Source organism: Perognathus longimembris, chromosome 2, assembly GCF_023159225.1.
Source record: "Perognathus longimembris pacificus isolate PPM17 chromosome 2, ASM2315922v1, whole genome shotgun sequence".
Taxonomy (NCBI): Eukaryota; Metazoa; Chordata; class Mammalia; order Rodentia; family Heteromyidae; genus Perognathus; species Perognathus longimembris.
In genome coordinates this window covers 75,498,713-75,559,660 of record NC_063162.1, presented here as the reverse complement: position 1 = coordinate 75,559,660, position 60,948 = coordinate 75,498,713, and the positions used below count along the sequence as shown (strand labels likewise).

The 60,948-nt window shown below is 51.7% G+C and overlaps 2 protein-coding genes across 2 annotated transcripts; both read left to right on the top strand.

Annotated features, from left to right (window-relative positions):
- The first annotated feature begins 1,905 nt into the window (after window positions 1-1,905).
- Aqp1 (aquaporin 1 (Colton blood group)) lies at window positions 1,906-12,662 on the top strand. Its single transcript, XM_048339524.1, has 4 exons — window positions 1,906-2,475; window positions 9,743-9,907; window positions 10,144-10,224; window positions 10,931-12,662. Exons 1-4 carry the CDS (start codon window positions 2,092-2,094, stop codon window positions 11,108-11,110), a joined length of 810 nt encoding a protein of 269 aa, XP_048195481.1. The 5' UTR covers window positions 1,906-2,091; the 3' UTR covers window positions 11,111-12,662.
- Window positions 12,663-28,980: 16,318 nt separating this feature from the next.
- On the top strand, window positions 28,981-41,800 carry Ghrhr (growth hormone releasing hormone receptor). The gene is made up of 13 exons (XM_048337797.1): window positions 28,981-29,037; window positions 32,396-32,498; window positions 32,631-32,738; window positions 33,301-33,398; window positions 34,554-34,651; window positions 36,197-36,332; window positions 37,764-37,917; window positions 38,183-38,243; window positions 38,702-38,771; window positions 39,282-39,373; window positions 39,914-40,043; window positions 40,834-40,875; window positions 41,675-41,800. The coding sequence occupies exons 1-13, from the start codon at window positions 28,981-28,983 to the stop codon at window positions 41,798-41,800; spliced, it is 1,275 nt and encodes a 424-aa protein (XP_048193754.1).
- The last annotated feature ends 19,148 nt before the right edge of the window (window positions 41,801-60,948 follow it).

Genomic DNA, 60,948 nt, shown 5'->3' with positions numbered 1-60,948 from the left:
CCCCTGGAAATGACCAGAGAGCGTCCCTTGGGGTTCCATTGTCAGCAGGGTCCAGGTCTAGGACCAAGGGGCACGGAATGAAGAGCCAGGGCTGGCCAGAGTGGAGGACGAGGCCTGGGGGCCAGCCTCTCAGAAGGTTATTTCCAGCTGCCCAGGGTATCTTAGTAGATGGCCCTGCATCTTCTGGCCGGCCTTGGTCTGACATGCTGCCCTGAGGCCTCTTCTTCTGGGCCTTCCTGGCACTCAGATGTGCCCAGTGAGCTCCGTTGCCAGCCAGCCACTTACCAGCCAGCCAGTTACTAGCTAGCCACCATGTGCACATCATGTTGGTCCCCAGCTGCTCATCCGAGTGTCAGGGACAGCAGCTGGGCAGGAGGTAGCCAATGATGGCCATGGTCATTCTCTGAAGGAGACCCTGAACAGGCACCTAATATATGTTCATTCTGCCCCACCTCTGAAAACACAGATCTCATACCTCACTGGGCTTCAGTTTCCTTTTAATAATGGGTGGATCCAACACCTTTGATAAAGAATGTAGTGGGAAGGAGTAGAGGGGCTTCAGTGGTCCTGGGTCCCTCTTGATGGGTGGAGGGACCCCCTCCCCCTGCCTCAGCCCACCTTTCAGCACACTCATGCACAGCTGACAAGTGGGCTGTGCCCAGAGCTCCTAAAATCCAGACTTGCTCTGTCAGTTGGCTGCCACTGGGCCTCAGGGCTGGGGAATCCAGGATGGACTGAGGAGGTCTGAGGCACACTGCTGGTTCCCCAACCCACTTTTTTGGTCCAGTATTAGACTTGAACTCAGGGTCTTGCTTGGAATTTTGTGCTCAAGGCCGGTGTGCTTCCACTTGTACCACACCTCCAGTTTTGTTTGTTTTATTGTGTTGGCTAATTGGAGATAAAGAGTCTTGTGGACATTTCTGCTCAGGATGGCTTAAAACTGAGATCCTCAAGCCTCCTGAGTAGGTAGGATTACAGAGGTGAGCCATCCGAGTTTGGATCTGACCCCTTCTTACTTTTTTTCTCCCTTCTTCTTTCTAGTGTGTCCCCTCTCCTTCTATTCTATGGTCTGTCAGAGCCTGGCCTGGCTTCCTGTCTCAAGGAGTCTCTCCTTTCCCTTAATTCTAGTCTTGCTCAGTTTCTATTCTAGCTCCCTTATCTTCATCCTGTCTTTGTCTCCTGTCCTCTCAGCCTGTGCCTCCCCCTCTCCCTTTCTCTCCTCTCTTTTCTCTATCTCCTCACTGCCTGGAAACTCATTTGCCTTGAGGGGGAAATCCAAAACCATCCCCATCTCCTTTGGCCTGCCCTCAGGTCACTGGTTTGAATTGTTCCCAAGACTGAAAGTTCCCAGAGTGAGGGCTCCCCATAACATAGCTTGCCTTGCTCAGGCCTGCCCTAATCACTGCATGTGGGGGTAGACAACCCATTTGCATGTCTTGATGGCCCTGTGGTCCCAATAACTGAGGCTTGGTTGGTGGGGAGGGTCCTAAAGTGACAAGCAGCTGTGGACCATGCATGCAGAGGCTCAGGCTGCTGTCTGCATCCCCAGAATTGCTCACAGAGGTTAATATGCTGCTCCAGGGTGGGCTGGAGATTCCAGGCAGGCAGATTGTGGTGCCTGATTCCAGGGAGGGCAACGTCCACCCAGAGTCCAGCCCGCCCGCCCCGCCCCCTTTGCAGCCCGCTCTGCTCACTGGCACCCGGAGCCAGCACACTGGGCTGGGACACCTGGATTTCTCTACCCCCCCTGAGTGGGGCCAGCTTGGAGGAATTTCCCAAAGCCTATTAGAGCAACGCTGCCTGTTGCCTGCCTCTGTGAGCTGGGCAGGGCTGAGGGCTGAGGGCGGAGAGAGGGAGGGAGGGGGAGAAGAGGAAGGAAAAAAGTTGGCAGCCACAGTAGAGCAGTGTCTGCATCCATCCAGAGGAGGCTCGTGCCGTGCGGGGCGGGCCAGGAGCAAGGAGAGGCCTTCCTCTCTTTGTGCTCCCCCCACCCCCCCAGCCCTATAAATAGGCCCAGCCCAGGCTGTGGTTCAGCCTTGAAGGGAGTTGAGCACCAAGCAGCAAGCAATCTCCACCAGAGCCCCTGCCAGCATGGCCAGTGAGTTCAAGAAGAAGATCTTCTGGAGGGCCGTGGTGGCCGAGTTCCTGGCTATGACCCTCTTCGTCTTCATCAGCATCGGTTCTGCCCTGGGCTTCAATTACCCGCTTGGTGGGAACCAGACAGCAGTCCAGGACAATGTGAAGGTGTCACTGGCCTTTGGGCTGAGCATTGCCACGCTGGCCCAGAGTGTGGGTCACATCAGTGGCGCCCACCTCAACCCAGCAGTCACCCTGGGGCTGCTGCTCAGCTGTCAGATCAGCATCCTGCGGGCCGTCATGTACATCGTAGCCCAGTGCGTGGGGGCCATTGTCGCCACTGCCATCCTCTCAGGCATCACCTCTTCCCTGCCCACGAACTCACTCGGCCGCAATGATGTGAGTAGTGCCCCAGGTTTGGGGGTATTCTAGAATGCAGATGGGAGGGCCCTGGCACATTCTCTACCCACGTGCAGATGGGACACTGAGGAATGGGAGGATGAGGGGGTATACAAGGGGGTCCTGTAGATAGTCGGGGACACCAAAGAATGGGAGAACAATGGGATGTGGGATGGGGTCCTGCAGAGAGTCAGGGACACTAAGGAATGGGAGGATGGGGGGTGCAGGAAGGGGTCCTGTAGAGAGTTGGGGCTGGAACTCAGTTTTGCTGAATCCACAGCCCGTTTTCTGTGAGGGACTGTGGGAATGGAAGAACCAGAAAACAATGCTTCTGCCATTATCTCCCACAGCAGCTCCCCACTCCTCACTGGAGTTTCTTAGTCCTGTGCTGTCCTGAGGTGGGCACAGCCCCTCCTGAGCCCTGCTGCCTGCTATTGCCAGCCATGCCACCCCAAGTACCCAGGACTTCGGCCAGTGCTGCAAGAGCCTTAGCAGGACTCCCTACAGGGGGCTGTCAGGGCCCCAGTACAACTCCCAAAGCCACACAGAGAATCAGGGAGAGTCCTTCCTTCCTCCTCTGCCCCTGGGCATCAGACAGACATATGGCAATAATGGGCAATATGGGGCTATTGATGACAGCAGAGGTAGAAAAGGGTGGGTCCTCAGGATCCTGGGCATGGAGGGGTGTGGCCTGAGTGTTTGTGTATGTGGAGGTGAAGGTGTGCACGTGTTTGCTGGCACAGGTACCCTGGGCTTGTGGGAAATGTATAGTGTTTGTGCTGTGCAGCTGGGGCGAGTGTGTAGCCTCCTGTGTCCACTGCTTGGGCTTAAATGACACACACAGAGATGTTGGTGACAATCAGCTGCTGGAAGTGATCACCCTGCCCTGTTTAACATAGCTCAATGGCTGTTGGTGGTGGCCACACAGGCATTCCAGCACGGACCAGGCTTTCCAGCTCCCCAGCCAAGTGTACTGAGTCTAAGGTGGGCTAGTCTGGCATGAGGGGCTGAGTGAGGTTTTGGAAGGTGTCTTAGAGGCAAGCAAGGTGGGGGTGTTCTTACTGCAGCTGGAGAGGAGGGACTAGAGGTAGAACATGAGATCGGCCAGGCTTGGGCAAGGCATGAGGGTGTGGGGACAGTGAGGGAGCTGGCTAGGGCTCCTTGAGGACTGCACTGGGTGATTAGTCCTCTCGTTTTCAAAGTTCATGTTCTGGAGAAGGCCACCAGGAAGGCAAGGTGAAAGTCTGGTGTGGGGGCAGAGGCAGATGAGCACTTCTGGGTCACTGTGACTCCTTTCAAGCCCGTCCCTAATCTGCTGCTGCTGACCAAGATTGAAGATTAGCTCTGTGTCTGGAGTTTAGACTTTAGCCAGGAAGACGTGGCCATGACAAGTGTAGGGAACAGAGCTGGGACGGCTGTGTTTCCTGGATGCAGTCTTGTCAGTGGGAGCAGAGCGAGGTGGCCTAAGGCAGCTGGGGGGGGGGGGTAAAATGAGGCCAGGCTCACCCTCAGGGAGCCAGGTACAGGCCAGGCTTGAATATCGGCTGGCAAAGGCTTTGCTGTTTCTAGTGTGGCCATTGGCAGTGAAGGCAGAAGGCTTCTTGAGTGCCAGCTGGGTCTGGCCACACCCTGCTCTAGCTCATATCCCCTCTTCAGCTGCCATTTTTCAGAGTCACCCCCACTGTCTAGGCTGGAGCAGAGTACAGATGGAGGAGAGAGAGGGGCAGTCCAGAGTGGAGCAGTGTTGGGCTGAGAGGCAGGTGCCTGGGTTCAGATCCCACTGCTGCTAACTGGTTGAGCTTCCTTGCTGAAGAGCTCGAGGTGCAAGAGGGGACCTGGGCCCAGTGATGTCTCTGTTGCACCAAGCTGCCCGCTCTAGTTGTTGGCTCACGCTTATCACCCGTGCCAGGAGGGCTTGGCTAGGAGGGGCCCACAGAACAGTGCCAAGTAGGAGAGGATGAGACCTCGTGGTGGGGGCTCGGCACTGACCCATAGCACTGATGTCTAGGATTCCTGAGAACAAGTCTGGACTCCCTTTGATGCTGGTGCTGGGGTGGAAGAAGCAGGGGACATGCTCTTTCCTCCTGTTCCTCTGCTCCCTGCTCCACCCTGACCAAAACCTGGGTGGGGCAAATTGTTGGCATGGAGATTTCTAAAGAAAAGAGGGAAAAAGTGGCAGGAAGTGGTTGGGGTGAGTCAGGGGGTGTCCCCCGGGGACATGATGGGGACAACTTTCTCCTGACTGAGTCAGGGCTCAGGGTATGCCCTGGAGAGACCGCAGCACATAGGGGCCAGGCGGAGTCTAAGTGATGGACTCTCATCTTGACCAGACAAAGGCGCTGAGGCTGGGGTGAGGCCCCTGGCCTGTCTCTACCTAGGCTCAGTGGCTACCCCTTAGGTGACTGACTCCACTTCCTGCCCAGGCTAAGATGGCCCTAGAATCCATCTGGGAAGGGGACAGATGGGGGAGGGCTGGCTCTGGGAGGTGGAGGATGCCAGGGCCTTGGAGTTGGCATTTTCTGGCTAATGTCTTTCTTCTCCTCTCTGATTGGCCTCCTGTGGACATGGCTGGGCTATTGGGTGCTGAGTGCAGGCTGTGATGGACAGGGCTGGACAGCTGGGCTCTCTGCCCCAGGAAGCTCACAAACATGGGGCTAGATAAGCCCCATGCACAGCTGCCTGAGATATGAGGCAGGAGGCAGGTGTGATAATGAGGTGTCAGACAGGCCTGGGGACTTTTGAACTGGAAGGGTGGAAGGCCAGGACAGCTTTAGGGAGGAAGTGTCATGTGACCAAAATGTGGAGACCCCCCCATTCCCCCAGAGAGAGGAGGGGAGAAAACATGTACAAGCTCAGATAGAGGGGCTGGCACTGAAGCCTGGGGGTCAGTAGTGTGGCCAGAGTGGGCTCTGAAAGAGTGCTCAGGGTTTGGCCAGGTCTGACTGATCTGGGGTACAGTGTCCAGAGCTTGTGAGCTTAGCCTTCTGGAAGCTTTGGTAGAGGGCAGCCTTCTTTGGGGTCCTCTTCATCCTGCTGATTCAGGGCCTAAGTACTTGGAGAGCATTCCTGCTTACTGCTGACCATGGCCCTAAATACTCCTGCTTTCCATTTCCTGAGCTTCAGTTTCCCAGCCAAGAAGTGCAAGGCCCTGGGGCTACCCATTCCTCCAGCACTGAGGCTCCTGCCCCTGCTCCAGGGCTTAGGGTAGGCTGGGGAAAGGGAGGTCAGAATTGGCCAGCCCAGCCTGACTTGACCGGAGGCGGGGGAAGGGGGGGGCTGGAGGCTGGGTGACAATAGTGGAGACATGTAATTATTGTTTCCAGCCAGAGCCTAGGGATGGGGAAGGCATGAAGAGGAGGAGCTCCGTGGTGACTTCCCTCACCATGGAAAATTCTCCCACAAGCCCTTGAGCAGCCTGCTTGGCATTGCCCACCACAGCCTGCTGCTGGCCACAGCCTGCTATCTCCCCTCCTCCCCACCAGCCTGCTATAGCTCAGCCTGCTGTCCCCCAGGCCAACTATCTCCCTAGCCTGCTGTCCTCCCCCAGCCTGCTACAGCCCAGCCTGCTGTCCCCCCCTTAATTGTTTTTGCCTCTTCAGTGAGCACACACACACACACACACACACACACACACACACACGGCACACAGCACATTCTCAAGACCCTCTGCCTGTCACATGGTGCACAGCACATTCTCAAGACCCTCCGGCCTGTGCTTGGGCCCTGGGCTCCAGGAGGATGAGGGTCCTCGGTGGAACCTCTTCCTCTCCCTGCCTAAGTAAGGGAAAGGAGTTAGGAAGAAAGATGCCATTGTTTTGTGTAGTTCTTGATGGGATGATGAGAGGACTTCTGGGAGCATATAAATGGCCTCTCCCCACCGCCCTCCCCCCTCCAGCCAGTGGTGGCACCTGTGTGGGTGTGACACACTCAATGCGATTCAGATCCACAGACACAGCAGTCCACACAGCACAGCACTGGGACCACCTCCTGCCCCTCCCCCCCCCCCCCCCCAGTGTCCCAGGAGATAGTCAATTCAGCCATGTTCCCAGATACTTGACTGGCACCTGACTGGGCTCTCTGAATGTCCTTCATGGGCTTAAAAAGTAGGTACACTGTAATTTGGAGGCACAGTGCTTCCCCTATTTTTCTTAAACCAAACTTGTTAATTTCAGGGTTTAATTCTTCTCTTTTGGTGCTGTTGGCTTTTTTTTTTTAAATCGAGTCGAGAGGAAAGGTTAAGAATTTTTACTCTGGAAGTGGGCTGACATGGTTATCCTTGTAATTCTGTTTTACATTATGAATTTTAGGTTAGAGTGCTTAGTGCTTACAGGTTGAGGATTTTTCTAATTCTTTAATAGATTTTCTTTTACTTAATTGTTCTATAATAAACCTCTTAAAGTCTAACTAAAAAGAGAGAGAGCCACCCCTGAACACGTGATCACCATGGATACAGGAGACACTGGTCTACAAAGCCATGGGTGCTTGGCTGATACAGGGTGCCCAGGCCATGTTGAGAGCCCTGGGCCCCGGAAGCAACCCTGTTGGCCTGGCTGTGGGTGTCAGAACCAGTTCAGATTTCATGGCATGGAACAGCCTTGTCCTGGAACTGTGACATGCCTGCAGTCACAGAAACACCTGCCAGCTCCCCAGTCCAAGCTGAGAACAGCTAGGTTTCTTATTGGCCATATTGGCCAGGAGTGGATAGCGTTGGCCTGGAGCATGTGGTGTTGCTTTGGGACAACAATCCTAACTGTGCTTCCTTCTCCCTGGGCCCCTCCTCTGCTGGCCTCCTACTGTACCTCTGTGGACCAAAGGCAAGTGTTTCACCTTTCTAGCTAGGAAGCAAATACAAGGGTGATGTGTCCTAAGAACTTCTGTGGGGCCAGGCTGCCTTGAGAGAGGGTAAAAGTTCTAGAAAATTAGCATTTGCTACCACTCTGTACTACAGAAAGCTTTGGGAAGGAGCTGGGGTTATGCTCAGGCCAGAGGCTGCCCAGAGCAGTGGTCAGTGAAGGGCTAGATCTGAACAAGGTGAGCAGTGAGCTTACCTGGTCTGGGGACAGGCAGAGAGTTTGCGGCTTGTGTGTGCTTTAGAAGAATCCTGTGGGCTCTTCTGTTGCTTACACTTACATTTGATTGGTAATTATTTTCACCCTGATCAGTGAAACTTAGGACCTGGGATAAACAAGTCTATGTGGGAATGTGCAAACAATTTTTTCACCCAACAAATGACCACACCTGGGATTGGCTCTATTAAAGCACTGTTTTAGATTTCATGGGCTGCCCACAGCCACTGAAGGCTTGATGTTTTACTCGCTCTTTTTTGGGCATTCACTTTCAGCAGGCCTTTAACTTCCTCTTACAGTTCTTAATTGTCAAGTTTTCAGGCTAAAAGTAACATAGATTCCAGGAAGAAAGGTAGTCTGGGAAGGTGGAAGAGGCATCAGAGCAGAGAAGTATGTAGTCTATGGCTCCTGGCTGTCAGCAAGGAGCACCTTTTGGGGGCCCCAGGTCATAGGGGACTCTAAGCTCCTTCCACTGGGCTTGGAACTGTGAAAAGTGGAGCCTTGGGGAGGGACTGGGACTGAGATATAGTTACAAAGCTGAGGAGGATATGAGCTGGCCCTGGTTGCATCTGGGAGGTGTGTGTGTGTGTGTGTGTGTGTGTGTGTGTGTGTGTGTGTGTGTAGAGCCAGTGTCCATTAATCGGTGAGGAAGGCCTGGCTTCAGGATTCCTGCCAGCTAGCAATTAGGCCAAGCCTAGAGAGCAGAGGATTGCTCCACAGAGGCCCCCTGACCCTCAGACTGAGTGGACAGCTGGTGTAGCCATCATAGCTTCCCTCCTACCTGCTGCGCCAGCTCCTGGCCTCTGCCAGCAGTGCAGCTGCACTAACTCCCTTCTCCACTCTTTTGAGCCCTTGGCCTGCCTGTCCCCAAATCCAACAGAGGCAACAGAACAGAATAAAATCTGTGGCCATCACCCCACTCTCTAAATGTCCATCATGGCTCCACAGCCTTTGAACCTCTAAGCAGCTCTAGAGAAAACATCAGACCCACTTTGAAGGTAGAGAAACTGAGACCCAGAGAGGAACACATCCAAAGTACCTACAAGTAGAAGAGTCAGGATTTGCACACAGGGCTTCTTCCTCCACTACTCAACCTTGGGGTGGAAAGAAGACTGGGCCTTGCCCAGGGGGCAGGGTTAGCCAGAGGGGAGGCAGCTCTGGGGTCGCCAAGAAAGGGCCTGAGCTGGGTTGCAGGGCTGGAGAGGGGATGTGAGTCACTCCCTGAAAAGCAGGACAAAGGCGGGAAGAGGGGAAGAGGATTGTTCTCTTGAGGTGCGGGGCAGGGGTAGGAAAACTGTGGGGGAGCAGAGGATTGCCCCCTACCCAGAAATGTTCAAAAGAGACTTCCAATATCTTCAGAATGGATCCTGAAGGTAGGGTTTGAGATCCAGTCTCTCTGCCTAGGAGAGGGCTGATGTGGTCCAGCTTCTCTAAGGGGTGCACCTGGTCCAGGCCCCCCACAGGGCAGAGCAGAACAGAGTGCAGGACCCTCTGGGGAGGGGTCTTCCTGGGGTGGCTGCAGGGGGAGGGCGTGACATCCTCCTGGCAGCTCCCATTCCCTTCTTTTTCCATGAGTCATGTTTCTAAAAGTGGCCCAACAGTGGTGGCCACCAGACTGCAGAAGGGGGCCCATGTGGCTGAAGGAGAGGGCAGGGCCTGCAGGGAGAAAGAAGGAATAGGGAGGACAGGGCCGGAGAAAATGGGAGTGAGACACCGGACCAAAGAGAGAGAAGACGGAGGGAGAAATGGAGGGCAGGGACAGGAGAGAGCACAATGGATTAGCCTACAACTGAGAGGCCTCCCTTTTGTCTAGCACGGGAGATTCCATTGCAACAGGGCATGGGTGGAACAAAGCAATGTACCCAGCTGGCTTGCTTCTCCTCTCCCATGAAAGACCACCCTGCAGACACAGGGCTTACCTTTACCTTCAGCCTTGGGCACCCAGGCCTCTGAAGTGGAGGCCCCACTTCTGGACCAGGTGAAGCAGCATGGAGGCAGGTACTGGAGGTAGAGAGAAAGTATCACTGGCAGGTGTAAGAGGGAGCACAGCTTGGTTGGCACCACCCAGGGTGTGGATCTGGCCAACCCTCTAGGCTCAGTGATGGACTGTGAGGGCAAGTGTATGACCTTGGTGCCTGGGGGTCTTGAGACCTAGCTATGATCAATCCTGCCAAAGGCCTTATCCTCCCCTTTGCTTGCAGCTGGCTTCCGGGGTGAACTCAGGTCAAGGCCTGGGCATCGAGATCATCGGCACCCTGCAGCTGGTGCTCTGCGTGCTGGCCACCACGGACCGCAGGCGCCGTGACCTTGGGGGCTCAGCTCCCCTGGCCATCGGTTTCTCCGTGGCCCTGGGACACCTGCTGGCGGTGAGTGGAGCCTTCCTAGGTGGGGTAGTGGGGAGGACATGGTGGGGGTGGGCTGGCAGGGAGGCCCTGGGCTAGGGAGGAGGTGACAGCTCTGAGGGCCAGGAGGGAGACAGAGTGCTCTCTGGGTCTCCTCCCTCTCCTTCTGGGAATGGTGGACCCATTCTTACTCCAATTCCCTGTTCCCTCCAATTCTCTGTTGCCACTTTCTCTTCCCCTGTTCTCTTCCCACACAATAGATCGACTACACTGGCTGTGGCATCAACCCTGCCCGATCCTTTGGCTCTGCAGTGCTCACCCACAACTTCAACAACCACTGGGTAAGACCATAGTGCCCATGGAGGTGGGTAGGGCTTGGCAGCACATGGAAAGTGTCATCACCATCACAGAGCCTCTGGAAGACACTGTGGGCATAGGAAAGTGGAAACTGAGGCCTGAGGTGACAGTGTGCAGTGTGAATAGATTTAGGTCCAGCCTCTGCCCTTGCAGCTCAGACCTGCTGACCCCACCCTGCTGCCTGGCCCCAAAGTCATCCTTCCTCTCTGGTGGACAGCATGGTTCAAATCCTAGCTCTGTCACCTTCTGATTCAATGACACTGAGCAGGCTCCTTGGTGCCTCAGTTTCCCTGAATGGGAAGTAGGCCTAAGGTAGGTCCCCTTGAGAGTGGCTGGGAAGGGAAAGGACTCTCAGTCCATAAGTAGAGCTCAGTGCAGAGACAGAGCCCCATGGGTTTCATATCTAATGATTGTTGGCAAGTGTGCTCCAGGCCAATTAAACCATACCCAGGGCCCTGGGAAAGCCAGGGCAGGGAGTGCCACCCCCCCCCGTCCCCGCCCAGTAAGGTCAATGACAGCTCACATGGTCAGGAGATGCTGGGGGTGCACAGGAATTAGGAAGGGTTTAGCCTTTTCTGCCTCTGTCCTAGGCTCAGGTGAGGGGAACAGTCCAGGGTAGCAACTGAGGGGCTCCCAGGAGGGTTTCCCAGGGTAGAAAGGTGCACTCAAGGCACACCACCTCTCTTCTAGATTTTCTGGGTGGGGCCATTCATTGGCAGTGCCCTGGCGGTGCTGATCTACGACTTCATCCTGGCTCCGCGCAGCAGCGACCTCACTGACCGCATGAAGGTGTGGACCAGCGGCCAAGTGGAAGAATATGACCTCGATGCCGATGACATCAACTCCCGGGTGGAGATGAAGCCCAAATAGAGTGTGGCCTGGCATCTGGGAGGGCAGGATGGGCAGAGGGGGGAGGGGGGCTGGAATCATATTATAGACACTGACAAGTGGGCTGATGTCACCCCCAGAGAGCTGTCAGACCTGTGTGGTCCAGGTCCAACCTCATTGGGGGCAGTTCTGTCTCTTTCTTCCTTTCTTTCTCTCTCCTGGTCTCAGAGCTTCAGCAACTCGCTCCCTTGGCCACATGGAAAAGGTGGAAGGGAAGGACCACTGTTGGTTGTCCTCTCAGACTGTGATGGGCAGAGTACCACAAAGCCCAGCTCATCCCAACATTGCTCACCAGCTTGCCTGCCACAGGTGCCTAGGGTGCTGCCATTATTGTTCATGCCTTTGGCCACACCCCCTTCTCCTAATAGACCCTGACCCATCCCTCCAAAAGGGTGCTTTGAGCAGGGGAGGGGTCCTAGGAGGCAAGAAAAACAAGGGGAAAAGCAAGTTGCAGGTGAGCTTTGCTTTTTCAGTGTGGCTTCCATCTCCTGCTTGGACTTGGTGCATGACCTTGTAACTGTCCCCAGCTCAGGATGTCAGAGATACCATCTGAAAAGTGGCATGGGAGGGGAGAGTTATGTGGAATCCTGTAGGTATATAAACATCACAGTTTTAGAGGGTGGCATCCAGACCAGCACAGCTTCATTCATTTCCCAAGTACAGAGATGGGTCCACCCATCTGTGTGCCCACCTGCATGTGGGCCGAGCTTCCAAGCACAGAGGTGGTCCAGGTTAATGGGTGCCATTCCCATGGCGGGCTTCACAGCAGGATAGACATCCATGTCACAGGGATAGAACCAGACTCTAATTGGTCAGTTTTTCCATCTATCATGGCATGGCCTTGCTTGTTATTCAGCTCTCTACTTCCTCTTGCCAGTGTGGATCAGGATGCCAGTGTGTGGTATGTGTTTGTTAAAGAACAGTTTCAGTTACCTGAGGCCCAAGCATGAGGACAGAAGGTTCTAGATGTGTAGCAGATGCCCTCTATGGGAGTTGGGGTGTCTGAGCAGGGAGAAGCAGTTCTGGCCCCTTGATGAGTTCTTGGTTGGAGGCCTTGGGGTAGTCATGTGACCTGCATAGGCTCCCCATTAACCTGTAGGAGATACATGATCCTTGACCTGATGATGTAGCTCTTGCTGCATTCAAGGGTAGTTCAGAGTACAGAGTTCACTTGGGTACTGCCATCTCCTGCTGGGTTCCTAGGTCCTTGCAGCTCCACTGCTGTGCCCTCCCCTCCCCCCCCCCATGCCAGCACAAATGAGACACAGTTACACAGGCCTGAAGAACAGCAGGGTGGCCAGGGTGCTTAGGTTGTCCCTAGCACATCATATCTGCACACTATCCTCCATTCTCTAGCAGGACCTGCAAACCCTTTAACAGATAGGGAAATACAGTTCCAGTCCCACAGCTAGGCAACAATCTGGCCATCCTAACAACCATAGCCATGTTTAACCACTCCCTGGTCTACAAGGCAGATGGCTTCTCATTCCTAGGTTTGCAGTTTCTGTCTGGGAGATGGCCAGGGCAAGGGGGCAAGGGGGCAAGGGGGCAAGTGGTCAAGGGGTCAAGGGGCTGTGTTGGGGGTGGGGAGGGCAGAACCACTCTTGCCTGGTCTGGCATCTTGGCCCCTGCATCTGTCCACTCTGTGCATATGTTTCTTTGGAATTGGAATTTCATCACATGTTAAGAAAATAAAGAAAAATGACTTGTTGGGTCCTTCTGGCCTCTTGTAGTGTTTCTTCTGTAGACACACACATTCCTGGTCTGTGAGGAGATGGGTCCCACTTCCAGGGTTCCACTCTGGGGTCACAGCCTGTCCTCTGACCCCAGGACCCTGGCCTGAGGAGAGGGGCACAGCTATACAGCAGGACCTCTTGCAGGGGGAGGCACAGGGTGGATGTGGAGGCCATGTGGGGGACAGAGCTTTTGGGCAACTTATGGAGTTGTGTGAACCACATCAGATGCTGGAGAACACTGAATTAAAGTCAAGACAGTACTGTTAGCCTCATGTGCTGTCCTCTGAGCAGGGCTAGGATCCACTGGCCAGCCAGGTTCCCGTCTCTCTCTCTTCAGACCCTGTACCTGCGGTGGTATCTGGAGTCTACAGGACTTGGGTTTGGGGAGACAGATATGACCATTGGTGTCAAGTGAACCAGAGTAACTGGGATCACAAGATGCAGTGGCCAGAACCTGGGAGACATGTCCTCGGCCCTGGACACTGTCTCCCATGTGAGGGATGTGTTCTGAAAACTGCCTACCACCCTGGGAACTGGTATCTGGGCATGAGGTCAGGTCAGGGTCAGACTTGAGTCTGGAAGGTACTGGGGGGCCATCTGGAAATCTGCCTGGCAGACTACACGTCCACCATGGGCATGCTCTGAGCACAGAGGTGTGAAGGAAGGGCTGGTCCTGAGGGACACTCAATGTTCACCCCCAAACTGCCCCCTGAGAGATACCTGGTGTCTACCCCAAACTGCCCCTGAGTGACATCTGCTGCCCACCCCCAAACCACTCCTGAAAGATACACAACTCTGTAAATTGTGACATCTCTGCCATACTCTGTGGAGGGGTTGGCAGCTGGTGACACAAGGGGGGTGGGGTTAGGTGGGTCAGGCTCACCAGGAAGGACTGGCGAGTACTGTGAAGGAGGCTTTCTTACGGCAGGATTCATGGGATGAGTGGGAAGCTCAGCTCATGGAAGTGCCCCAAATGAAGGACTTGTAGGTATGAAGGGAGTGGGGAAGCCAGCCTAGGGGATCCTGCAAAGGCTGGCTGTGGAGGTCTGCTAACTATGCCATTGGTGAGGTATGTCTCCTGTGAGGTGTGCCACCAGCGATGTGTACTGCCTGTGATGTGTATCTCCTGTGAGGTGTACCTTCTGTGGGGTATATGTTCTATGGGGCATACCTCCTTTGAGGGGTGTCTCAAGTGAAGTGTGTTTCCTGTGAAATGTGTCTCCTGTGGGGTGTGTCTCCCAGGAAGTGCACCTCCTCTGAGGTATGTGTCCTGTGAGGTGTACCTCCTGTGATGTGTACCTCCCATGATGTGTACCTCCTGTGAGGTTTATCTCCAGAGGTATGCCTCCTGTGAAGTGTGACTTCAGTGAGATATGCCTCCTGTGAGGCATGTGTCCTGTGGGGTGTACATCCTGTGAGGTGTACCTCTGTGAGGTGTGCCTCCTCAGAGGTATGTTTCCTGTGAGGCGCACTTCCTGTGACATGTATCTCCTGTGATGTGTATCTCCTCTGGGTGTACCTGCTGTGAGGTATGCTTCCTCTGAGGCGCGTCTCTTGTGAGGTATAACTCCTGTGAGGTGTGAGGTGTTTCTCCAATGAGGTGTCCTTCCTGTGAGGGGTGCCTCTTCAGAGGTATGTTTCCTGTGAGGCGCACTTCCTGTGACATGTATCTCCTGTGATGTGTATCTCCTCTGGGGTGTACCTGCTATGAGGTTTACCTGCTGTGAGGTGTACATTCAGCAAGGTGTACCTTCTGTGAGGTATATCTTCTGTGGAGTGTGCTTCCTGTGAGGTGTGTCTCCTGGGGTGTACCTCTTGACTTCTATAGTCTAGAACAGAGATACAGCCTGAAGGACCTGGGGTTTCTAGATCAGCTACTATGTGAGTGAACCTTTCTGTGGCTCATCACACAATCTTTTTTTGAACGCATTTGAACGGCATTTGAACGGCAGACCTCATTCTTGCTAGGCAATTGGTCTACCACTTGTACCATGCACCCAATTCTTTTTGCTCTGGTTATTTTTTCAATGTCTCACTTTTTAAACAAATTTAATTAATTTATTGTCAAAGTGGTATACAGAGGGGTTACAGTTTCATGTGTAAGCCATGAGTACATTTCTTATCAAACTTGTTACCTCCTCCCTCATTTTTCTCCCACCTTCCCCGCTCCTCCCCCAGTTGTACAATTGGTTTATAATATATTGTCTTCTAAGTAACAATGTCTCGCTTTTTGCCCAAGTTGGCCTGGATTATGATCTTCCTACTTCTGTTTCCCATGTAGCTGATGCGACAGGTGTTTATCATTGTAGCCAGCTTTTTACTGGCTCAGATGGGGTCTTATGGACTTTTTAACCTGACTGGTTTCATACTATGATCCTTCTAATTTCATCCCTGTAACTGTGATTATAGATGTGAGCCACTGGCTTCATTCTCCCTAATCTTCACAGCAACTTAGGATGCCAAGGTCCCCAAAGATGAAATGATTTGTCCAAGACTGCCTGAAGATAGGTGGCAGAATTGTGATTTAAACCTACTTTGCCTGACTTCAAAGACCATGTTCTTTGTGTATGTGAGGCAGGCTTGTTTTGTGGCAGCCCTCCTTTGTGGCTAGGTCAGCCTCAAAGCCAGGCAGTGCAATACTCACAGCAACTCTGCAGTATATGAAAGAGGAGGAGGGGAGAAGAGCTGACCCAGGAGCCTCTTCCATCATTCTGGGACTGGCTGGTTGTGGCATGAGCCACAGACATGTGGCTACCACTGGGGCTGCTTCCCTGCCACAGGCCAATCTGCTTGGGTGGAAGATAGACTTGTTGGTTCACCAGGGCATACAAGAAGGGGAAGGGCAGTGCTGCATGCTGAGAAATAATGATGCTTCAAGACAGGCTCAGGCCTTTTTAGGGCTGGGCACACAGCACTACCCCAGGCCACCCAGACTCCTCCAGCCTTTGACTTTATGCTTCAGGCCTCTGTATCTCAGGGCTCCCGTGCCATACTCATGCCTCATCTGAACCAGCACTGGACAAAGGTTTGGGGGCATAGACAGGGTGGAGTATAGCTCTGGGAGTAATCTGAGCCCCAGTCTCTTTTGTTCAGCTCATTGTAATGCAGGTAGAAACTTTTCCGAAAGCATCCAGAGCTCAAACTTTATGGTCAATGTCCTGGACAGTCGGGAGACTGCCTCATGAGATGCCTGTGGTCTCCACCCTCTGACTGGGTCACTTCTTCCATTAGACTCTCCTGTGGCTGGAGCCAAGACTGCTCACAGGGATGGCTTGGCAGCTGGAAGGTGGTGACTTCTGCACTTGGTCTACAAGGAAGCAGGATGTAATTTAGCAGCCACTGAATCCTAGAATGGTTTTCTTTCCATTAAACTCATGAGAGCAAAAAGCTGTGAAGCTATAATTGCTCCACCTGTTCTGCCCCCCCTCCCACCAATTTTCTAAAATCTTTCATACAGAACAGAAGGGGCCCAGTCTTGTGGTGAACATTCCTATGAGCTTGATGCTGGGTTTCCACAAGCGTGAGGGCAATCTGACCTGGGTTCCCCATAGTTGGTAGTTTGGAATCCTGTAGGCCCCTCGTGGTCCCTCTGAAGGCTTCATTTTCTTCTCCCAGACCCAGAGAATTTCTTTTCATGGTGTCTATAGGAGAAGAACTGAACTTGGGAGCCTCCTGGATTTGCCAGCTGGTTAAACAAAGACTGGATGAAACATATCTGGGGTCTGTTACCCTCTCCCAGCCTCTGTGGACTCAGGACCTCGGTGGAAGGTGTGTGTGGCTCCGGCAGCCTCCTCTCGTGACCCCAAGACCATGGGGGCTTTAGGGATTTGGTAACTACAAGATGAGTTCTTCCTTTTTGGGGTTCCCAGCTGTCCCCCCTCCCCCCCGCCCAGCATCCTTGGAACCACAGCAGGCTGGAAAAGCACTGGAGGAACTGGTGCTGGGCCCGCCCTGGTCACGGCCAGGCCTCAGTGGCCCTTTGGGATTTTCCATGGCCCGGTACAGTAACACCTTCCCTGGTCAGAAGCTGCTCAGGAGTAGACAGTGATTAATGTTTTATGGACCAGCTGCTGGGCGGGTGCCTTGTTTTCTCTAGGCTTAAAATACAATGAAGACGATGCCTGGAATTTACTGCCAAGCAGGGGGCCAGGGTGAGGCCATTCCTGGGGGCTAAGGATTCAAAGGTGGTAGTGTTTACTGTCCTGGGTGCCCCAAAGGGTGGCCATCTTGTAGGAAGGACAGGTAGAGGCCTGGCCTCCAGGCTCATTTTCACCAGCATCCACTGGCTGTCAGTCCCCATTTGTACCTAAAGCCCACCATGCAGAGAGACCCACGCAAAAGTCACAGGCAGAGGTCATGGACAATTCCAATGAGTTCATCCTGCCCAGGTGATTCAACCTCATTCCATAAAGCCATTCTCCGCATGTAGGATCTCGCTCCGTTCTGCTCTTTTCGGCATGTTGACCTGGTCTGGGACGAGGAGACAATATTGATGGGACCTGGGAAGGGTCAGCAGGCACAGGCCAAGTCAGCCTTGGTGGTTCCTAAAATACTGAAATTCTTCTGGGTGGCAGAGAGCATTTTATTCCCACAAGAGAGCTGTCCATCCTGTCAGGGCCAGGTACAAAAAATGTGAGTGTGTGTGAATGTATGTGTGTACCACTTATACATGCACATGTGTGTGAATACTTTTATGTTTGTCACACGTGTGCATGCATGTTTGTGTGTGTGTGTGTGTGTGTGTGTGTGTGTGTGTGTGTGTGTGTGTTTGAGGGAGGTGGCAGGGCTGCCACTCATCCTGTCGCCCCTGTGTGGGTCTATCCTCTGACTGTCCTGAGAAACTTTCAAGTGATTCTCCCTCCTGGCCTCCCTAGTACAATTTTGTGAGGTGCACTGACTTGGGGCCTGGGGTCTCTGGCGGCCTTGTGCTGCATGGAGCCTGCCTCCCAGGCAGAGGGTGGAGACATGTCCTTGGCACAGTCACCTGGTCTCTAAGAGGTGTCACTGTACTGGGTTTGGCCGCCTGTGCAAAATAGCAGCTTGAGGGGCCTGGCTTGGGCTCCTTGGGGGAAGTGCCTCATTCTCATTATGCTCCAGTGTGAGAATTTGGGGGAGTGAAATCCCTGCTCTCTCCAATGTGATGTGGGAGAAGAGGAGGAAAAGACAGATGAAGACTCAGCAAATGAGTCTTTGAAAATGAAGCCTCAGATACAATAAGGTTGGAGTAAGTTCTCAAGGATTGGAGCCAACGTTCTCAAAAATCTTGAACAAATATCCCTGACACCTTATACAACCTGAGCTTTACTGTTTTGTAAACTTAATTATATTTTTCCTTTTAATTTTTTTATTATCTCTAAGCAGTTGTACAAGGGGATTTCAATTCAACATGTCAGTTTATGAGCATAATACATCTTGATCAGATACATTATGTTTATATCTATTTTAGTTTCATAAACAGATATAAATAACTTATACATTCAAAGAACTCTAGTAGAAAACCGAAACTAATTTAGACTCATGAAAGTAAGAAAATTCAGCTTCACTATTTGAGTTTAGACTCAGCGTGGGGGTGGTGGTGCCCAGGCCATATGAAATACTGGTGCACATTGAGTATCACTTTGGTGTGTTAACCCAAAGGTGTGCATCTGCGGATGTGTATATCTGTGCACACATGTGCTCATGGGTGTGAAGCATCTCTGCATGTACCTGTGCATGCATGTGTACACATGCAAGTGTGTATACAGGCGTTCACGCATATCTGTGGTAAATGTGTGCATGTCTGTGTATGTGTGGTATGTACATCTTTGTGTACGTATGTGTGCATGCCTCTGTGCACAAATACATGTGCATCTGTGTACATGTGTGTTCACGCATGTGTGCAGGAGTGCAGCTCATTATGCAGTGATCCTGAGCTAGTGTGTTGGGGCCTGTACAGAACCCAAGCTCTCCTTGGAGCCCAGGGTTGGGTGGGTTCCCCCTGCCACAGCATCTGATGCCTACCTCACACCTTTCCTGGTCATTGTTTGCATTCCAAAAGGACCTGCCTTAGCCTAGCTTGGCTTTTGAACCTTGTGAGAGGACCATACTACACCTAGTCTGCTGGGTGAAGGCAGCCAGTCTGCTGTGCCTTGTCCTGCTCCCCACCTGCCAAGTCAGGTGACAGCACCACGGGCCCCAAACATCTGTGTATGAGCACTTTGGACACTCAGCTCCCTTCCTTGGATTGATCATGCACAATGCCTCCAGCAAAAAAGGCAGATAGTGAAGTATAAAAGCATAGTGTACTGAAATAATTTTCAAGACAACACCATGGAGTCAGCCTTGTGGGGACCCATGTTGAAGAGGGCATGGCACACACAGCCTGACTCCATGACTCCATCACACCAGCGGCAGCTTAGGGGTATGGCTCCTTAATTCAAACAGGCCCCAGGCATTGCCCAGCTGCAGACTGCTCTAAAACCAGCACTCCGGGTGTGGATTTTACTTGTGGCTCATGTGTAGTTTGGGACAGAGTTGGTGACAGAAATTTCCAAGCCCCCCTTCTGCGAGCCCCTTAGCCTCCTGCCTCACTTTACCCTGTCTCTCCTGGGCCATGAGGTGAGTGACTGCTCAACTGTTCGTGAAGTTCCCGGAGTCATGGGTGCACCCAGGCTGTGACTGATGGCCTGGTGGCACCATCCATCCGAGACAAACTCCAGGAATTCCACTGTGGCCAGCAGCCTCCAGGGCTGGGAGGGGCAGCGCATCTGCCTCCAGGAATGTGGGCCAGAGACACCAGGCCAGAAGGTCTCATGGAGGGCAGTTCAACTTTCAGAAGATTCTGAAGGTTGCAGGGCCCTAGAACCTAAGTGGAAAGCCACTCTGAGCAGGGAAAACTCTAGAATTAGATTGGGAAAGGAGTTAGTGGACTTGGAGTCCCCACAGGCTCTGTCCCTGCTCCTGGATGAGGTCTGGGCAAATGCTGGGCCTCAGGGGTCCCCGGCCCTCAGAGGTATTACAGGCAAGAGCAACAGCTCCGGGAGCTGAGGTCCCTTCCCAAGGCTGTGAGGCTGGAAAGTCTTCGTCTTCCATAGGACTCCCACCTGCCAGACACGGGAAGTAGAGAGTCCTCCCCTCCCCAAGTACTCCCACCTGCCGGGCATGAGAAGTGGAGAGTCCTCCCCTCCCCAGGTACTCCCACCTGCTGGACACGGGAAGGGTAAAGGCCTCATCTTCCTTAAGCATGTGTGTGTGCATGTGCACATGAGTCCATGGATCTCTGTGAGTGCTGATGTGCATATGTACATGTGTGCATGTACATGCCTGTATGTACATGTGTGAACATGTGCATGCATGTGTGTGCTGACATCTGAGTGTGACCACTCAGATCAGAGATGAAGGTGGCAGGGATTTTAGCAAAGTCCCAAGCCTACAACACAGATTAGCAAGCTAGGCAAACTGAAGCAGAGCAATACTACTAAGTCACCTGAGGCTCAGCGGTCAAGGCAGGGCTGCTCTGTGCTTGCTCTGGCCCTAAACTCTCTCCTTTTGCCATGGATGTTTCTACCCCTGACTGGGCCATCTTGTCCCTCCGTCTTTGGCCTCTCCAGACCCCAGCACCACATCAAGCACAGTGCACTCAGGCTAGCCCGCAGCTCTCCAGCCCTGGCTCTGACTATGGCCCTCCCAACTTGCCTGCCTGTTCCTCCACCATGAGTCCCTGGGACGTGGGTGCAGGGATCTTGGGACATTCATGGAACAGGGAGGAAAGGGGATGTGTCTGTGAGCACAGCCTTGCAGATGGGTCCCTCAGACAGGCAGAGATGCAGGAAGCAAGGGCCCAAGGGGAGGCCATAGCAGAGGCCAGGCCTGCAGAGATGGAGCTCAGAGCCCAGTAGGCATGGAGCTCCTGGCAATGGTGAATTTTGGGATGGATCCCTCAGAGTGTCCATGGAGAGGCACGAGGGCCCTGTGGCCATGGACCCACCACGAGCCTGCACTGGGTAGGGACTTTATGTGCTGCTTTGCTGGACACTTGCAAATGAGCTGAGTTAGGGATTTGAGAAATACCAAGGTCCTGTCCTGTGGCATGCACTATTGTGAGTCAAGAATCCTTTGAACAAGAGAGGTTAGGAAACCAGCAAACAGCTGCATGGACAGAAAAGGCACAGCCAAGACCCCGAGCTGCACAGCTGGAAAAGGCAGAGCCAGGACAGACCCTGGCCTGCCAAGGCCAGGATGAGTGCTTTCTGTTCCTCCTGGAGAAAGGTGGTGCAGGGCAATGGAAAGGGCTTCAAGCTGTCCATCTGTGAGTCAGAGAAGCATGCTTCCCCTCTCTGGTCTACATTTCCTCAGCTGACTTTGAGGTCTCTGGCCAAGTGTCTGGGATTGTTCCTGGGGGGCAATTCCAGAGATGAAGATTCCACACTACAGCAGCACTTTCTGTGCATTAGTCAACATTCACAGGGAGATGTGGAGTTTCTGGAGCAAAGGAGGGGTACAGAGCATCTCTGAGCCCCATCCCCATCCCCAAGCCCCAGGAGCTCTGCTTCCCCCTCCCCAGAGGGGTTATTAGAGGGAGCAGACCTATGGAATGTGGATAAGGGTGGTCAGGGTGGGGGTTGAGCTGCAGCTGCAGGAGGAGGCTGGGAAGGGCTCAGGGAGCATCCAACCCCTAGTATACCCCTATCTCTCCCTGGGCAGCCCCTCCTCAGGTCAAAGCTGACAGTCAGCATCCTCTGAGTTGGGACTCAGGCCCAGAATCTCTGAAGGAGACCAGGAGCCCCTCCAGGGACCAGGCTTGCTCCTTGATGTCCTCTAGGCTGAGCATAGGCATCTGGCCACACCAGGCCATCATGATTTGCAAATGGAAGCAAGGGGCTTAGGGAAGAGAGGGCTGGGTAAGCAGGACTGCCTGAAAAAAGGCAGCCTGTGGAAGGGTGGATGGGGTTTGGTAGGAGGGGTAGGAGAGGGTCCACAGGGAGCCTGTGGTCTCCATCTTAGACTCTTTCCCTCTTGCCCAAGACTCCGTGGCCACCTCCTTTCTTCCCTCTGCCAGAGTACTTCACATTTTAATTTCATTAAAAATTAAAAGGGCTGGAGGTGTGGCTCAAGTGAGAGAGCACTTCACTTGCTTTGCAAGTACAAGACACTCAGTGCAAACCTTAGTACTGAAAAATGAATATTGCTGTGTGCAGTAGCTCAGACTTAGAACCCAGACAACTGGAACACACACACACACACACACACACACACACACACACACACACACACAGAGAGAGAGAGAGAGAGAGAGAGAGAGAGAGAGAGAGAGAGAGAGAGAGAGAGAGAGAGCTGTGGTTTGAGGTCAGCCTCAGCAGAAAGTTATTAGGAAGGACCTCATTTCAATCAACAGACAGAGCATGGCGGTAAAATTATCCAAGCTATTTGGGAGGCATAGGTAGGCTAGTGGTTAGAAGCCATAAAAATTGAGGTTATTGCTCGACGCTGGTGGCTCTCACCTGTAATTCTAGTTACTCAGAAGGCTGAGATCTGAGGATTGTGGTTCAAAGTCAGCCAGGGCAGAAAAGTCCCCATGAGACTTTTATCTCCAAGCTACTCAAAAACCAGAAGTAGTGCTGTGGCTCAAGTGGTAGAGTGCTAGCCTTGAGCACAAAGAAGCTCAAGGACAATGCCCAGGCCCTGAGTTCAAAAAACCTCAACTGACTCCCCTCTCCCACCAATTAAGACTAAAAAAGTAATGAAGGCACAAAAGGGCTGGGGGCCCTTTGGTAGCTTTCAATTAAGCAAAAGGCTCTGAGTCCAAATCCCAATACTACCAAAAGAAAAAACAAGTTAAAATACTCGATTGTCATAAATTATCCATACAGCTTGTTAGAGCATGGGCCGTGGAACGAGGCCGCCTGGCTTAAAGTCTGGCATCACACCAACAGTGTGGCCTTTAACAATCATGGTGCTTCAGGCAGTCAGAGCAGGCAGCTGGCACTACAGGCTGGGCCTAGGGCTGGGGTCATGACAGCTGAGTCTACCAAGGCACACAAAACAGACAACCTGGGGTCCCTACCATCACCTTCTGCAAAAACAGGCTGCTTCTCCATGCCTGGCCCACATGGCGAGCATCTGTGCATAACCCAGTAGTAGCCCCTCAGTCAGGCCTGCTGCAGGAAGGAGGGCAAAGTCTTTCAGAGGTTTAAAGTTTATAAAGTGACAAGTTATCCATGTACAAATCAAAGCCCTCTTCCGCTGAGGAGAACAAGGTGACACATTGTTCTCAGATCAGGGCTGCAGCCCAGTGCTTCCTTGCCTCCTCCCTCTACCTGCCTCGCCCTCTGTCCCTGCCAGGTGCTCAGTAGGGCTCTGCCTCCATGAGGAGGGAATGAGGTATCAAGGACAAACCCAACCTTGAGTTGCAGGCAGGGCAGCCCAGCCAAGAGGAGGTCCTAAATAACTCCTCTGTCTAGTGGGGACATATGGAATTCTGTCCCTCACTTCCCCCTTCTGTTTAGCAGGAACTGGGAGGTTGTCTGAAGAGTCTTATTAGTAGAGAGCAACTCAGCACCCAGGACTTAAGGGCCAAGGTTCCATGTCTAACCCGGCTCCCAGCACCCAGGGCCCAAGGATCCAAGCCTGACCTAGCACCTAGCACCCAGGGGCCAAGGTTCCAAGCCTGACTTAGGACTTAGCACCCAGGACTCAGGAATCCAAGCCTGACCCAGCAACCAGGGCCCAAGGTTCCAAGCCTGATTCTTAGATATGTCTCAGGGCCTTTGGCCTGATCCTTAGCTTGCCTGCCTTACCCCCCAACTCAGCACTGTCTTACTGTGTTAATGCTGCTGTAACAGAATATGGGAGATCTGAGAAGGGGTGATGTACTGAGAGGTTTGTTTTTTACGGTTCTGGAGGCTGGAAAGTCCAAGACTGGGGCAACTGTGTCAACCACAGCAGAGGGACCAGCATGCATCTGTGTCACTGATGGCAGAGGGACCAGGACCCCTCAGAACTCTCTTGGAACAGAGGGCGAGGGTGCAGGCAGAATTTGCCTTGTACTCCAGACCCCTCCCATAACAAACCTACTCTCAGGATAACAGTGTTGACCTGGTCCTGCGTGGCACACACAACGGCCTCCTGCAGCTCCCATCTCTCTGCAGGCCACACTGAGTGTTGAAGGCCAACACAGCAGAGCCCCAACACGATGTTTGACCTTCAACTCCAGAACCACAGTCACCCAAATGAGCCCCTGGGCAGAAATGAGATTGAGTGCAGTCGTGGAGATCTGGGGCCTTGTGCAGCAAGGTCAGGCCCAGGAGGGGCTTCTATCTGGAGGGATCCTTCTGACTCCCCCTTCCCAGGAAGGGGGGGCCTGGGTAAACAGGCCGGAAGCTGTGGCTTAGTCAGGGATTCAGGGTTCAGGGGACTTTGAGCTCTCACTGTCAAAGCCACTGCAGCAAGAAGGCCTGGGCTAAATCTCAAGAGAGCTGACTTCCAGGGCCATGCACAGCCCCTGAGCCCCCAGCCCCATCCCCTAACCCCAGCCCCCAGCAGGGACCTCAGCTCTGGCAGCCCCGTCCTCCCTACCTGCAGTTGGATGGCTGCCGTTGCCCAAGTTCACCACCAGGGGCCCTCAGAGGCCTCCCTCAATGGGCTGCACCTGTTGGTGGGCTGCGCAGACGGACAGACGGATGCCCATTTCCCACACTCACTTCTGCCACGTAGAAAACCCACATAAGTCCCGCCACAATTTAAACTGCGATATAATTGTACCATAGGACACAATGTTTTCTCAAAAACTACAAAACTGGAATTAGAGAATGCTCCATTTGGTCATTACCCACATTCCCTTTCCTCTTCTTTATTTTTGTGATTTCACCATCTGCAGACATTAAAAAAAATACCTTGGTATATACACAGTTGTTTTTTTTACAAAAGAAAATTAAACTCTCTGCACACATGCATCGGGTGACTTTTTTTTTTCTACTAAAAACCTATATATTTCTACTAAAAACCTATCAATTTGGCTTATTGACCAACGATTTATGTATGGAGAAACGGCCCACCATGAACGCAGTTTGCTGAAGTTTAAAAAATGTATGTAATTGAGTAACAGAGATTACCACCATTGTGCAGTCATTCTTTGCCTTTTAATCCATACATAATCCTCTCTGGTAGGTTCCTGGCTGCCTCTCAGCTCCTTTTTGTTGCTATTTTTAAACTCCTTCTAGTATTTCATGTGACAGAAATCACATTTATTCTGACTTCTTTCATTTAGGGGAATGCTTTGGGGCTTTCACCCCTGTGGTTCTGTGTGTGAGTGGTGTGTTCCTTTTTATTACTAAGTAACATTCCATGGTAACACAGATGCTTGGATTTGTTAAGCCATTCATCAGAGATGGGTACAGTACTCAGAATATCTTGAGGTTTAGGCTGTTATGAATAAAACTCTTAAATGCATTTGCATACAAGTCTCTGTGTGATGAGCTTTGTTTTGCTTGGAGGAAGATGACTCGTTATAGGTGTGTGTGTGTGTGTGTGTGTGTGTGTGTGTGTGTGTGTGTGTGTGTGACTTTCTTTTCAACAGTTAAACTGCTTTCTAGAGAGGTCATACTTTCCAGAGAAGTGGTGCTATTCTGCATTCCAGAATTTTGATGTTCCAAATTCTTGACAAGATTGTATCCACAGCTTTGTAATTTTAGACTTTCCTGTGTGTGCAGAGACACCTCATGGTGAAATCTATATTTCTGAAATGGCCGATGATGTTGAATAGTTTCAAATGTACTTATTTTTTGCCCACTCTTTTAAAAGCAGTTTTTTTTTTATTGTAGCACTAAGTTGTAGAAGTTCTTCAAAAGTCTAGTATGGATCCCTTATGAGATGTGGAGTTCAGAAGTATTGTCTCCCATTTAACTAAGTCTTTTCTGTTTGAACAGTCTTCAGACTTACATAACAACTGCAAAGAGAGCACACAGTGTTCCTGTAATGGTAAATCTTGCACAATCACACAAGAGGATCAGAAGCAAGAAATCAATATTAGCATGAGTCTATAAATAAACCAAGTCTTTTTTTCTGTCCAGAGGTCCATTCCCATCTCCACGCGCACCCCAGTCTGGGATAGTCTGGTGTTTTGTCCACTATCCTCCATGTGGTTTATGTGATTGTTTGGGGAAGAACAAAACACACTTTTCTCATCACTTCATCACTAGTGTGATTTCTCATTAATCACATCTTACTAAGTAACATGACATCTTACTGGTAGTGGTAACATTGAATATCTGATGCTTTCTCCACTGAAAACCCACTATTTCCCCTCTGTGTTTAAAGTATAAGGGAGATACTTAGAGACAAATAATGGGCTCTTCTTCAGCTTTGTGTTCATTGCTAGATTTGCTGGCATTAATTGTTACCATAGTGATTCTCTATGGTTCCAGTTACTTTTATTTTACCTATTCATTGGTAGCACTTTCCATATGTATATGATCTTTGGAGAGCTGTCTATGCAAGTCCTTTGTTGAATTGGGTTAGTTTTTGGTTTTGTTTGTTTTCAAGTTGCATATGTCCTTTCTTGATTGCTTAGCTGGAGCTCTACCATTAGTGCCAGTCCTATAGCCTGGATTTTTGCTAGTTATTTAGGAGATGGAGTCTCATGGACATTTTTGCTTGGGGTTGTTTCAATTGTGGTCATCTAGGTCTCAACCTAAGATTACAGGTGTGAGCCACCAGCACACATCTTTAGCATACATTATTTCTAATGTTAATGTGTTCAATCATTCATATTCCCTGTATAGTTTTCATTTTATCACATAGGAAAGTCTGCTTTATTCCGAGGCCATAAAAGGAATTGCTATTATTCTGCTGTTTTATAGGTAGGGTTTAAAACATTTTAGATTTATATTTTATAGATGTGACTGAGAGATCACATTTATTACATACAAAGAACCAGTTGTTTGGTCTTTGTTTGCTGGGAATCAACTCCTGTTTCACGATAGCATGAGGGATGGTACTCTGGGGGCCAGACCATATACAAGGTACTCCAGATGCCTTTCTGGCCTACTCATCCCATCAACTGTCTAAGGAAGTTGCTAGCATTATGATCAGGTTCCAGATATGGAAACAAACTCAGAAGGATAAAACCACCAGGCAAATGCATGACTGGTAACAGTGAGTAGAAGCTGAATTTGAGCCCTACATGTATATGGAAAGCTGGAGAAAGAAGGCCCCTGGCCCTGTGTTTCCCAAATGGAGGGACTTAGGGAGGGGCTTGGGACCACAGTGTAACTATTTCCATCAGGGCCCATCAGCCTGGATGCTATTGACCTTTTGGACAAGAGAATTCCTTGCATGTATGGCTGTGGGAGCCATCCTTGCTTTGCAGATGCCTAAGAGCAGCTAGTTGTCTTCACCTCCCCAGGCATTGTGAAATGTCTTCTGTCGGAAAAAGTGCACTCTGTTAATAACCACTCACTTAGATGATGTTCACTACCATGAACCATGAACATCAGCTCCAATGAGTGAGCACTGTCATCCTAATGATGTTGGTGATAATGATGAATGGGATGAATCACAAGGTTCTTCCTGGTGCTATTATTCCAAGGAAGCCTCAAGAAGGCTCCAGGTCCCCCTTTAACCGGTGCCCTCACAGCTTCCTGCTTGTAGCCCTCGTCCTCACCCAGCATGGAGGTGCTCTGCTTCCTGCTCAGCTCTGTGGTGTCCACACCAGGCAAGGCCATACAAGAACCTGGGGCTACCTGGGGCCTGAGTGGTACACATTTTCTTTACTAGGTACTTCTCAGTGCTTTGTTGGCAGTGTAAATCCAGGTGAAAAAAATAAAGGTCTGCTGATGTCACACATTGCCTAATGCAGATGCCATGTGGGCAGAGACACTTTAACATTCATGACCTCCACGGGCCATAAACACACCTGCTGTGCCCAGTGTGTGGCCAGAGTCCATCGGTCTCTAGAGCCCCAGAAGATGAAATCCACTTTTTTTTTTTGGCCAGTCCTGGAGCTTGGACTCAGGGCCTGAGCACTGTCCCTGGCTTCTTTTTGCTCAAGGCTAGCACTCTGCCACTTGAGCCACAGCGCCACTTCTGGCCGTTTTCTGTATACGTGGTGCTGGGGAATTGAACCCAGGGCCTCATGTATAGGAGGCAAGCACTCTTGCCACTAGGCCATATCCCCAGCCCCTGAAATCCACTTTCATACTCTAAAGTTCTGTGCAACGTCCAGGCTGGTTTAGAACACTGTCTCTAGAGATCTTGCAGTTTTAAACCGAAGACTATAACAATAATGACTAGTGTTCAAAATAATTTGAGTTTCTGAGTGAGTCCTTTAATTTCCATTTTTTTGCCAGTTCTGGGCCTCGAACTCAGTGCCTGAGCACTGTCCCTGGCTTCTTTTTGCTCAAGGCTAGCACTCTACCACTTGAGCCACAGCTCTACTTTGGCCTTTTCTGTTTATGTGGTACTGAGGAATTGAACCCAGGGCTTCATGCATGCAAGGCATTATGTTGTCCTAGTCAAAGTGGATCCCTTTGTGAGACTGCCTCCCTGCCTTGATTTCCCCTCTTGCCAAGAGGACTTTTGGAGGCTTGGACAGGCCCCACATAAAGTCAGGAGACTGACATGGGCAGCGGTCACTCACCGTGCAGGTCCTGCTCAGGTGACACACACCTGGCTTGCTTATGCCCTCCTTGAGGCCCTGCTTTTCAAAGTTCATCCCTCTGCCATAGGACTGGCTCTTTTGGGCTTCCCAAGCTCAGAGGTCACTCTCCAGCAGCAAGGGCCTCCTTGCTATTTGCTGAGTCTCTTTCCTTCTGAGGTAGGCAGGATGAGGGCCGTCCAGTGAGGACCAAGAGACGAGTGTGGCAAGGAACAGTGACGAACTGAAGTGAGTGTCCTGTGAATGAATGTAAGGACACAGAAGAGAAGGGAGGGTGGGGCTGAGCCAATCACTTCTTGACAGGACACAGAGTCCCACTCAGGGCTGGGCCTCAGGGCACAGCTGTGCCGCCATCCTGGTGAATATTCAGCGGTGTGTGGTTCTGCCTATGCAAGCAGCCACCTGGAAAGGGGAAACAACCACGGGGGAAGAAAACCAGGCAAGATTTACCTAGCTGACTGTAGGAGCCTTTGTGGAGCCCCAACATGGAGAGCTGGATGTGGGGTACCTGCATCCTCTGCTTGCTGAGACAGTTGGGAGTCGTGAGTAGCCAGCTAGACCCTCCTGCCCTTGTCACTGGGTTCCAGGTTTGGGATCCATAGGGCCCTTGGGGACTCAGCTGGAGCCCCCACTCTCCCAGCTCAGGGTCCTTTCCTCCTGTTCCTTCTCTCCTCCCCTCCCTTCCTCCCTTCTTCCCTCCCTCCCTCCCTCCCAGTCGTTCCCTCCATCCCTCCATCACCCCTCTATTCTTCCCTTTCTCTGTCATCCATCCATCCACCCATCATCACTCCCAGTCCTTCCCTCCCTCCCAGCCCCTCCCCCTCGGTCCTTCTCTCCCTCCCTCTGTCACCCATCCAGCCATTCATCCATCCACCATTCCTCCTAGTCCTTCCTTCCCTTTATCATCCTTTCCTTCCTTCCCTCTATCATCCCTACCCTCCCTCTACCAAGACTCCCTCCCTCCCTTCCTTCCTCTCCCTCTCCCTCCCTCTGTCCATCCATTCACCCACCCACACATCCCAGGTGGCTTCCTGACAGTGGCTGGGGGTAGCCTTGCTTGATCCCTGGGATACCTTCTCCTCTTCCAGCTCTGACTGCACATATATTCCTGGCCTGCTTGGGCCCCCTGGGGTGCACAGGGCCCCTGCCCAGTCTAAGACAGGCCGTGGAATTGAGGAAATGAGGTCTTCCTATTCCTTTAGGCCACCTTTCTGGAGAAGGTCTGAGCCTCCCTACCCTTAGGCTCCTCTATCCCCCCACCCCCCAGTGAGGTTGCTTCTGGAAAGAGGGTTCCAGAACTAACTGGTGAGAGGAGTTAGTGGATGCCAGCTCTCCTGCTCTGAGATTTAAGGGGTTCTTCCTCCCATGAGTCCCTGCACCTGAGAAGCTTCTGGTTACCAGTTATTGCTCCATAGCTTGAACTGCAGTGGTTCTGGCAAGGGCCACACGGCAGAAAGAGGGTCACAACATCCTGGGTTGGGAGACCCATATGCTGGCTTCTCCCCCTGTCTGTCAGGGGCTGCTCTGAGTGCTTTTATGTACCTGACCCTAGACACCAGAACTTTGGCCTTGAATCCTGGAGCCATGAAACTACCTGCTGCATTACCTAAGGAATTCCCCTCTCCCACCCTAGATTTCTGTGTGTAAAAGATAAACTCACTACTGACCAGAGCTGTATGCTTAGTGGATCTGATTGTCAAGGGCTGGCATCCAGGGGCAGTGCAGGTAACCTCCCTGCCCTCACCAGCTTGAGAGAAGGACATCCCTTCCTCGACTCTGTGTGTATCCTACAGTAAGAGCTCTGTCTTAGGAAGGGAAAATTTACAGTAGTGGGGGGTCACTGGGGTACTAGGACCAATGATTGTCTCACAGCATGGGCTCCAGCCCCATAGACCCAAGGCCTGATACAGAATCCTCACTCATCCACTATCCATCCATCATCCACCATCCTTCATTCATCCTCCTCCATCCATTAGACATCGATCCATCCTCCATCCATCATCATCCATCAATCCTCTACCCATCACTCATCCATCCTCCATCTATCCATCCATCGATCCTCCATCCATCATCTATCTTCCATCTTTCATCCATCACCCATCTATCCATCCATCACCAACCCATCATCCACCCATTCATCCTCCATCCATCATCCATTCTCTATCCCCCATCCATCCATTCTCCATCCCCAATCTATCCCTCCATCCTCCACCCACTTTCCACCTATCATCCATTCTCCATCTTCCATCTGTCCATCTATCCCTCATCCATCCTTCATCCATCACCCATCTATCCATCTATCATCCATCCATCCATCCATCCATCCATCCACATAGCCCATTCATATGCTTCCCCATGTACTGGTCCATGTGCTCATGTACTCATCCATGTACTCTTTCACTTACTAATCTACCATTTTCTTGCCTGAGAATCTCTGAAAGTAGAATTTGCTATGGTCTGTTGGGTTTTTTTTTGCCCCTCCCGGCTCGGACTCTTCCTTCTTTCTTTCCACCCTACTTTCTCGCCCTCTCCCCTAATCACCCGACCTGCAAGTAAGTTAGAGTGGAACGGCGGGGGGGGGGGGGGGGGGGGGGTCGGCTCCGACCTGACGTGCACAGGATCTGCCGCAGATATGTGATCGCCTCCTTACGCTAAAAGTCTGGCGAACATATGCAACGGGGCCGGCTTCTTAGAACGAACTGACTTTATTAAGAGAAGGACAAGGGGAGATGATTCCGAGGGAGGGGTTTGGCCAGGATGTTGATAGGCTGAAAGGTATCACCTGACCCCCAAGGGCTAACGTCACTCGTGCGCGCCCGGCTGGCTAGAAGGTTGGGGGGCTGTTTGCCCAACCGGTTCCTCTGGATTCCAATCCAGAGGGGGTAGAAGGGCCGCATTCCCCAGGGCTGGGGGAGGTGCATCAAGCCCCTTCCATCAAGGGGGAAGATGGACCCCAACAATGGTCAAAATTCCAAAATGGTTTTCATGAGACTACAGCTGAGTCACTGGCAGAGTGGTGTCCTTTCACAGACTGAAGCATACTATTCCTTGCCCTCCCCTTGGCCTGTGCGCCTCCCTCCAGCATCAAAGCCAGCAGCATAGCTTCTAGGAGCAATTTCCACCTCTCTTCCTCTCCCCTTCATCCATCACTCCATCTAATTCTCTGGGGCTGGCTTTGCTGCTGTCCTCTAAGAAGGACCTCTGTGGTGGCCCGGGACCACTCAGACAATCAAGGGCCTTGTCCCAGCACTAGGCCCTCCACTTCACCCCATCTGCAAAGTGTTTTTGCTATATAAAGTCCCATTCATGCATTTCCAGGACCAAGACACAGACCCCCTGGGTGGGCAGTTACTCTGCAGAACCACTTTCAACCACTTCCATGTCCTGAGCAGGAGAGCAGAGCAGGTGCTGCACAGGAGGAGACTGTGGCAAGGACCATTGCCACTGCTCAGGGGTCTTCAGAAGCATTTTGTATAATGTGTCTCAGAACTGACTTCCATGAGCTGGAAAGAGGGGACATCCCTCCTGTTTCTCCTACCTTGTCTCCTTCCTTCCTTTCCTCTTTCCTTCCCTCCCTCTCCTCCGTTCCTCTCTCCATCTTTTTCCCCCTCCTCCTCCCTCCCTCCTTTTTCCCTCACCTCTCCTTAACCTGCCTTCCCTCCTTCTCTCTCCTCCCTCCCCCATCCTTCTACTCCTTCCTTCCCTTTCTCCCACATTCCTTCCCTTCCCTCCATGCCCCCAGATACCCACCAAGCCCACCGGTGGATTCTGGGGCAGGGCTGTGCTCAGGGCCAGGGGCATGGGAAGGCATCTGGCTTTCTGTTTGTTCCGTCTCTTGGGCTGAGAAGCCAGAGGGCTTAGAACCCAGTTGGCTTGGCTCTTCCTGTCATTCTCCCATAGGCATGGGGCCATGGGCTCCCAGAATGTGACTTCATTGCCCAGCTGAGAGAGGATGAGCGTGCCTGTGTGCAGGAGGCAGAGGAGACACCCAACGCCTCCCTGAGTATGGAGCCAGCGGTGGGGTAGAGGGTGGGGGCTTTCCTGACTGCCCTCTCCTTCAACCTTTCCCCTTGGGGTAGGGACCAGCCACTCTCTTGGTGGGCATATTCTCCCTTCTTTCCTGTTCTCCTCTCAGTCTGCCCTAGGACATGGGATGGTCTGCTGTGCTGGCCGACAGCAATCTCTGGCGAGTGGGTGACTCTTCCCTGCCCCGATTTCTTCTCTCAGTTCAGCTCAGAGCCAGGTAAGGGGCCCTGAAGTGGAGAGGTGTCTTCATCCGGGGTGCGGGGGGGGGGGGGAGGGAGGGGAGCGTATTACTACTCTGGAGGAGAAGGGATCTGGGTTCAAATGCCAACCTACCCTCTTCAGTTGTAGCCCTGAACAAGTCAGTCAACTCTGAATCCCCTTCCTGAGTGAGAGTTCACGGGGTGAGAGGGCAAAGCCTAGGCAGGGGCAAGGCTTGCTGTGGGGAGGAGGCCTGGCTGGGAAGGCAGGGAGGCAGTGTCTGGCTGTCACTGAGTTGCCAGCTACTAGGACTAGAGTGGAGGGGGTGGAGTGGGTGGAGGGTGCCCACTGTTCTTCCTCACCTGGCCTGGGTGGCAAGTGCACAGTCCTTCCACAAGGAGAGAGTACTCTGCCCTGTCTAGTAGGAGCCTGTGGAGTTAAGAGAAGATGTTGCACCTGGTTCTGGCGGGGGCTCCCTTGCTCTACTACTCTGATGCTCATGACTGCCTGGGGCCTGGTGCTCCCCTCATACTGCTGGGGGAGAGGGCAGTCACTGCTGTGACTGTGGGCTTGCTCCCCAGGGGCAGTGAAGAGGGATTGTACGGCCCAAGGCTGGTCAGAGCCCTTCCCACCCTACCCTGTAGCCTGCCCGGTGCCCTTGGAGCTGCTGGTGGAGCAGGTAAGAAGTCCTGGGGTCTTGCAGTCAGGGTTGCTACAACAACTGAGTGATGCCCTTGTGGGCCTCACCTTTCCCATGCCTGAGACTCTAGAATTGTAGTTGCAGGAGTGTCCAGCAGGGGGCAGTGAGTGTCTGGCAAAGGTGGGTTTGGTTGATGTGCTCAAGAGAGATACATGGTCCACAGAGCTTAGAGGGAGATGAGAGGCAGAGGACAACCCTGGATGTGGGCAGACCCTGTGGTTTTGGCCCATTTTCTGTCTGGACTCCTGCACAGATAGCTCTGGGTGATTCTAGAGGACATGGTGACTGCTGTTGTGCTGGGCAAGCGACCACCTGCCTTCTCCAGTCCTTAGCCTGGAGGGACGTTCAGTATGTGTGTGTATGTGTGTGTGTGTTGTGGTGTGCATTTGTGTGCATGGTATGTGTATGTGTGCATGGTGTGTGTGGTATGTACGTGTATCCATGTGGTATGTACATCCACGTGTGCTATGTGTATGTGTGTGTGTATATGTGGTGTGTGTGTATGTGTGTGTGGTATGTGCATCTCTGTGTGTGGTATGTATATGTATGTGTGTATGTGGTATATATGTGCAAATCAAGCCCCAAAATGATCACACAGACCCACCTCACCCCAGAGGTTTGTGGAGCAGGGCCCTGTAAGGAACACCCATTTCTCTCTGTTCAGGCCTGAGTGCCGGAAGCATTGGAGAGGCCATGTTTTAGATGAAAATATGGAAAGGCACTAAGGCTCCTGAGCTGCACTGGGGAACTGGCCCTTGATGCCTCCATCTCTGGGGGTCAGGGAGGACTCTGATCCAAACACCTGGTCCCTGAGCATTTTCTCTCCCCCTATAGCTCAAAGCTGTCCCAGTCCCTTTATGTGGGGATGCTATGTCCCATGTGTGTCAGTGCAGAGGCCCCTCACTCTCCACGGATGAGAAGTTTCTGCTGTCCCTTCCCTCACACCCAGAGCTACAACAGTCAGTGTTCAGCATCTCCACCTATAAGCCCCTTCCTTCCCCTCCTCTGCAGGGCAGTGGGGGGCTCAGTGCAGTAATTGAGTGTCCTGTGGAGTGTCCAGGCTCTGGGGGTGGCTGCAAAGGCTCCCTTTCCCTGAGTGCTCATGCTTGATTCTGTCTCTGCCCGCCCTCCCAGAAGTCTTACTTCTCCACTGTGAAGGTCATCTACACTGCTGGCCACAGCATCTCCATCGTCGCCCTCTGTGTAGCCATTTCCATCCTGCTTGCTCTCAGGTTTGCCATCCTCCTCTCCTCCTTAGAAACCTTGGCTTCCCACTGCCCAAAGACCAAGACTGATTCTTTGCTAGGTTGCCGGGCTTCTCTGTACACCCCCCCCCCATCTACGTGTGTGGGGGGGTGGTCCTAGGCTTGTCTGCCTCTTTCGTGTGGGATCCATTCTCACTCTCTCACGTCCCCTGGCCAGTCGGGATTAATCGCGGAAGGGGGGTCCCAAGGCAGCCTCAGTTCACTTGTGGTTGAGAGACCCCATGCCCACCAGCCCAAGGAAAGACACTGGTGCGTGGGAGTCCTGGAGAAAGCCTCTGGGGCATTCTGCTTTATTCAAATGAGGAGCCAACAGATATACCCCCAAAGGTGGGCACAGGAGAGGGGCCACTGGTTGGCCACAAGGACTGTTCCTCAGGTAATGTCACGGGACTTCCTTTATGGGTGGAGACCCAGCCTCCCAAGGATTGGGTTTCTGGGATCCCCCACCATTGCACATGTGCTTGACCCCAGGGGCGGGAGCTGCTTTGCTTCTCTTCCGGTTGAAGCCGAAAGGTGGGAGGGACTACCTTCTGCAGCCCCAGGGCTGGGGGAAGGGCAGCGTCTCTAAGGGAGCCCTAGTTACCCTTCCCCCCTTAAGGCCAAGCTAAATCCCCAACACTAGGTAACCTAGAGGCATCCAAATCTTCACAGCATGGCCTGCTCCTCATATGCCAGAACTCATACCTAGCGTCATAGCTTCACTCACTCTGTTGGCTTAGATTGCCTCCTTTCCTTGGGATTTATATCTGCCCAAATCTGAACCCAGCTCCCTAGCCTCTGAGAGTCCTTTTGGCCTCCTGCCCAGAGCTCTTCAGGACTGGTTCTCACCCTGACCAATGTGTGTTTCAATGGGTCTTAAGACTTCCGAGTCTGAGCTCTCCACGTGGCCAGTGCTGTACTCTGCCTCCTGTAAGGGGAGGTGGGGGCGTCTCTGATATCCATCCAGGGGCCCTTCTTTTTTTTTGCCAGTCCTGGGCCTTGAACTCAGGGCCTGAGCACTGTCCCTGGCTTCTTTTTTGCTCAAGGCTAGCACTCTGCCACTTGAGCCACAGCGCCACTTCTGGCTGTTTTCTGTATATGTGGTGCTGGGGAATTGAACCCAGGGCCTCATGTATACGAGGCAAGCTCTCTTGCCACTAGGCCATATCCCCAGCCCCCAGGGGCCCTTCTGTGTCAACCTCTGCTCCCTCTGACTGAACGCAGGGCTACAGTTGCCTTGTTCCTACATGCATGCCCAGCCCAAAGCAGTGCTGGTCAGCTGACCTTTAGGGCTAAAGTTCACATGTAGCTTGATTCTGCTCAGTACCATTCACCTCCTCTCACACAATTTAGCTTGGTTTCCTCCACTTTGAGTTTATCCAACTCCCCTCAGTGCAGCCCAGCCTAGTCCAGGCCAGCTGGGCCCTGTCTTAGGCACCAGAAAGCCCTATATGGTCTCAAGTCCCCACCTGTACACCCTCATCCCCTCATCCCTGCCTCTGGTCTCAACCCATCCCCCTCCCCCTCTTTCAGGCGGCTCCACTGTCCCCGTAACTACATCCACACCCAGCTGTTTGCCACCTTCATCCTCAAGGCGTGCGCCGTGTTCCTGAAAGACGCTGCCCTCTTCGGTGACAGTGACACCTCAGACCACTGCGGCTTCTCCAATGTAAAGAGTGGGCTAAGGGGGGTGGGCATTGGAGGGCCTGTCTGCTCTGCTCCTTGGGCTGACCTCCTGCCTCAGGGGCAAGGACAGTACAGCTATGAGTTCATGTGACCACCCACTCCCCTTCTAGCTCAGCACAAGCCCTCAGCCTTCCCTGGCTGGACCTCCAAGTGAATCCAGAGATGTCCCATCTCTTCCCATTTCACATGCCACTCCATATTCCACATGTCCACCTCCCCCTTCCCCCCCACTGGTTGCGTCCTTCTAGAAGCACCCAGGGTACAGAATGCGCCCAGATTTGAAGACTGCTGGGAGAGAAAGCTGAGATCTGGGATCCAATGAAAGGGCTTTGGGGAAGAGGTGGCTCTGCTGCTGGGTTGGCCGCAGGCCTTGTGTGGGATCAGTAGAGATGGGCTCAAATGTGGGTTACAAAACCAGAGGTGGCACAGAGAGGGATGCTGTTAGGGAGCAAAGGAGCAGAAAAAGGAGGTAGGGAGCAGAGGGCGAGGCTCAGAATCATGAAGGTCCTCTCACAGTGTGCTGGAAATGAACAGATAAGTGAATGTGTGGGCCAGCAAACAGCCTGAGTTAATTAATGAAGAAATTAATAATTGAATACGCTGAGCATTTACTATGAGCCAGGCAGGGTTTGAAGTGCCTTGCAGAAATTATCTCCTGGATTTTCAAATGCCTTGAAAGCCTCATCTGTCCCATTTTGTCAGTGAGGGGCGGCTGGCCAAGTTAGCCAGCTACATGCTCACACTGTCACACTGTCTCATGGTTACATGGACACACAGCTGCATGGTGGGGCTTGTCTTACACCGGGGCATCTGGGCTTGGAGGTGGCATCACTGCTCACCCCCTGCTGGTGAGCAAGCTTAGACAGTGAATGTACTTATGGGTATGTATTCATTTTCTGATAGTGCTGGGATTTGAGCTCAAGGCCTCAGGTTTGCTTGGCTGGCTCTCTAACCTACTAGCCATACCCCAGTCCTATTTTGCTTTAGATTTTGTAGATAGGGTCTCTGTGCTTTTTGTCTGGGCTGATGTCAGACACATTCTCCTATCTAGTCCAACCACGTAGATGGTGTCCCCATCCCAGGAAGTGGCCAATTCGTGTGCAGTTTTGTTTAACACTGTGACAAGGCCACAAGATGATACAGGAGTTCCTCCTTGCACAGGTGGAAAGCTGAGGCGTGGGAAGGCTTGTGGGGCCAGCCATATACCTTTGAGCCCTGGATCCCCAGTCTGTGCCCTGATACCATATCGTGCTAGCCCATCCCCACTGGGGTCACCTACGGATTCAGTCAGTTCAGGCTTGCTGTATGGTTAGGGTGATGGTTAGGGACTTGTGGTCTAGGAGCAGTGGGGCACCATGGATGGGGGCTGCAGTGAGAGTCTTCACTCTGAAGCCCCTGGGCCCTTGGTCCCCAGGTCCTGTGTAAGGTTTCAGTGGCTGCCTCCCACTTTGCCACCATGACCAACTTCAGCTGGCTGCTGGCAGAAGCCGTCTACTTGAGCTTCCTCTTGGCCTCCACTTCTCCGGGCTCCAGGACAGCCTTCTGGTGGCTGGTCCTTGCAGGCTGGGGTGGGTACCCTGGCAGGACTCCATGGAGGAGGGGGAAAGCCTGGTGGGCCTAGATAGAGCACCTTCGCATGATTGGTGGGCATCCCAAGGGGAGGGAGGGGCAGGCCACAGTCACCTTCCCAGTGTCCCAGAGTGGATGAGGTCTTGGTCCCTGGAATCCCTGCCAGGCCTGGCCATTGCATTCTGAAGGGCTGGCAGTGGTGGTGGGCAGTGGGGCCAATCTCAAGGACGCAGCCCTAACTGGAGCCCCCTCTGCATTGTGCAGGGTTCCCCATGCTCTGCACGGGCATCTGGGTGATCTGCAAGCTGGCCTTTGAGGACGCTGCGTGAGTGTCAGTGCCTGCTGCACCCCACCAGGCCTGGAGGCTGGGGAGCGGAGCAAAGTGGAGGGCCTGGCCTCGTAGGGAGAGCGAGGCTGGAGGGGCCTGCAGACTGTGTACAGGGGGCACATAGGAGAGGGACCTGAACTGCCAGGGCTGTGGGGGCCTCTGGAGTTGGGGAGGTGTGTGTGGGGGGCAACAAGGACAGGTTTTAGGGCAGGCCATCCTTTCAGTGAGAGAAGGGGGCCAGTGTGGCTGAGACAGAGGACCAGGCTATGGGGTGTGGGGGACGTAGATGACAGAGCAGAGAAAGGCTCAGGCCTCTAGTATTGGGGGCAGAGAAGGGCCCAGGCCCCTAGTACAGAGGGAAGGCAGAGGTGCAGGTTGCCTGCGTGGTGGCTTGTGGTGGCTGTGAGGTGCCTAGGAAGGGTTCTGAGTGGCACAGCTGGGCTGTCTCTTCCCAGGTGCTGGGACTTGGACGACAGCTCCCCCTACTGGTGGATCATCAAAGGGCCCATCGTGCTCTCTGTGGGGGTTAGTATTGAGTGGTGTCCCCACTTTATTCCAGCCCTCCTGCTCCTCAAGGGGCCTCACACAGTGCAGGTCACAACTCCAGGGACCAGGAAACAGGTCCTGGCTCTGTTCTGGCTCTGCCCTGATTTTCTGTTCCCTCTCTTGGCTGTGGCTGCCCCAGTGTTTTCTTTATCCATGCCAGGCCTCCTGGCTCAGAGGTGTCAAGGCCCTGTGCTATCCGGGCACCATCTGGGTTGGGGAAAAGAAGCTTGGGAAGGCACCTAGCGGGTACCCAGCGGGCACCACTTGGGACCTAAGACAGATGGCAAGGCCATTTCTCCTGGCTCCCAGAGTTTGAGAGGAGGAGGGACCCTGAATCACTCCCTGCCCTCCTCACCTCCTCCTGGAGCCATTATCTATGCTCCTGTCTGCCACAATAACTACCTGGCATCTCAGGGATTTGGGGTCCACCCTAGGTCTCCCAGGACCTTCCCTCATCCTCCATACCACCTTTCTGTGCACCATCTCTAGGTGAACTTTGGGCTGTTTCTCAATATTATTCGCATCCTGCTGAGGAAGCTGGAGCCAGCACAGGGGACTCTCCACACCAAGTCTCAGTACTGGTACTGTGTGTATGCATGTGTGTGCGTGCATATGTGCACACGTGTGTGTATGTATGTATGTAGACGTGTGTATACATATGTGTGTGTGCTTCCATGTGGTCATCTCTTCTATGGCAGACATTCACACCCCAGCTCAACCTTCCCAGAGTGAGAATGGATCTGATCTTGCAGTAGGAGAAAGTCAGGTCTCCATACCCCCAGTTTCCCTCCTCCCTAGGCTGATGCTCAGGCAGGTTGGCCCCTTCTCTGGGGTATGGGGAAGTAGGTACTCTCCAGGGGGAAGAAGGGAGTTGGAGAAAACTTCCTGGAGGAAGTGATCTTGGAACTAGACTTTAAAAGATGCAAATACTTTGAACTTACTGGGGTAAGAGCACTGACAAGGAGCATAGCAGGATCCAGGAGGAAGCCCTGTGGGGTGTGGGGAGGATGGAGGATCTGGGGAGGCAGAGGGAGGATGAAGGATCCAGGGAGGTGGAGGGCTGTGTGAGTGGACCGGGTGTCCAAGGTATCCTCGGAGTCTAGTGTTTGTCTGCCCCATAGGAAACTCTCCAGGTCCACACTTCTCCTCATTCCACTCTTTGGGATTCACTACATCATCTTCAACTTCTTGCCTGACAGTGTTGGCCTGGGCGTCCGCCTCCCCCTGGAGCTGGGACTGGGCTCCTTCCAGGTGATCCCCCCTCCCATGCCATCCCCCACTTCCCTACTCCCAGGACTTAGACAGTTGGCTAACTTCATGATAGTGTGAGGGCAACTATAGCCCATCCATTTGTTCAACAATTCATTTACCTGTTGATCTTCCATCCATCCCTCTACCTCCCTGTTCATTCAGTTATCCACATAGTCCTTTACCCACAATCCATTCATCCAACTACCAATCTGTGTGTCCACCCATCTATCTATCTACTGATCTGTTTATTATCTATCTATCTATCTATCTATCTATCTATCTATCTATCTATCTATCTATCTACATACCCATTCACTCATCTATCTACTTGTCTATCTGTCCATCTGTTCATCCATTTATCCACTCAGCTATTTATATACCCATCTAACCACCCTGCTACCCATTCACCCATCCGCTACCCATCCACCCATCCGCTTATCTACCTACCACCCACTTACACATCCATTTATCCAGCAACAAATCCACGTACCCATCCATCCATCCATCCACCCATCCACCTATCTTACATTTTCAACTTTCACAGAGCACTGGTCACATGCTCATTACTGGAGTATGCATTATGGGGTGATCAGAGTGATGGGGACTGGCTTGCTGTGATATACAACTATATATGCCTATACATAGTAATGGATGAATGCATCTAAGTTCTTCTTTCACATCTGGCCCAGTCACAGTCTGAGATTATTGGAGAGAAGACAGTAGACAGACTAGGACATGTTGAGGCCAGGCCCAAGTGTTCTAATAGGATCCTTCCTGTATGACTTCACAGGGCTTCGTTGTTGCTGTCCTGTACTGCTTCCTCAACCAAGAGGTATGTAACCATCCTCACGGATTGTGCCTGTCTTCTCATGTCCATCCTCCCTTCCTGTGTCCATGCCCTATAGCTCCCACCCCAGGAAACCTCCTCCTTCTAGGCAATTTGTTAGATTGTGGTCAGCTTGTCTAAAACAGGCAAGACTCTCTTCTGAGCAGTAGCCTCAGGATAGGGTTGGCCTGAGACATTGTGAATTCCCCCCTTTCTCCCCTCAAGGGGATCTGTTCAGGAAGCAGTGCCAGAGAGCAGAGGGTGATATTCCCCAGAGGTGGGGAGCTCCCTGCCTCCTAATAGCACTGTCTGTTGTGGCACAGAAGTGGGAACTCTATGCTGGGCAGAAACTGCTCTCCCCTTGGCCTGTCCTTGCAGCCCAGCTCAGCTCTGTCAGGCAGGGCCAACGCCTCAGGCGGAGGGCTGAGTCCTCTCCCCTGTCATGGTCTCTCCTCAGATGTCTGGTGGCCGCACTTAAGCTCACAGCACTGAACCTTGCAGCAGGGATGGGTGGAGTCCTTCAGGAAGAGCAGAGTAGTTACTTGGCTAGAAACTCTGGAAAGTACTCACAAATGTCTACCTGGGCTCAGAAGGCTAAAAGGGTGAACAAAGAGCAAAAGGCCATGGCCAGATGTCCTCAGAGGAAAGAGGAGGCAGTCTCTTCTAAAGGTAGTGCTTGGCAGTGCTAGTGACCATCTGTGGCTTTCCTTGCCCACCCTTTCATACTTCCTCTCCTGTTCCTTCTCCTGGGGCTAAGTGGAAGGGCAAGAGGACCTTCCTAACACCCTCTCCCTTTTCCCTGGAGGTGAAGAATGAGATCTTGCGAAAATGGCATGGTCAGGACCCTGAACTTCTGCCGGCTCGGAGAACCTGTGCCAAGTGGGCGATGCCTTCTGGCTCAGGGATGAAGGTGCTGACTTCTGTGTGCTAGACTGACCCATCGTGCACCGGGACAGGCCACACTAGACCACAGGTGCTCCAATGGTTCCATGACCTTCTGGAGGATCCAGCGGACTCCAGGAGCCCTGGGGCAAAGCCCCCCACAAGCTGCTGTCCAGCACTGGGCAGGAGCAGCCCTTCCTCCCTTCTCCTACACTTGCCTCTTCTCTAGGTTCCCCTGTCTTCTCTATCTCCCCCTTACTTTCTTGGTTCTTGTTTCTATTCCCACCGGTTCTTTCATTATAGTCTGGGGCTACACCAAGGCCGGAGAGCCAATGAGCGTGCACAGGGGTGGCGTGTGCTCGAGTACAGGCTTGTGCAGAAGAATGCGTCTGCATGCTTAGCTTGGATTTACAGGAAAGAGCTGCATTTCTAGCTCTGTTCATGCCACGTGATTGTCATCTGTCTCTGCAAGGCTCCTCATGTTTTATTTATTTCAACAATGTATTCTCTTTGTCCCCATCCTTATTCCCATTGCCCTCCTCCTGCAGGCAGGAAAACCCATGTATCATTTTGGGTTTCTATGTGCCTGGAAAAACCTGCAGTGTTTTGTGTGTGTATACTCTGAATTCAGATAACCACTATCAGTCATACACCTCACTCTGACTCAGTACTGCAGTTTTAATGGATCCATCCCATTGCTGTAGAGACATCTGGGTGCTGTGTGTAGGCGCCACTCCTCCCCTCCCACCCAGAGCCCCACCACCCGCCGTCCTCTGTGGACCATGCAAAGGAATCTTTCTGTGGGACTCACACCCAAGAATAGGGTTGGGGGCCCCTTCTTCATGTGACTCAGTGGTAACAGATTGTACATCTACACTGGTAGCTCTCCAGGTTCTAGAACTCCATCCACCCCACCAACATTTGATTTTTACTCTGCTTTAATGTTTGAGAGTCAAATGAGGTAAAGGAACAGCACAGTTCGGTCACATTCGTGTTTCCTTGATGTTTAACAGGTGTAGATGTCTTTTTTCATTCTGGTTAGCCTTTTGGGTTTGTTTGGAAAATGCTGAGTTTCATTTCCTGTGCGTCTATGGGGTGGAGATTCCTCCAGTCTAGATGTTTTTCTGTATCATCCTCCTGTGCACCTTTCCAGACATAGGCAAGCAGGTCCTTCCTCTGCCACCCGTCCTGCCAGCAAGAGGCAGGAGGGGACCCGGTGCTGTCCTTAGGAACAGATTTCAGCACAAGGAACAGGTAGAAATCAAAGCTCCGCCAGTCAGGATCATGTCTACCTGCTTCATGGTCAAGGAGAAGCTAAGCTTTGCCCCCAAGTCCAGACCCCTGGTCATCCCCCATTTTCCAGCTGCCCTGAGAGTCCAGATATCCCCCTCCATCCTCTGCCCACTGGACTATTGCCTCTTGTCACCTGTCCTGTTACTGTCAACCCCTACGAGGGATGGCCTTGTCACCCTGGACCTGGCTCCATGTCTCCTGAGCATGGTAACAGGAGGAGCCATGACACTGTGGCCAGGGGGCTTTGTGAAGGGGAATTCATCCAGTGGCTCCTCCAGCCACACTGCTGCCCCCTGTGCTCTACTGCCCGGCACCTGTATGGCTAGACAAAGGTGAAGTCCAAGTGTGACCCTGTCTGAAAACCCAGCACACATTCCTGCCTTTAATCACAGATCCTAAAAGCCACCTACACTCATTGTAGGCATTCAGGCAACATAGCCTCTTATTTAAAAAAGAAAATAAAAATGACCTTCATTTTATTACCCAAAGACTTTAGCCACTGACTATTTTATGTTTCCTGGAAGTTTCTTCTCAGCATTTTTGAAATATCTTGAGATCATATTTGTGAGTTTGTATACTTAAAAATAACATGCTCAACAGCTGGCTGTTGGTAAGCACATGAAAGGATGTTGCTAGCATCAGGAAAACACAAACAGTAACCATAAGGAGAGAGAGAGGAGGGAGAGGGAGAGAGAGAGAGAGAGAGAGAGAGAGAGAGAGAGAGAGAGAGAGAGAGGGAAGGAGGGAGGGAGGGAGAGACAGAGACAGAGACACAGTGTGTGTGTGTGTGTGTGTGTGTGTGTGTGTGTGTGTGTGTGTGTGTGTGTGTGTGTGCTGGTCCTAGGGTTTGAACTCAGGGTTTAAACTGAGTCCTGTCCCTGAATTTGTGGTTTTTTCGAAAGGAAGTCAGCATGGCAAAATTTACTTCTGTAGAAAGGTGTACTGTCAGTCAAAAACCTGGCAAGCAAGCTTGTCCCTGATTGTTTTCATTCAAGGCTAGTACTCTACCACTTGAGCCACAGCTCTACTTCCAGATTTTTGGTGGTTAATTAGATGTAAGAATTTCACAGGCTTTCCTACTTAGGCTGGCTTTGAACCATGATCCTCAGACCTCAGCTTCCTGAGTAACTAGGATTACAGGAGAGAGACACTGGTGCCTAGCATGAGGAATCTTTTTAATACTTAGATAAATTCCCTTCAAGAAATGTTGGTCTCCCATATTCCTACACAAGCAGTATAAACATTATAGTTTTATTGTGTCATCATTATTGTTAAACGCATCTTTGTCTCTGAGATTTAAGTGGTGCCAGTGGTATTGTTAGAGATGTGAGCACAGTGCTAGAACTTAGATTTATTAATGCTGGTAGTTAATTAGTGATTAGTGGTTGTTATGTCAGCAGTGAGAGGTTAGTGTTAATGTTAGTGGTTAGTGGCTAGTTGTTAGCTGTCGTTAATGCTAGTTAATGGCTGGTGAGTAGTGTGTTTACTCTCAGCAGTTGGTTTATGGTGTGATCAGTGGGTAGAAACAACTTTTAAGAATTCTCTAGGGCTGGGGATATAGCCTAGTGGCAAGAGTGCCTGCCTCGGATACACGAGGCCCTAGGTTCGATTCCCCAGCACCACATATACAGAAAACGGCCAGAAGCGGCGCTGTGGCTCAAGTGGTAGAGTGCTAGCCTTGAGCGGGAAGAAGCCAGGGACAGTGCTCAGGCCCTGAGTCCAAGGCCCAGGACTGGCCAAAAAAAAAAAAAAAAAAAAAAAGAATTCTCTACCTCTCTCCATAGATTTTACTATAGCTGCAAGTCTACTTCCTGCCCTCTTCCGATTATATGTGGTGCTTAAAATTCCTGCCACTTCTCTAGTCTCTTCCATATTTGTGGACTGGAGCCACGTCCATGGACCCAGGTTCTGGAAGAAACCTTCTCTGGTAAACCTTCTCCGCTCTCTCAGGCCTCCATTATCCCACTTGGCATGAGAGTGTTAAGTCAGAAGGCCATGCTAGGGATTTTCAGAAAGGACTGTGGATGGCAGGCTGGGAGCAGGTGGGGAAGAGCAATGCTGCTATTGGCCACCAGGTGGCAGAACAGCTATGGCCAAGATCCGGGGCTGTGCTGATCTGCTCCTTAAGTGAGATAGTAAGAGATGGACAGAGTGTTAGGAGGCCTGGGTGGGTCAGTGAGCCTGTGGGCCAGGCAGAAGAAGGGATTCTTGGCTATATGGGATGGGGTGGGGGGCCCTACAGGAAGGGGAGAAACAAGCTCTGTCAGTCTTGTGGAGTAAGAAGCAGAGGGCAAGCACAGGTGAACCTGAGCAAGGGATCATGCTTCTGCACTGCCCAAGAGGCTGGCAGCCACGTCAGAGACTTGTGTTGAAATGTGATGGGCTATGAGAAGTCCACTAGTCCCTGGAGGGGAGGAGGGAAGGGACTGCCAAGGTCCTTATGGGGGCAGGAACTCAAGGCAAAGGCCAGGGCATTGGTCTACATTGCTGTCAGGCAGAGTGGAGGGCTGTCCTGCATTTTGGGGAAACTTGCTGGGCTCTGAAAAGATCGAGGTGACAAAGAATGATGGGAGAAGGGTTGGGATAGAGTGGACACCAGCGCAGGCAGAAGGGGACATGGGAAGTCCCTGAGTATGCTGCCCATGGACTGTTGGTGCACCTCTGGGATGGCCTCAAGTCTTGGGGCTGCTAGGGCCCAGGCTCTTGGAGTCACTGGGGCTGCTTCTGGGCTTACCCAGTTTTGGAACCTGACAAGAAATTGAAGATTTTTTTATTATTATTTTTTGGTCTAGAGGCTCAGCTCCTCTGTGAACCTTCTTCCTGCGGTCAGGCCCCTGGCTTGCTCCCAGGCACATTCTCTGCTTCCCCCTTCTTCCCCCTTCAGAGGCCCCTGCTCAGCTGCAAGGCGGGGGTGGTGTGTCCAGCCGCTGTCCAGTGTCTGTGATACCAAACATCTGTGATCTGAGTCTGCTGAGGAGGAGGCTAGCCTTCTGCCCCTGGCGGTGCGAATTTCCCTTCCTGACCACACTTTCTCTTCCTGTCCCCACTTCTCTAAGCTGAGCACAGTGGAGGGCTGTTTGACCTCTGGCCTGCCCCTTTGTGGACACACCCCATGTTCTCAGACCCTCCTGGGGCTCTGGCTTCCCGAAGCTGCCCCTGGGGCAGGCAGGCAGGCAGGCAGGCAGCAGACAAGTCCCCCATCAGAGGTGTTGCATAAGCTACCAGGGCCAGGAGCACACACATTCCCATGGTTACAGGAGAGGCTGGCCACAATGGCATTGCCATGGCACCCGCATGGCCTACTGTTCTGCTGGGCGTGGAGCCGGCCTGAGGCTCCAGGCTCTCCCTGAATGGGGTCCCCCTTTCAATCCAGTGGAGTCTGGTGATATGAGGAGCACTCACTTGGCCAGGGTTATTGGTGACTGAGCACCCAGTGCTACCTCCTGCGCCTCACAAAGGCCCCAACATAGTGTGACAGCCACCATGACCACGCCTCCAGACCACACCAGAGCCTGGCCTTGACCCCAGACTGAGTCCTGGTGACCCCTTGCTCACTCCAAGCTTTCCCTAGGCCCTCCCTCAGGAAGGTGGGGGCATGGCCTCTGCTCCCTTTGCCCTTCTTGTGTCCTGCTGTCTCCTAACAAGCATGCCTGGGGATGCCATGAAATGGGGACAGGAACAGCACACCTGGTTCTGCTTTGGAACACCAAAGGGGCACAGAGAACAAAGGGCAGAGAACGGCTGTCCTAGAGACTGAGACCAGGGGAGGATGGCTACCCTGGAGGCAGAGGCCAGGTCTCATGCCACTGGATGAAGCAAATCTTTCAGCACTGTTTATATATGGAGAAATGTTTCCAGATTGGTTCTTCGATGCTGGGGTGTGGGAGCCACAGCAGCACGGTGGATGACACATGGTGATAGGAAGCAAGAGGGGAGCAGAGACTGTACGAGTGACTTTGTAACAACCCAGTGACTCAGAACCACCTCACTGCAAGAGATCTGCATTAATCCCTTCTGAGGCTGGTTGTGACCCAGTTACCCACGACTCAGCTTCACCTTTGGAAGGTTCTGTCATTCTGACACTGCCAGCATGAGCCTGGTCTCCAGTGACTGACCTCTGCAGGACACAGTCAGATCATGGCAATGCCTGGCTGATTTGCCTCACACTGACATGTGCACACATTTGTACACACTTATGTATAAAGCACATGTATGCACACAGCACACATGCCAAGTACACAGTGCACACACAGGACTATGTGCATATGCTTTCACAATGCACACATAGCACAAGCACACATATTTGTATACACACGTACACTCCACAACATGTATGTGCACATACATGACATGCATGTGCATATACATTCATAGCAAATGATCCATGGTACACATGCTCACATACAGAACACATGTACACATACAAGCAGCATGTGTGAGCATAGTGCACACATGCATGTGCACACATAGAGTGCTTAGGAATTCTCAAGACACCAGGGCGGGCATTTCTTTCTCATGCCAGCCTTGAGCAGTGCAGAGGAGGGACAGTGGAAGACTCTGACAGAAGAGTGGGGGTCAGTGGGAGCCCTTGGCCTGCAGCTTTCCCCTCCCTTCCCCCTCCCTGTGTCAGACCTGTCACCTGAGCTCCTGGACGTTTCCTGTGCAACACGGAGACTGTGTGTCCTTGGCCTGGCTGAGGATTCCCAGGCCTAGGTTCTGTGTGCACACTCCCAACACACACATGGAGGTGTGTGTTCCCCCCACCCCCGCCCCGCATGTGTAGACACGTGTGAGAGCATGTGCCTGGCCCTGCAGCTTCCTGGCAGCTGGAGCACAGGGCTGTAATCATGGGAAATTACTGAGCCCAGGACTGAAATTAAGCCTGCTGCCGCCACAAGACTTGCTCACTGAGCCAAGCACCCAAAAGAGGCCTGGGGAGGAGGCTTTGCTTAGAACTGGGACCTCTGTGGAGGATGGAACAGGGACAGGGCCAAGAGGCTACAGATGGGCACACAGCCCTCTCCTCTTTGGTCAGCATATGTCATGGGCCACGCACTGTGCTGGCTCATCTACTTGGTAGACTTTGTTTACCTTTCCAGCCCTGTGAGGCAGGCATGGCCCTCTGTGCCCAGGAGAACTGGGACCGACAGATGCTGTGTAAAAGCTGGTACTGGCAGAGCTGAGGGAAGACTGGGCTGTCTGGCAGCAGGGCTGCAGGATGGAGGGGACAAGTTCTTACCCCTGGTGGCTGAGCAGGACAGCCCTACAGGAGCTCTCTCTAGTGGCCAGTATTTGGCCCACTACTCCAAGCACATTTGTTCCCTCTGTGGCCTGTCTCAGAGTCTGGAGATCTCACAGGAGCCCACATCTCTCTAGAGAGGACACAGTGCACTGACATCAAGTCTCAGGTGCTGTGCTCCCAAAGAGGGCTCCAGGGATGGCATTTGGCTGAGTTCCCAGGAGGACTTTACCTTTAGGCCCAGGATGAGGTTCTGGGGAGACCACAGAGCCCCTTTGAGGGCATTCCCATAGCCTGTGGCCCTACAAGAACCTGCCAGCCTGCCTGCAATCCTGAGAATGAATCTTCTCTTCCCAGAGCTGGTAGGGCCTGGATGAGGGCAGCAGGTGGCATTGTCTCCCTGCCCCCACCAGCACCCAGGAGAGCCTGGTTCACTGGCATGGAGGCGGAAGAGAGGGAGGCCACATATGGCATTTGTTGGCACACAATCTGGCTTGCCTGCAGCCAGTAAGCGGCTGCGTGTGGCTGAGCAATGACAGTACGGAGTGCCAGGCACTGCTCTAGGACACACATGTTCATAGCAAACATGCACACACACACACTCACACACACAAACACATATCCATAGCAAGCACACACATGCACACATTCGTGGCAAACACACATTCAAACACTTGCAGCAAGTACACCCACATGCATACTTACCACTCATGCATTTGTGCACACACAGATATTCAATGCACACAATACATATGAATGCACACATGTGTGTGCACAAAGCACACACAATGCAATAAGTGTACACCCATCTGCACACCCTCCATATACAAACACATAATATACACACTATACATATAATACACATGTATACTGCCTACGTGATGCACACAGGTATGCAACACACAACACAATACACAGGGCACCTGCATATACATGTATGCACACACATTCCCCCCACGTGTACAGAATGTGCACTCTCCCTCTCACACACACATGCTCACACGCATGCTCTGTAACAAACCCTCTGAGGAGTGGTTCTGCTCCCGCTTTGCAGGCAGGGAAGAACATGGGAGGTTTGGTTTGCATACCACTTTCCAGGTGAGGACTGAGGACAGCAGACTCGGGCTACTGGACTTGGGCTAATCACTATGCTACATGGCTGTTTTGGGGTCTTCAGCTCTCTTAGCCCCTCCCAGGCCAGATTCTGACTATCAGGGGGAGAGCCAGCTGGTCTTTGCCTGAACAATGGCACACTGAAGGCACTGCTCACTCATGCTGTCGCGTTCATGGACCTGTGGCAACTGATTTGATCTGGTCTGAGAATCTCCCAGATCTCCTGGGACTGAGCTCTGCAGGGGTTTTGGCTCTGGGTCCTCGGAACCCAGAGGGGCTGCAATGTCCTGGCCCTGGTCACCCCACCTTGGTCCCCTCTCCCCGTCCATGCACTTTTCAGGCTAGGGTCCACTGATGGTCTGGTGCTCTGTGAATCTAGCTGCAAGCAGCATAGTTACAACCTTCAGGTTGCTGGGGTGAGGGGGTGGGCAGAGACTGTGGAGAGCTGGCCCAGCTCTAGTCGGGCCTGTTGAGCAATCCTGGAGACTGCTTCAACCCTTCCCCTACCTCATCCACATGGGTGGATGGAGGCCACATTCATGCGGCCCCACCACTGTGGGGGCTGACATGCTACAGGAGCCCCCACCCCTGCACACAGGGGCTACCCACAGGCCTGGGCCTCTCTTCCTGGCCCAGACTGAGGCCCCAGCCCAGGGCTCAGTCCTCAACACTAATGGGTCCTCTATTCCCAGATCTTTCTCTTCAAAAACCTGGGTTCCAAAGGTGCCTACAGTCTCCATTGATTAGATCTGGGTTCAAGTCAGGCTTGGAATCACAGAAACACATGGAAGCTAATCAACCCTTGAGGAAAGGCACTGTCACCTAAAATAAACCCTGTTGTTTACCAAGCTCTTCAGGGGCTCCTGCTTCACTCTGAGCAAAAGGCCAGGGGCCTTACAATGGCCCCCACAGGCCTAGGAAGGACCCCACATTCTGCTTCACACTTTTCTCTCACTCACATGGCTCAGACATGCTGGCTTCTTGTTGGTCCAGACCCAGGACCTTTGCACTGGTTCTTCCTTTGGAAGAAGTGTGGGTTTCGGTGGTGGAGTTCTTGGAGTGGGAAAGACAGGCAGTGGTAGAACCCTAGTGAGGACAGGCAGATCTTGTGGGAGGACCCCAGGGAGGATAGACAGATCCCATGGGAGGGCCCCAGGAAGGACAGGCAGATATCATGGGAGTACTCTAGATATGGGAAGATCCTGCAGGAGGACCCCAGGGAAGACAGGAAGATCCCATGGTAGAACCCCAGGGAAGACAGGCAGATCCCATGGGAGGACTCTCAGGATTCTTCCTGTTTCCCACTCCTAAACCTTTCCCCAGGGCTTGGTGATCTGGTCTTCTAATCCCACTCCTGAGCTGGTCTCTGGGCATGGGCCCTTGAGAGCCTGGCTTTGGGACAGGGAGTGCTTCCTGTGGCATGGGACAGGGCCAACTGGAGCCCCTGTTTTGGAGGTGGTGGAGGAGGTACGGCAGAAGAGTGGAATTCACAGAAACTTGCTCCCTGTTCCTGTCTGGGACAACAACCTGAGGAGAGGGTGTCGGGGACTGTGGGTGTCTCTCCCAATCCAGTCACCCCCCCCCCCCAGAGCTTCACAATGTGCCTAGCACTTCACATGCTGGTGAGCACACTGCCCCGAGTTTTGTCTGCACCCACAGTAGAGGGGGCTTTAGGAGAAATGAAGGAATACAGAGCTCACCTGGTTGGGGGGGGGGGAACATGAGGGGTTCTGATTCAGCATGAGCCAGATCCTTGTAGGAAAAGGAGACTGGATATGGAAGGAAAGCAGAATACCACTGTCTACAAGCCAAAGAGGGAGAGTGCAGAGTGCACAACAGCCCTGCCAACACCTTGAACTTGGACTGTAGTCTCCCAGAATCCTTTGGGAGGGAATGGATTTGTGTTGTGTCAGCATCCTGTCCACAGGGTTTGTGGGCAGCCTGTGTAAACTCATGCAGGAGAAGGGAGATTTGCACATAGCATCACTCTTTGTCCTAGGCAGGGAGAGTGCTGTCCCTCTGCTCTGCCAGAAAAGAGAATACTGAGGTCAGAGCCCTGCTTCATTATTTCCCATAGATTAGTGACAAAGCGGAGATGTCCATGCCCAGGAGAAAAGTCACTTTTCTTCATATAAAACCTAGACAGGGTGATCTTTGAGGAAAATAAATGAGCTGTTTTTGATCATAAGAAAGTAGAAGAAAAACAGCCCCAGAGATGGATGGAGAACAGAGCAGGCCTTTCTCCTGGACAGTTAGGGGATGGTGGTTCATCTCTTACCTTGTCAGCAAGGTCAGCGAGTAGGAGCAATTTGGAAACAGCTAGCAAGGCCCAGGAAGCACTGTCATCAAAACTCTGGGAAATGTGGGGTACTGTCTATTCTGAGTCCTGGAGGACAGGCTGAATATCATTGGAATGGTTCTAAAGACCAGAAGCCCTTTGCCTTCCATCCAGTACAGTCTTAGGCTCTAAGCATGCCACATGTATCATCTCCATAAGCCTCACAAAGACCTACGTGGCAGGCCCTATTAACTCTTTGCACTACAAGGAGTCTGAAGTATGAAGAAACTTGCAAATTTTGCTGCCCAGCTGGAGGGGGGAGGCGAGGGGCAGTCACAGGGCCATCTAGTAAGGTCTTGACACTCAGTCTGGAGTGACACTAGGACACTTGGAGCCTGGTGAAGGGGACTGACCTCTCCTTTGGATCCTTAGGGAGGTTCGGCATGGGACCTGGCAATGACCCCAATAGCCAGGGTGAGTGGTAACAATGGTGCAGTCATCCTGGGCATAGACCATGCACTGATCAACAACTCCTCTGTGCAGGAGTGTCTGGATAAGAGTTCCATTTTTTCTTCCACTTATTTATTCCTTCAAGAACCATAGCGTGGTGCCTCATCCTTGCTTTCCTGTCTGGGTGTCTTCCTAGACAGGGTTCTACAGTTCCCAGCTCTATCTGTGCACTGTACACAGCCTCTGTGCTTCCTGAAGTTAGCTGTGGCCACATGATGAAGAGAAGTAGGATGCCATTTCCGGCCAGAAGCTTGAGCCAGCATGTGCTCCCCTGTTGGGGTCAGCTGTGCCTTTAAGAGGCCACAGCTGGCCTTGGCCTGTCCCCTCCCCTTCCGCCTTTAACAGGAAGAGAAGCCCCTGCTCCTGGGGCGAGCACGTGTGCAATGGCGGGGAGGGGGGGGGGACCCCAGAAACCCAATCCTTGGGGGGCTGGGCCTCCGCCCACAAGGGAAGTCCCCTGACATCACTTGATGGACAGTTCTCGTGGCCAATCTGTTGTCCCTCTCCTGTGCCCGCTTCAGGGTATATCTATGCCTCCTCATTTGAATAAAATTAGAATCGTCTCAGAGACGGTCTCCGAGACCCTACAGGCCCATGTCTTCCTTGGGCTGGTGGGCAAGGGGTTCTCGCGACCACACGCGAACTGAGGCACACCCAGGACCCCGCTCCCGCATCTAAACCCTACCGGCTGGGGGGGATGTGAGAGAGTGAGTATGGATCCCACAAGGAAGAGATAGATAAGCCAGGACCCTTCCCCACGTGGATGGGGAGGAGTAGAGCGAAGCCCAGCACTCCCCCATAGAATTGTTTTCCCCTTTACATCTGGGCCCTGCAGAGGTCCGGTGTTGTTGGGCCATCCATCCGGGGCTGAATGCTGAGCTCCTGGTGACCCATGATGGGCTTTGGAACCATTGAGTCTGGGGGCCCTCTGTTACTGCAGCCTAACGTGGCTTGTCCTATTAAGTGATACACTTGAGTCCAGAGGGGTCCTTGTGTTGGGTCTGCATCCTTAGACTCAGCCAACCATAGATGGAACTATTCAGAAAAAAACATCATCTGTAGGGCATCTGTACAGATTGGCTTTGTCATCAGTGTGACAATGGTTTCCATGACATGTACATTGTGAGGAGGTACTATACATTTTCTAAAGATGATGTGAAGTAAAAGATGTACAGATACTATGCTGCTTTCTATAAGGAACCCAAGCAGCTGAAGACTTGTACACCCAAAAGGGATCTGGATCAAAGCCCCACTGGCTAGCAGGATGGCCAGGTGGCCTTATTCTCCGCATGTAGATTTACTCTGATCTATTGCTCTAGTACTTGAGTAGAGTCTTGCCCACACTCCATTCTATGATGCTGTTTGGAGACTTACTTTTAATACAAGATATCCAGGAACCCCCTCCTTGCTCATGAGGTTGGGTCTGAGGGAAGCAGGTAATCTCCAGAAGGACACTTGCTGTGCTTGTGTGGGGCAGCACTGGAAGCATGGCCACCTGGACCTCTCCCAGGAAGGAGCAATGCCCTCCCTTCTCCTGCGTCAGTTCTTTGTTGAGAGATGTTTGGCCATAGATGTTGCTAACCTCCTTATACTAAGGATGCAAAGGCCTGACTGGAACCAACTGGATCTAACTGGACCTGGGCCACTTGTCAGGATTGTACTTACCTAGACGACCTGGAGAGACAATCTCTGTCTCCCACCAGGTAGCATGAAGGACACTGATGGTTTACTATAAAAGTAGTCATCTTCCACGTTCAATGTCACTCTTCTGTAATGCAACCCCACTACCTTGGGTCCATGACCTGGACTTTGTGGGGCTACAGTGGTGTGGGGGACACAATAGCCCTATGTGAAGCTCTGTTTCTTCCTCTCATCAGTAGTAACCAAGTCATCTCTCTCAGCAGAGTGTCTCTGTACTGGGGAGGGAGAGGCAGAAAGATCATGAGTTCAAGCCCAGCTTGGGCTATAGAAAGGGACCTTGTTTCAAAAAATCATGTAATGGACTAATAGTAAACATTTGTGTTCTTTTTGTCCATTGATCTTGGGGCAAGGGAGTCCAGGACAGTCTCAAGTAGACACACACACCTGCTCCTTTGGTTGCCATTTTGTTTCTGGAAACTTCATTTTGCTTCCTGCATAGGACCAATCCAAGATCTCAGTTCACACTAAGGGCTGTTTGAGGTGGGGGCTTGGGAGGATGGCTGCTGTCCCTGGTGGTCTCCAGCTGACTCCTGACCCCTTCTGAGGTGATGTCAGCCAGCTTGGACTTTTCCTGTAAGGCCTGGGCATAAGGAAGGAAGAGTTCGTGCCACTGAGGAAGAAGGTAGCCAAAAGAGTCTCAGTGGGCCATGGGGTCTTTGACAGGATAGGACTGGATGCTTTCATTGTGACACCTCCAGGAAGCCCACGGGGAGGACTTGCCTTCCTTCCCAGCCAAGGATCTGGGTTTGCCATTGGGTGGCATCAGTGGCCTGGGTTTGTCATCTGGGTGGCATCGGTGGCCTGGTAACCATGATGAGCACAGCCCCCCCCCCCCCCGCCACTCCTTAGCATTCCTGGGGCCAGTGTTGGAAGATTTTTGTCCCTTCAACAAACATCCGGCAGAGCTAGGGAGCAGTCATGCGTTTCACATTTAATAAATCTAAAGAAAGCAACTCGGTGCAAATTTGAAAATAAAACCAGGAAGGGACAATCATGTGTCTGTACCCTCCACAGTGGGGTGTTGTCTTTTCTGTAGCCTCTGAACATTTCACCCAGAACTTGGCCTCTCTGCATGCCACTGCTCTGGAAAGGAGGGTGGCATAGAAAGTCACCCTTGTGCACAGTGGACTGGAAGCAGAGAGACTGAAGAGGCAGAGGAGTGGCCAGAGCAGTCCTGGGAAAGGTTGCCAGGGCCTAGACTAGACTAGAGGAGAAAGGATGAATGAGGGCCTTCGGGAGGGCTGATTCTCAGTGAGAAGGTGGCAGCTGCCTGGCTTTTGGGCTCCTGGCCAGCACCTTCTCATCTGCCGCAGCTGGCAAGGTCTCTACCACAGAGGATTCTGGGAAAGTCTCTCCCAGCCTTTGGTCCTCAGTATGGGGTTAGGCAAGTCTCAGGAACCCAGCCCGGCTCTCAGCATCACAGCACTCTTTCCCCCCACCAAGAAAAGGCCTGTCACCTGGAGAAGGATCACTCTCCCATGTCTGAGCCCTCATTTCACTTGCAGCTTGGCACTAATCCAATTGCTGGCTCTAACCTAATTCTCCATTGTTGCTAGAGTCCTTTGCCTGCCGATATTAAAACTCTTTTCATTTAATTGTGCAGAAGATAGATCCTCCTCAGCCATCAGGTGGTAAATATAGAATAGCTGATGTGTAGCTCTAATTTCTTCCCTGGCAGGCCTCCTGCAGCTCAGAGTAATTGGGGCCCAAGAGGCTCTGGAAGGAAGGAGACAGGAAGGAGAAAAGGAAGATAAGATGGGGGTGGGGTCATGCAATGACAAGGAGGAAGTCACAGGTCAAAGGGACCTGGGTAAATTTCTATGAGGCTAATGGTTTCTTTCCAGATTCTGTGTCCCCTGGTGACTAGAATCCTGAAACATGCAAGAGAATTGTTTCTGAAAGGGTGAGCATGTGTGGTCCTACAGTACAGGACATGGAAGGTCTTGTAATTCCCTAGAGCTGAGACCCCTGGGGGGAGGTTGTTCAGACAAGTGCTGACTTTCATTCAAAGGAGGGCTGTGGCATCCCTGTGCAAGGTCACCGAGGACTCCCACAGCATCACTGCTTTTCCATGGTCTGTGGCCCTTTGTGGTGATTGATGCTCGTCTCCTTGTTGTGACCTTTGGGGTTTCCAGCACAACAATGGGAAAGTGGGTAATGGAGGGCAGGCACCTGGATTTCCAGTCCATGGAGGAATAGGATGTAGAAGATGGTGGCCACTGTGTGGAGCAGGACATGGAAGATGGTGCCTCTGTAAGTCCCCACAGGTTGGGAGGGGCATCAGGCACTGTCCCTCCATTGTCTCTTAGATCCCTAATGATCTGCCTACCATCCTGGTTCTCATAGGCTATTGAGGACATTTTTCCTCCCACACTGGGGGACCTCAGCTAACCTTTCCCTTCTTCTTCAGAGAAAGATATATTACCTACATTTCTTGGGGGATCCCCTTTCCTGAATACCTGGGAGATTCTTGGGGCTCTAGCCCCTCTCAGCCCTGCCATCTGAGGCCCCTTGAGAAAACTGTTGATCTCTGACTCCACACCAGCATGACTGTCCACAACCTGTTCCTCCCTACTTGACTACAGCTGCCTCTGCCCCTGTCCCTTCTCCACCTGCTGAGCCAGAATCCTTGGGACCAAGGGAAGTAGGCTTTAGGTTGGGTTTCCAGCCTTGAGTCATCTGACCAATAGGTCCTGAAGGTAGCTTCTAAGGCCTTAGCCTGGAATTTCCCTTTTGTTGGGCCTGCAGGCTGACCTGCAAGTTGCTGTCCTCCATGGCATTTCCATTTCAGGACAAACAGAAGCAGGGCTGTGGCCGCTGGAAAGGCAGGCCCAGGTGGTTCCAGTCACAGAACACTGGCATTTCAGGGCCAGAGTGGCCAGCACACCTGCCCAGGGAGGAACTGGGACCCAGAGATAGCATCCAGAGGCTTACCTAACCCTACGCATGCACAACTCCATTCTAAGACCTGGGCATTCAGATTCCCATCTGGACTCTGGACATTTTTGTTCCTGTAGTCAGAAAAGTAGATGAAAGTATACAAGGATGAGGGTCAGAACAACAGGGGCATTCTGAATTCCAGCAGAACTCAAGTCCCCTTCTGCCAGTTGTGTGACCTCTCATCATTATTTGGGGAGTAATTTCCTCCTTTGTAAAATGAGGACAGATCTACCCTCTGAGGTGGCTGGCATGAGAGGCCACCGAGGTCACCTCCCGAAGCCCCTGTACAACATCCAGCAATGGAAAGTGGTAATTAGCTATCACCAAATCCAGCTCCTCTCAAACCAGTGTGAACTGAAAAGAACATTAGCTATTCAAGCACTACGCAGACATTTAATTTTCTTCCTCAGAAAATTGAAGGGTTCTGTGTCAAGGGACTACTTAGACAGCTTTTCCAGAAAGAGAAGGTTGTGCAAACGTAGCTTTTCCCTTTGCAGAAGTTTCTCAGCACCGGGTAAGGGCAGCTGAGTCAATCTTCTTTTCCTGAGACCACCCTCAGGAAGTAGGGGAAGCTACCAGTCAGGCTCCTGGAAGGCCCCCAGATGCCTAGGGCTGCCTCACTTCCAGCTGTGCAGTGCATGGAGCATGGTGGAAACCTTACTACACAGCCCAAAAGATTCAGAGCAATGTCTGTGCCCCAACCTCAAGTCCTGGTAGAAAACCAAGATGTGGATGCTTCCCAGGACTGGGGAAGAGGGTGGGTTCACTTACTCAGAGTGCTCAGTGTAGAAGGCACTGCAGGCTCAGTCCAGCAGTGTCCTAGGGTCACCCCTAGTTCTCCAAACTGGATGTCCCTAGCCCTTATAAATTGGGCTTAGAGAGAAAGGTGGACAAGTAATGACAAAACAGGGATGATTAGAACAACACTATAACAAAAGTGCTAGAAATTCAATCAAAGGTCATGGTATGTAAAGGTATCACTGGGTTCTGGATTGGAGAAGTTATTCTAGTTGACATATGCCCCCACACCAGCAGCTCAGCAACTCAGCTAACACCTAGTCTAATGAGGATACAGAGAATAACCCAACTGGGAGACTTCAGGCAACTAAAACCCCAAGCTACAAAGGATCCTTAAATAAGTAAAATCCAACACAAAAGCACAAGAAATATGAGAAAGCAAAGAAACACACACTTTTGAAAACAATCACACAACAAGGGATTAGAATGGCAGTGAAACCCCATGTAATGAGCTGAAAGACTGTTGATAAGAGTGTTCAATGAAAGAGGACACCTACAAGTAATTACACAAACAAAAAGAATACAAGCAAAGAGATACTAGAATTTAATGAGAATACAACAAAGCTAAAGGACTGCCAAGTGAACACAAATAAAGAGCTAGCTGAGCTCAAAGGGAATAATACTAACCAGCTAAAGGAGAGTGAAGTAGACACAGATAAGCCAACTAATGAAGTAAAGAAGTCAATGCAAGACATGAAAAAGGATCTCAAGAAAGAGGTATAAATCTGGGAAAATGATCAAACTGATGGCCGAGAGAAGAAAAGTAAAGTAGAAGGCTTCTCCAGCAGAGCAGATACTTTGGGAGACAGGATTTCTGGACTTGAAGACAAAATAAATATAGTAGAAAAGGTAGAAAAAAATACAGAGAATTGATCAAAGAAATATGAAAAGATTTTTCAAGAACTTTAGGACTCAAATAAGATCACCAAATTTAAGGGAAAAAGGCAGACAAATAGAGAAATGATGGAAGAATGCAATCGTAATACTCAGTGTACACATCTGGAAATGTAACTAAGTAATTTGAAGGGATGATGTACATCATAAATTGATGACAAGAAAATGTAACAATTGTTAACAACTGTGGACCAGATGCCAGAGCACACATCTTGTTAAGCAAATATTATTGGACTTAAAAACACACAGAGACCACAAAACAATAGTGGTTGGGAACATCAACACTCCCTTCTCACCTAAAGAATCAATAACTCAATAATAAATGGGCAAAGGAGCTAATCAAACACTTCTCAGAAGAGGTGTAAATGGTCAATCAAAACATGAAAAAAAACACTCAATATCCCTGGCAATAAAGGAAGTGCAATCAAAACAGCATTGAGATTCCATCTCACTCTATTTAGAATGGTAATCATGAAGAATATGAACAGCAGATGCTAACAATGATGTGGGAAGGAAAAGGACCCAAATGCACTGTTGATGGGAATGTAAATTAGTGCAACCACTGTGGATATCAGTGTGGCAATTCCTCACAAGGCTAAAAAAATAGAATCACTCTACAGTTGAATGATACTAGTCTTGGACATCTATTCAAAAGTCTGCAAGTCATTCATGTTCATTGCTGCACTATTCACCTTAGCCAAATTATGCCAACAGCTCAAATGCCCTACAATCAAATACACACACAGTATATATACAATTGGATGCATATAAACAGAATGTATGCAATTATATATACAGTACATGTATACATCTATGAATTTTATTCATGTATCAGGAAGAAAATGTTATGTCAATTGCAGGGAAATGGATGGACCTGGGAAAATTGATACAGGCTAGAGAGACAAGGAACTTAATGTTTCCTCTCATGTGTGGGATTTAGATATATAACATAAATCTATATGAGAACACATCCATATGTGTTATACATGCTATACATGAGAGCAAAAGTGACTAAAGGACAGTATGAACAGGGTGGGTTTCTGTGGTATAGCCCCTTTGAATAATACCAGAAAGCTGCATTGTGTCTTGACTGAGAATGGGCTAAAAGAAAGAGGGCAGGTGAATGGAAAGAGGAATTGTGAGTGAATACAGTCGTGATATTCAATGAACATATGTGAAAATGAAACAAGGAAATTCGTGGAGATGGTGGGGATAGGCTAGACAGGTTGGGGAAGAATGCCAGATGGGTGACTTTGATCATGAGGCATTGCACAAATAAATGGACAGGTTAAACTGAAGCCCCTTTATATAACTATTTGAAGATAACAATTAATAATAATAATAGTAATAGAGAAGAAAAATAAGATAGGAGAGACCTACAGCAGGTGTCCTTATTTCAGACAGAGACACTAAGCATAGGACCGGAGAGTCTGTGCTTTGGTCCAGTTTGTCCCTGAGGGCTCCCCTGGAGGTCAGGGATGACAACCTCAATGCCACTCTTCTGAGATCTTTCCTCTTGGCTGGTTAGTATATCAAGAGACTTCTCTAGGTTCTTCTCACAGGCATTTAGCCTAATGCAGATGGAGTAGCAGCTAGGGGCTGAGTTCTATCTTATACAATCCACCATTTTCTATTCAATGCCTATCCTCTAATCCCTTCCACAATCCAACAGCCACCAAGCCCCAGGTCTTTGGGCTAATTCTCTGCCCAGCTAGGTGTGAAGGGCTGCAGGGCTGGGGAGGAGGGTAGGGAGGCAGAGCCAGTTCCTTTTTTAAGGAGCTGTGCACTACTGGTTCAATGATTAGCTTCCAGAAGACTCTAGATGCTCTACAGATCACACCTTTGAGGGTATCCAGCTAGGGTGGGCTTGCTCCCTCCCACCTGGGTTTACTTTGGGTAAGTAGGTACTGATTTGTCAAACTCACAAATTAATTCTACAATCATTGTAAGATTACATAGAAATGTACACTGTACATATAATTATACAAACTACAAATTGATTCATTTAATGGTACATTAAATGCTTGTTGACCGCTTGTTAAATTAATGAATCCATACATGAATGAGTGAAGTCATGTGATCTGGGCAGGGGCCAGAAAAGAGCCACCTGTGAAGTTTTCAGGATCCTGTCTGTGGTGAAGTTCTGGAAGTTGCTCTGTTTTGGCCTCAGTGGGACCCTAGAGGGATCTGGGGACACCATGGTCTTTTCCTCTGTTTTAGCTTGTGGGACCCCTGGGGAGTCTGGATGTGTCATGGCTTTTCCTCTCCCCAGGGTGCCGGGCTTCGCTCTACCGCCCCCCATCTGTGGGGTGGAGGTCCTGGGCTTTTCTGTCTCTTCCATGTGGGATCCATACTTACTCTCTCACGCCTCCTGGCCAGTAGAGGTTAATCGCGGAAGCGGGGTCCCAAGGCAGCCTCGGTTGGCATGTGG

Excerpts from the sequence above, each read along its gene's own strand:
- Aqp1 (XM_048339524.1), top strand. The coding sequence starts at position 2,092 with ATGGCCAGTGAGTTCAAGAAGAAGATCTTCTGGAGGGCCGTGGTGGCC. Across the intron at positions 2,476-9,742 it reads ACTCACTCGGCCGCAATGAT|CTGGCTTCCGGGGTGAACTC; the intron begins GTGAGTAGTGCC and ends CTTTGCTTGCAG. Across the intron at positions 10,225-10,930 it reads ACAACTTCAACAACCACTGG|ATTTTCTGGGTGGGGCCATT; the intron begins GTAAGACCATAG and ends CCTCTCTTCTAG.
- Ghrhr (XM_048337797.1), top strand. The coding sequence starts at position 28,981 with ATGGAGAGCTGGATGTGGGGTACCTGCATCCTCTGCTTGCTGAGACAG. Across the intron at positions 34,652-36,196 it reads TCCATCCTGCTTGCTCTCAG|GCGGCTCCACTGTCCCCGTA; the intron begins GTTTGCCATCCT and ends CCCCTCTTTCAG. Across the intron at positions 38,244-38,701 it reads CTGGCCTTTGAGGACGCTGC|GTGCTGGGACTTGGACGACA; the intron begins GTGAGTGTCAGT and ends GTCTCTTCCCAG.